This window comes from Manis javanica, chromosome 3 (assembly GCF_040802235.1).
Source record: "Manis javanica isolate MJ-LG chromosome 3, MJ_LKY, whole genome shotgun sequence".
NCBI lineage: Eukaryota > Metazoa > Chordata > Mammalia > Pholidota > Manidae > Manis > Manis javanica.
In genome coordinates this window covers 62974779-63046867 of record NC_133158.1, presented here as the reverse complement: position 1 = coordinate 63046867, position 72089 = coordinate 62974779, and the positions used below count along the sequence as shown (strand labels likewise).

Below are 72089 nucleotides of genomic sequence, written 5' to 3'. Positions count from 1 at the left end.
CTAAGGCGGTCTGACTCTAGAAGAGCACTGACCAAAGGAAATATAAGGCAGGCCGAGTAAGGTGTGACCCACAGATGTAACATTAAACATTTCAGTAGCCACGTTTACTTCAAAAAGTGAAAAGAAACAGGTCCTGGTGGACACAGTCACCATAACCTCGGCTGACTGCTGTCTTCTCTTGGTTCCTGGTTGGCCCTGATATAAGGATTTTATTTTCCTATGTCTCTTGTAACACCTGGAGAAAACACTGTGCTGGCCCCAAAACGGTAGGCAGAGTGGAGTGAGGAGTTCTCATGGCCCATTGCTGCTACCCTTTCTGAGGATGCACACCAGTTCTGACCCTGGCACAGTTTCCGGCACAGCAACTGTACTCAGAGGGACAGACTCTCTCTTAACTAGCCTCAGTCTATCAAGACATTTCTCTGCCTACTATCCTAATTTGAACCCTCCAATCAGATAGAGAAAGTTCCTATGAGAAACCAGGTTATGGGGAGTAAAGAGTGAGTGTGTGTGTGGGGGTGGGTGGGAGGGTGGGGGGGTGTGTATGCACATTACATTGATTTAAAAACATAGTATAAAGATTTGGAGTTATCACAGAAATGTACAATAATAACTGTTATTGATGATGCAGCTTTAATGACACAAGCATTTCTCACTTCAACACACTGTAGCTGTATTCTTAAATGTGTCTATTGTAAATATCATGTAGATATATACACTTTGATGCATCCTTTTCAAATACAAACATTGGCCCCTGATTTACTACAAATGTAAGGTGTCATACACTGGGTCTTCATAAAGTAGGATCAATCCTCGAGGGAATATGTAGGCAAAGATGGATTTGTTCCAATCATTTGAATTGACTATAGTTAAGTAGAATATAGGGTAATTAATTAACTATTGGTCCATTAATCCAGCAAGGTTATTGAAAGGATTCATATAACTAGATACCCTTAAAGATGAGTGTAAGAAGGCAGGGTTTGGGTAAATGGCCAGATGGATTTACTCAAAATACCTACAGTGAGTTCTACACTAGGCACCATGCAGACAAAGGGATGGCGCTTGCTTCAAGGGTCTTCCATTTAAAAATAGACACATTGATTATAAAATGATGAAAATATATGAAACAATAGCAGTAATTTCTTCATCTTCATGTTCTTTGCACACATGTTCTTGAATTTTTCAGCCAATCCTGCTCTAAATATATCCACAGACCATAAAACTAGTGAACCCTCTTCTTTACTGCTCACCCAGCATATGCTTTATAAATCTAATTAGCTATAATAGAACTGAATTCTTAAACAAGTAGGTATTTCCCTAATCAACACCCAGACCTCTTTATATTATATACATGTTATACCATACCCTTTTTCTTAAATCACTTGATAATTTCACATAGCTCTTTTGATATTAATCTCAACAAACTATAGATATTCTATGGAATTTTTAATGACTAAAATGCCATTTTTTAAAGTGAATAAACTGGAATTTAAATATTTCACCCCTACTATATATTAGGCACTAGGCAAAGTACATCAGACATATTATATCCTATCATTACCTCAAAGCATCCTGTAAGACAGACATCACTATTCCCATTTCACAGCTGAGAACACTGAGAATCAGAGATATTTACCAACTGATCCAAGAAAATACAACTGGTAAGTGGTTGAATCTGGATATGAATTCCAGAACACTATGATTTCCATGCCCAGAATGTTCTTAGGATAAGAAAAAGAAAATCTTGAGTCAAACTTTGAGTAAATTGTGTGCTCAATCTGGGTAATACTATATGGGTCTAGAATAAAGGGTAACTCAAAAATGGGTCAGAATAAAGGGTGATTTGAAAATGATCAGAATGCATTTCCTGTCAAGTTCTTAATATAATTCTCCTAACCCCCCAAAAAAGCATTTCCATAATATGAACAAAATAACATTATTAGAACAATGACCTGGAAATCTACAATAGTAATTCCTATGTGTATGTTCTAGTTTATTCATTTCAGACTTAGTCTCATTATTTTATAGGAACTACCTGACCTAGGAAGAGGCTGAGGATTCAGTCTGAAGTTTCTAAAAGTGAGTTCAAAAGTCACTAGCCATTGAGTTTTCCAAACAGAGGACAAAAGCGTCGATGTAGTAGGCACAATGCTTGAAGACCTAGATCCCGGCAGGCAGTGAAGGCTCTACCACGTAACAGCAGAGTCCGTAGGAAAGCTAGGATTGGACAGAGCTGTTCGCTCTCTCTAGTCTGTGCCCAGGGGTCACTTGCCATATGTGTAAGACAGAACTAACCATGCCCAATTTACACAGACATTTTAAGGATCAAAAGAAAATAGAAATTTCGGAAGAAATTCCACTGGTCATTGTCTAACAGCAAGCACAGAGCCTGAGTACCTCCTCTTACTCCTCAATGAAATTCTTCTCAGCAAGGAAAAATTCTTCCAGAATAAAGACAAATGCAAAATACACAAAAAATCTCATCTACACTGAAAATTCAGCCTGTCCAAATTGAGAATTCATATTATCATTCTGTGAGCTGGGGGTACTTACTGCCTCTCATTTAGAGAAAAATGGAAATGGAACCAAGGGTTCAGGGTGAAGAGAAGGGATGGTGCCATTATGGAGTGGCTTTCAGTTGAAACAGTACATTCCCATATTTCTGTTTGAAGTGGCCTGAATGGCAAGATGTTCCTCCATAGAAGACACAGCCAGTATCAGACGGAAGCATACATACTCTCCCGCTCATATATTCCAAAAGCTAAACCATGTGATTTGGTAACCGCTCACATGCATGTCCCGGAATGCTAATGATAGTCAGCCCCTTGGAAAATAAACAATGTCATTAGAAAACTCTGCTAGGGAAGTTTTTGTTATATGCAAAGATGTCTCTCTCCTAGCAACTGCACCTGTCCACACGTGTTTTCCCAGAGGAAGATCCAGCCTAAGAAGCTCAGGTGGGAGGAAAGGACTGAACAGGAGACCCATTAAAAGTGAGACCCGGAACAGATGACAGATATAAATGGCTTTGGGAAAACACTTTCTTCATCTTTCCATTTCACACTTGAATGGCTTCAACATTTTTATGGACCCTCCCAACCCCTATCCCACCTCCTGTAAACGTTTTATGTAATGGCAGCCTATCAGTTGTGATGACAGGATGAACATGACGGGCATGCTGCCAACATTTGCCCCAAGGAGGGACGGGCACGGACACAGCCTGAGGGGATGGATCAGGACATGTAAACACACTTTCCTAAGATAAGCTGTGATAGAAACTTCAGACAATAAGACGCTGACTCTCCTGCATTTTGTTCAGGGGCTGAATAGGCCCCTCCCGGGGAAAAGACCCTGGACTTGGGAACGCCTGCCAGTTACAGACCCTGTGGTGGGCGGGACAGAGGGGGCAGTGGCAGGACCACCTGTCAGCCGCCGCGGAGATGGCCAATGGGCCAGAAAGCCCAGGCAGCGGAGCCCAGCCTCTCCCCTGAATCCATTTGTTACTTCTGGTCTCTCTCTGTCTCTGTCTCTGTCTCTCTTGCTCTGCAGCTAATCAGGAGTGATGGATGAGGGTAGGTATTCACTTCCTCCCTCAGGCGCCCAATTGCATTTTCTCTCGCTTGTCACTGGGTCTCTCATCCATTTCTTAATTGAGTCCTTTATTCAAATAAGAAATGAGCAGAACCTCTTCCTAAAACTGTTGATGCAAGAGCCCTGAAGTGTTGAGAAAAATGCAGAAAAGGAAGCAAAGATCAAAGGGTTTCATTGTCGTACTCCTAAAGGGACGGAGAACAAGCCTGCCCAGGAGGAGTGCACTGAGGGATTAGGGGTGAATGTTGAAAAGGAACTTCAAATAAAAAGGCAGAAAAATTAGCTCTGAGTAGCATCATTTGGCAGAAGTCTCACCCTCAGCCCTGCGTCCCCAACTGAATTGGACTGGCAGCCCCCACCGATGTGGTTGGTGTTCGCAGGACCTTGTCGTTTGCATGACTGTACTGATGACCCACTTAAATAGAAATGGGCAACTTTTTGGTCGTATCTCATTTTCATGTGCCATGTTCAACAAGGATGAGCCAGTGGGTAGAGCTGTAAAATTAAGACTATGGCTGAGTCCATGTAAATACAGTGGAGCCAGAATATTCAGTGCTTCACCTTGGCTGGGATTCATCTTTAGAACCAAGCCACATGGTGAATACTCAAAACATTGGACTCAGCATCTGTATATGTGAGGCCAAAATAGCCACATAAGAAACAGCCAGACTGGGTATGTTCATCCTAATATAATAGGTTTGGCTGTGCAAGTGGGGGTCATGCTGAATCAGGGGTTCCGAGGTGTGAAGATGATGATGTCATTTAAAATAAGAATGGTGACGATAACACTCATAACCATGGTAACTATGGCAACCACAGGAAGACCAACTTGGGAAATGGGATACCTAAGGGTGTCACACTCAATTAACTCTCCTAAAGCAATTTAAAGGATTTAGTGGACATTTTTTCTCAAAAGGACTCTCATTATGTCTCCAAGCGTGAGAAACAGTACCTCCTGATAACTAAACTAAAATCTGTGAACACATTGCAAAACTACCTTTTCAATGGACACTTCAAGATCAGGTATTGCTACTAGAAGGTACCCTTCCTACATTCAAAGCAGGCTTTCTTTCATTTTACATATAAACATTTTGGTCAGAAAGGCACTGTTGAATTAAACATGGAAAAAAGATTTGGCCAGCTTAATTGACACCACCTTCTTAAGATAATCTTATAAAAGCTGTACAGAGATGTTTCTACTGCTTAAGGAGACATTAAAATTATTGTCAGATTACCAAGAAGAGCAAATTTTTAAGCATGTTTGAAAAATTTTAAATCAAGGTATATGGTATTCATATGTTCTTGCCTTACCAATTAAAATGTACATTCCCATATTCCAGAACTTATATCTATATATCATTTATATTTCTGTTATTACAGTATATATCTATAATTATAATTAGGAAAGATGATGGCTAAACAGGCAAAGATACTAAAGATAGATTTCTATACTTAAGTTGCATGTTTCTCTGTAACATATAAAATCTACAAACTTGTTCCCTGGATAACTATAATACTTGACTTCAAGTGTCAAATTGGCAGCATTAATATTGCTGTAAAAGGAATATATATATTTTTTTAAATGCACTGATCTTATTAGGCAAGTAATGCCAGAAAAAATCAATTTAGTGCCATAAATTAAAAAAATGAATGGAGCCTTTTGGGGATTGAAATATCAGCATCTGACTCTCCCTTACCCTAGAGTCAACATCACCTTTTATACTCAGTTATGAAACAGGTGCTACAAGTATTACCCTGGCAAGAGGTATGACTATGCAGTTGAAATAACTATATGATGGCCACTTTGGTACAGTTAAATTGTTTCAGCAGCCACATTTTCAGCCCAAATTATTTTGCAGCAATCAACCTTCACAACAGAAGAAAAAGAACCAGCTATGGACCTAACAATTTGATTACCACCTCATACTCCAATCCATGTTCACGAGTGACCTGAAACTCTCATATAAATTGAACATTTTATTTTTAATTGAAGTAGTAGTTGACAAACAATATTGTTTTCAGGTGTAGAACACAGCTATTCAACCTTTATATGCATTACGAAATGCTTATGCACCATGAAGGAAGCCATCAACAAAATGAAAGGCCAACCTGCTGAATGGGAGAAGATAATTACAAATGATACATTCTATAAAGGGTTAACATCCAAAATATACAAAGAACTCTAACAACTCAACAACAACAACAACAAAACCCAATTATCATCCCACTAACAAATGGACAGAGGACCTAAACAGACATTTTTCCATAGAAGACATGCAAATGGTCAACAGGCACATGAAAAGATGCCCAACATCACTAACCATCCAGGGAATGGGACTGAAACCATAATGAGACCGCACCTCACACCAGTCAGAATGGCTAGTGTCAAAAAGACAAGAAATAATAAATTGACTCTTTAGATGGAGAACTCTGGTTTTTTATTATTCAAGCCATAAATACATAAATAATTTAAATAACATTTGGGTCCTTGACTATCCAGTGATTTTCCAAATCTTAATCCAATGGCTTTTTATGCAATAATGTTGCTTTCCTCATATAAGATAACAATCTAAGAACTGTTTCTAGGAATAAGGGTTCAGAAATTGCTGCCACACAGTAATTTTCTTGTCTTGTTCTATTAGAGTGGCCCTCTGCTCGGCGAAGAGCAGAAAACCTGCCAGAGCAGCACGTGACCTATGAAGTCACCATCCTTCAGTTGTTGTGCCCTGAAGGTAGAAATGTTTGGGTAAGTATCAACATTTCACCCTTCATCAATGCTAAAATTTAACGCTGAGTTCCTACAATAAAGGCTTATGTCTTTGGCCTTTTTCTTATTAATCCTATTATACTTGTCTTTATGAGCTCTCCTAGTTCCTTTCACTCCCTCCAGGGCTTAGCTGCAAATGAGATTTCACATCTCGGTGTAAAATAACCCGAACATTTTTCTAGAAAATTAAATAAAAGTTCTCCATCCTGGCACTACATGCCTGGAATCCAATTTCTGGAACCAATGTCTTTCCCAACGCCTCATTGTCTCCCTGCCATCTCACTTTTCTTAGCACTGAGGAGCACTTTTTTATTTTTGCATTCAGATAATTTATTATTGTGGGAAGGAAAAGAGAGCAGTATTGGATGATAAACGTGGAGTAATGGGCAGCAGAACCCTGGAGTTCCAAGCTTACATTTTGGAAGATGTCACGTGAGTAGGATTCAAAGCTCATACCTCCTGAAATTCATCAACAGCCTGTTCTTCTCTACACCTTTACACGGTCTTTCTCTCTGCCAATCTTTGCAATGCTTTCAGCATGAACCAGACACAAAAAATTATCCTTCAAAGTTTCTGCTTCAAAAAGGGATTAGGGTTTCTTAAAATGAGGGCAACTCAGATGAAAAACAAATCCTGGGCATACTCTGAAAAGTCTGGTCCTTTCAAGGAATCTCAAGTACCAGAAGCTTCACATCCTACTGGAACTAGGTCCAAACACACGAGCCAATCAGATGTCAGGCATCTCAGGAGCCCCTCAAACCATTCCACCCAGTACATCCAGGGATGATTACAGGTAAATAGAATTCTTCACTTTTTTTTTTCTAATCCTAGATAGAATTAAGTACTTATAATTAGTAAAAAAAAAAAAAAAAAAAAGTTTTTCAATAACAAAAGAAAATGATTCATTCAAATATTTTGCATCACCTTCAAGATCTTGTTTAAATTAAGATTACAGGTGTAATGTTAATAAAATGCAATTTTATGAAGTTTTCTTATGTATAAACTGGCAATGGATGGCAATGAATTATGCACACAAAAAATATCAAGTAAATCCTAGAGTGAAGAGTACATTGTCATTCTAGATACTCTCCGAGCCAAGGAGACACTCTGTATTGTTAGATTTCAGAAATTACTTTAAAGAAGAGTTTGTACTCACTCCAAGCCTAGTATTTTTAATCACTTTGGCAAACAGAGAACCTATACAGAGACAAACACAAATGCCTTTAGTAGATAACACCAGTAGGCAAGCCACTGGGTAAACGAAGCAGGGGGTGTTCAGGATTGAGGTGTATCTTTTATATTGGGCCGTATGTTTGCATATAACCTAAAGATATTGGAACATAATTATACAAAATTTATGGCAAAAACCTTTGCTTCCTGGCCACTTATTAGGAAACTTCAGAAGAAATGAAGCATAAAGCTTCTTCTAATAGTCTGTGATTCTACTATAACTTTGACAATTCTTCTGGAATTGAGAAACAACCACTGTACAGGGACTAAGTGGTAAATATTAGATACCCCCATTAAAATATAAATATTAAAATAATCCCATTGAAATAACTAATATGGGTCCAGGCTTACTTGATTTTTTTCTTTGGGAACTTAATACAAAATTGTGTAGGTTTCTTATTAAATTAAAAAAAATCTCTTACTGAAAAGAATCCTTTTGTATAGAGAACAGAATCTCATTGGAAAACTACTGTAATTAATCAGGAGGAGTATTGTAGCCATGACAATTTCATACCAAGGCTGATTGTGTGTTGGTCTTCGAGTTATAAAAGAGGGATTGACTGACTGCATATATGGAAGGCTTGGAAAGACAGTACTTGGAAACATGGATGTTTCTGCTGACAGTACTTTCTATACCATACTACTATATTACTATAATATTACTATAATTGAACTATGAGCAGTTCAGTTTTCAGGAAATATTAAAAGTGTACATCTTGTCTTTCTCTGTCTGCCTTATTTCACTGAGCATAATACCCTCTAGCTCCATCCATGTTGTTGCAAATGGTAGGATTTGTTTTCTTCTTATGGCTAAATAGTATTCCATTGTGTATACGTACCACATCTTCTTTATCCATTCATCTAATGATGGACACTTGTGTTGCTTCCATTTCTTGGCTATTGTAAATAGTGCTGCGATAAACATAGGGGTGCATCTGTCTTTTTCAAACTGGGCTGCTGCATTCTTAGGGTAAATTCCTAGAAGTGGAATTCCCAGGTCAGATGGTATTTCTATTTTGAGCTTTTTGAGGAACCTCCATACTGCTTTCCACAATGGTTGAACTAATTTACATTCCCACCAGCAGTGTAGGAGGGTTCCCCATTCTCCACAACCTTGTCAACATTTGTTGTTGTTTGTCTTTTGTATGGTGGCAATCCTTACTGGTGTGAGGTGATATCTCATTGTAGTTTTAATTTGCATTTCCCTGATGACTAGCAATGTGGAGCATCTTTTGTGTCTGTTGGACATCTGAATTTCTTCTTTGGAGAACTGTCTGTTCAGTTTCTCTGCCCATTTTTTAATTGGATTATTTGCTCTATGTTTGTTGAGGTGTGTGAGATCTTTTGGATGTCAATCCTTTATCGGATCTGTCATTTATGAATATATTCTCCCATACTATAGGGTACCTAATGATTTCACTCATATGTGGAGTATAAGAACAAAGAAAAACTGAAGGAACAAAACAGCAGCAGAATCACAGAACCCAAGAATGGACTAACAGTTACCAAAGGGAAAGGGACTGGGGAGGATGGGTGGGAAGGGAGGGATAAGGCTGGGGAAAAAGAAAGGGGGCATTACGATTAGCATGTATAGTATCAGGAGGGGGGCATGGGGAAGAGTGTACAACACAGAGAAGATAAGTAGTGATTCTACAGCATCTTACTACGCTGATGGACAGTGACTGTAATGGGGTTTGTGGAGGGGACTTGGTGAAGGGAGGAGCCTAGTAAACATAATGTTCTTCATGTAATTGTAGATTAATGATAAATTTTTTTTTAAAAAGTGTACATCTGGCATGCTTGGAATGGGACAGGAGTTTGAGAGGTGGCATGTGGAATTACCTGTGGACTAATTGACCGCAGGGCCCCTTCCTCACTAGGGATGGGTGTTTCCTTAGAATAATAGATCTAAGCAAGTGCAATCAGAATAGACTTACAAATAGAAGGCAGCAACTATTACCTCAGATTGAGTTTGCATTATTGAGACAATCCCTTTCCTTGATTGTAAAACACCTAAGAAATTAAAGTGGGTGTTAATAATAGATACACAAGACAGAGGCCCTTTCCTGAAGTAGACAGAAAAACCTGATCCTCTCACACTCCTCAGAGTAAACTGTTACTCCTGTGTAGACACCAACATGCTATTTCTTTTGTAATTACATCCCGTTCTGAAGAAGGTAACAAGGTCTATTATTCATATTTAAAAATACAACTGTATATTCAACACATTTATCAAAGGAACAATAGTACCATAATACACGTTTTAGGGTTTACACATAAAAATGCCTTCAAGATACATATGTTTCTGACTTCCCTTTTGATTTCAAAAAAAAAGAGCATCTTTTTACATTGTATGACCTCTTGGGTCTCCATGATATTGAAGCCTGAAGCCTCCTCTTCCCAGGGGGATGGCTATTTACCCGCCTGCTGAATAAAGAATTCCTCAGCTTAATTATCATACAAGGATGTCCTGATGGGAAGGGAAGAATAAGGTGATAGTGGTTAAGCCAACCCATGAGGGGTCTGTCAAACTTGCTAACACACAACTGTCCTGAACAGAAGCCAGACCCAGTTTAACTAATTTTACATTTAAGTATTAATAATGCATGATAAGCCATGTCTGATGTGACAAATTGCAATACCTATTAAGCCATTTGCCCATCCAATATATCTGATTCACCAGGACACACCATGCGACAAAGACAAATCTCTCGATTCTTAAAAAGAAAGCTACAGGAATGGAAAAATAGTCTAAACCCAGTATTTCTCATTGGTATTAATGAACCTGATTCCAGCGTCACATATTGCCTTGGGAGAACAGAAGGAATCCTGTTACTTCCTCTTTTCGATTCCCCTTTGTGCCCAGCTAGCTCCTGAGTGAAAGACACTATCTTACGATCATGTTAGCGTTGGAGGTACTTTTTTGCCCGTGAATGTGGGGAGCTGAAAAGCTTGGGCCAAAAAAATCTCAGAGGAAGAGCAAGTGTAGCTTTTCAATAGTTTCACGCTGATGACTATCTTTTATACTGGGTCTCAGGAACAGAGTTCCACAGAAAAAGTGGAGAATGAATCCTCTGGCATTCAAAAGGCGTGTCTAAAATGGTACCCAGGGTTGTCAAAAGCAGAGAGCCCAAATGTTCACACTGTAACGGTTAAATAGCCCCAACACAGTATCATAAGTTTGCATTTTTTCTCCTTACACCCTGCTGCCACGGCACTACATTTTGTCACTTAAACTTCTACTTAGACCAGCACACATCCCCCTGCCTATTCCCCAATGTCATCTTGCCCCTCATGTCTGTATGTATAAAAATTACTTTTGATTACTTAAATAAGATATATGCTACTTTCCTATCTATTTAATATTTCTAGGAGAGCTTAGCTATCTGGACAATGAAATAATAATCAAAATATACTTAGCTTCTCAGTCATGGCTTCCCTATCTGTATGTGAAATAACTAGGAGAATATAAGCAGTTTCCACAGGTCAAGCTTTGGACACTCAAACATGGAAAGAAGAAAAATATTCTCATTTAGTATAACTTTAGGCAAGTTCCTGATCCTACAAGATTTGGTTTTTGCAGAGACAAAATAACTATATTAACAGTACCACCTATGTTTATCAAGACTAAAAAGTGCTGACATGAAGTGAAGGTTCATAAATATTACCCATTATTAATATTATTCTGATAAACAGACCCAAAAGTGACCCCAGTGATCCCCACCTGTCAGGTTCATACCTTTGTGCAATCCTCTTTCCTTAAGTTTGGGCAATACCTGTGACTTGCTTCTAACTGATAGATTATGTCAAAGGAGATGGATGTGGCTGTGCTTCATTATATCACATTACATAAGACCCCATTTTAGAAGACTGACACTAGAGACCCTCTTTGTGGGCTTGATGAAGTAATTGTCATGCTGGGAAAGCCCACATACCAAAGATCTGAGGGCAGCCTCCAACAGTCAGCAAAAATCTGGGGCCATCATACAACTGTAAGGAAAGTAACTCTGCTAACAACCTTAATAAGCTTGAATGCGAATTCTTCCCCAAGATATGTCTCCGGAAAAGAGCACAGTCCATATGGCACTGTGACTGAAGCCCTGTAAGATGCAAAGCAGGGGACCCAACTAACCCACGTCCAGTCTTCTAACCCACAAAATCTGCAAGATAATGAGTATGTGTTGTTTTAAGCTGCTACAGCTGTGGCAATTTTTGATATAGCAATAAATAACTAATATAATTATGTATGGCGAATGGTAGCTAATGTGAAGAACATGCTTCTTTTTTTTTCTTAGTTCAACTTTTCATTTTAATAAAACCAGAATAAATCCAGCACATGCAGTGCTAGCACCTAAAACAAATACAATTAGCATCAATAATCTTACAGTGATGTGAAGTTCAATGTTTCCATATTTAGAAAGTTTAAATGTTTTATTAAGAATATTTGTTTTTAGTTTGCTAAAAGTTTCACATTTGTTAAAAGTGAAAATATTCCTGGTGGACAGAACATTGGAAAATTCACTCATTATGGGACTACCAAAGATAACCATGTTTAAGGATTGCAAATACGCCAGTCACTAAAAACCAAACTAAACATATACCTTAACAAAAGTAACAGAACCTTTTGATATTGTGGATACTTCACACAAGTGTTCACAAATGTTTCATAAATATTTTAAGACAAGTATATCAAAACCTTGGCATATATTCATTTCAAGTTGCCCATTTTTTCCTTAAATATCGTCAAGAAATCATTGGCTAGCTACACTGCCAATGCTGAGTCTGATTAATCTGAGTCAAGCATTAAAAGCTCATACTACCCTGAAACACATTGTTTCATATACAGTGACATTCAACATTTAAGTGCCAGTGTTTTTTCATACTGTCCTTTGGTCAAGTTTCTCTAAACTTTCAAAGAACACATTTAGGCTTACAAAAATAATGTGTCAAAATGTTCACTAAATATTACACAAACTAGCAACAGAAAGTATCTAAAATCTATTGTGTGCAAATAGTTTTCAACTATCACTCTGTGGTTTCAAATAAAATTTTAGAATCTATAGTTAACAAGCTGCCTTCAACCAACTCCAAGAGACAAAATAAGATTGGAATTTTAGAACATACACAGAAGACACATATATAAAATTCTCTGAATGTACAGTAAGAACTTTGTAGAAAGTTATGGGGAAAATGTACAGGAGTCTAAACCTCTATACTAACTGTAATAGCACCATAACAAATGACTATACTAAAGTTTTACAAAGCACAATATGCTTGAAATCTATTGCACTTTATGATGTTTTTGCATTATGCCATCATAAACATTAACTGGTAAAGATTACTGCATTCCAGCCACAAAATTAGCAGAGAATTCAAAGTGGCAGAGGCATTTTTAGGGATGGACGATCATCTTTGGCCAAATTAGGAAAGAGGCTATAAACACACTGGAAACCTATGCAACTAAGAGAGAATACAACTGCACTATAGAGGAATGACACCTTGTGCAGTATATTACATATTTCCAACCTCTGTGATCTCAAGGATTTGTTTCTTATTACTATAATTTACGAAGTCTACAGTTATAAGCCATTTTAACATTTCAATACAGTTTTAACAGACTAATGTGAATCCACAGTAAAGCCTGCTGTATAAACCTCTTGACCAATAAACATCAACACTAGCATGCATTAAAGACTAAATTCTAACCCATAGTGAGGACTGGTAATTGCCATGGGTCAGTCATCTACAATTTAAATTTCATGTATGGCCAGCATCAAAAACATCTAATTAAGATGAAATCCCCTCCAAGCACTTGTTATCAAACCTCATAACTTTTCCTAATACTATGCCCACATTTGTCTAACTTTGCCCTAAACATTAAAAGAGGAGTTGTATTTACTTGTAAAAATTTTAAAGAATGCTTTGAAAATTATATGGATACATTTGCACTTGCCACCTCAACATAGCTGGAATGGCTTAGACTAAAGGTTCTAAATGCCAAACCAGGATAGAGTGAGCAAATCACTTAGTACAATTTGCCACATTTTGAACTAATTCAGCATTAAGATGTTCTTCTTCCCAGTCTTCAAATATGAAAATGTCTCAACACAAGCTACTGCCCAAGTTTTTCCCCTTATATTTATATCAAATTGATGATTCCTGTTAAGTTGCATTACACCTGTGTACCAAGGTTTGATTTTGGCCCAACTTCTGTAACTTTATTGGAACAATTGATATTTTGAGCATCAGGACATCAAAACAGTAAGTTGTCTTAAGTTAAAGTCACAAGTAACAAATGATCCTTAGTCACAAAATTATAAATGCAGTTTGGGGTGGGAATAAGCAGGAGGGGAGGTTAATCCAAACTACATCAATTAAATCTTTAAATCAACTTATTAATAGACTGTTGACGACTGTTTTCTTCTTGTGTCTTTGAGCTCCCTTGAATTTTCAGGACAATCACCGTTGGTAATGTACTGCAGTTCTTAAAGTTATACAATATAGTCTGGCTAAGTTACATGTGGTTTCCATATGAAGTTGTTTAAAAGGATGACTTTGTTGTAAAGCAGATTCAATTGCCCCACCAGTCGACTCCCTGGGAGCTGTAATTTCCTCCGTATCCATCACTCGTGTAGAAGCCTCCATAACCAGCTCCACCAAATCCTCTGCTGCTGCTGTGACCACCTCCACCACTGCGGCTGCTGGTTGCATGACCACTACTAAAGCCAGAACTGGTGGAACCACTACTTTGTCGATAGTCTCTGGCACCAAATCCTCCACTGAATCTACTCTTAGAATGTCCACGACTGCTACCCTTATAGTGGTGTTCATGAGCCATGTTTTCCAACCAAGATGGCACTTCTTGTTTAGCTTCAACAAGAAGATCCAACAAATCCTTCATGATATTTGTATTTCTTTCATTAAAGAATGAGGTGGCAAAGCCAAGGTTTCCTACACGTCCTGTACGACCAATCCGATGTACATATTCATCAATATCACTTGGCAAATCAAAATTGATGACATGTTTCACATTTGAAATGTCTAATCCTCTTGCTGCCACAGCTGTAGCCACTAGAATTGGGCTTTTTCCTGAGCGGAACTGGTGAAGGGCCTCCTCTCTATCTCTCTGTGATCGATCTCCATGAATACTGGTACAAGCATATCCTTCACAGTGTAAGAAATCCTGGAGAGAATCGGCACCCTTTTTGGTCTCCACAAACACTAAAGTCAGTGAATCCTTCCCTGCTGCATTTAAGAGGTCAAGCAAAAATGACCGTTTGTCTGATTCTTCCACCCAAACTACTTTCTGTGTGATGTTTTCAGAGGTAGAGCCAACTCTGCCTACCGTCAGGAAGATATAATCATCCAAGAAATCACGAGCAAGCAACTGTATCTGTCCAGGAAATGTAGCACTGAACATCATAGTGTGGCGAATACCCTTTGGTGGCATACTGCCTTGTTCAACTATATGACGTATTTGAGGTTCAAATCCCATATCCAGCATCCTATCAGCTTCATCCAACACTAAGTATTTGCAGAACTCTAATCCAATTTTTCCTCTTTCCATCATATCCACTAGACGCCCTGGAGTGGCAACTAACAAGTGACACCCACGTTCTATATCTCGAATCTGCTGACCAATATCAGCACCACCATAAACCACACAAGGACGCACTCTAGACCGGTATGAAAATTTTCTGGCTTCCTCATAGATCTGTACAGCCAATTCTCTTGTAGGAGCTAAAACCAAGGAAATTGGGTATTGTTTACGGCGTCCATACTTTCCATTATCCTTCACAGCCTTCAAAGCCTCGCCTGGACCATCTCTATAAATCTGACTTAAGATGGGCAAGAGAAATGCTGCTGTTTTTCCAGAGCCTGTTTGGGCACAAGCCATCAAGTCTCTTTTTTCTTTAATAATGGGAATGGCATGCTTTTGCACTGGAGTTGGACGGGTGTAGCAAGTAAGTTCAATGTTCCCCATGATAATCTCTCCCATCTCAACATCGTTGAAACTTTCAATATGTGGAGGACAGTTATTTCCAGTTGCCTCTACTGGTATATCATCATACTTCTCAAAGTTAATCCCAGTGTCTCTCCTGGAAAAGAGTTCCTGCTCCAAGCCTTCACTTGGTGGAAGTGGTTTTGACCAATCATCTTCATCTGATCTGTCACACCAACGACTGTGCCCACTGCGTTCAAATTTGCTAAAGCCAGTCCTGTCACAACTGCCAGTATCATCATAGCCACTTCGTCCACGATCGTCAAATCTTACCCTTGATCCACTTCCACGATCATTGAAGTAACTGGGCTTTCCTCTTGAATCTCGAGACCCGAAACTGTAGTACGCATCCTTATCTTTACAACTCCACCCTGATCTGTCTTTATCATATAATCCTTTAGATGCTTCTCTGTTCCTTAAGTGAGGAGGTATATAACGCCCTTTGCTTGTTGTACTTCCTCCTCCACTTTGATTATCAGAGGATTTCAGGTCTAGACCAGCAGACTCCCAAGAGTCTTCCTGCCGGCGTCCAGCTGCCATTATCTCCAGTCACCGGTCAACGGAGGCACGCAGCGGCCGTTTTCCGCTCCTCTAGCCCCTCCTCCAGCTCTTATACGTCACAAAACTTTCCACTACCCAATCACAGCCTCGTCATCGGTTAGCACCCGGCTGCTGGTCCGGCTCGGGCTCGTTTTCTACTCAAGAACATGCTTCCTGTGTGAAGAAAATACTGCCTAAGATTTTTGGATCGATATCTTGAATTTTAAACGTTTCATAGAACTTCAAGGTGGAAGAGATGGAGCTTAGAAACAATCTGGTTTAAACCCTCTCCCGGACCATTTTGCAAGTAAAACCACAAAGCTCTAAAAAAGTTAAGTAACTAGCTTGAGATCGTGTAACCAATTCATTGTAGCTCTGGAACTTGAACCCAAGTCTTTTGACATAATGTATCAACTCATCAGTCTAAAGCTGTGATTTCCTATTTTGTTGAGACTTTATTTATTCTGAGTTAACAGCATTTAACTCAAACATAGAGCAAATGCCAATGTTGACTTATCTTAGATGATCATCTGACTTAACAATTACCCAATTTCATCTTTGAGTCCCAGTTCTTTTAGTTACTGTCATTCTGATATAATCTGCTTTCAAGGAAATACTGAATTGTAGTAACTGTCACATCCCACTGCATAAGAAACACAGTTAAAACCTGGTAAATGCAGAGCAACCAAAGCTCTGTCAGAAAGTATGAAAGCATTGAAATAAAGGGCAAAAGGTTTAGTTAATCCATGAAAATGTCACCATCCGCTTGGGATCTTTTTCTGAAGGTTACGTGTCACAGACTAAGTGTCAGGTGGTGCCAGCGGAATGGCTGCATCAACCCCTGTGATAAGTGTGCTAACAGATGCTACGATTACATTGCCTGCATGTCCAAGCCAGACAATGTGACCGTATTAAAATTAGAATGTATCTCCAAACAGCATATTTTGTTCAAAATTCTACAGTGGCTGACTAACTATATTCTCCCTATTGCAATTAAAAAGGTCCAATACTTTGCCATTTCCCATTGACCTCACCTCCCCAGATGAATACGTCCTATAGATCTAATATACATCAATGTGACTATAGTTAATAATATTGCATTGTAAACTTGAAATTTGCTAAGCAGGTACATCTTAAGTGTTCCCACCTCAGGAAAAAAAGCAAGCTTGTAAAGTAATGGATGTAGCTTGATTGAGGTGATTATTACACCATACACACACACACACACACACACACACACACACATCTCAATTAAGTAACACAATTTAAATATATACAATTGTTAGTTTTCAATTATACCTTAATAAACTTGGGGATGGAGAAGGTCCAAAATATAGGCTATCTAGGCTATATATGCATATTTTTACACAGAATATGTTTTAAAATGCATTTCAATATCTATTCTGAAAATGATGCAGAATTTTAAAAACCAGGACTATCCTAGACAATAGTATTGTGCATCTATTTTTCACTCTTTTCTAACCATTCCCTTTAACAGTTTGAGTCCCAGTTCTTTCAGTTACTGTCCAGGTAATTTTGAATAGTTACTTAACCACCACAATGTTGAGCTTCTTCATGTATATCTTGTGTGGTAGATGAAGGTCTTGGAGTATAAACAGAAATATATATATATACACACACATACATATATAAAATGTTTAGCATAATTTTGTTGCATAAATTATTGCCTTTGTCTTTTCTTCTCATTTTACCCACAGGAAGCAACTTTGTATTTCTCTGAAGTCTTTGGGACCTTTGAACAAAAACTCAACTATAATCCCAAACTTTAAGCATCTTAACATTTGTTGGGTTGCTGGTTTACAGAAAAGCATTTTTTATTGGTGTGAGGCTTCAAGTTCAATCTAGCTGTGTCTTAAGGCTTCCATGGCACTTATTTGGACAGCACCAAGTCCTACAATGGGCCCACAGGCATGGATCCACAATGTCTCTTTGGCCCCAGCATGGCAAAGGGCACAGATCCATGCTATGCTTTAAGACAGCCAACCTTTTAGCAAATGAAGGGAAAAATTGAACTTAAGTCAGGGAGGGAAAACAAATCCTCTTGTCCAGGAAATTTCTTTAATCAACAAAGTGCTTTTTCAAGACTCTCATTCAATGTCACAAAGCTTGCTAGGTTTTTTTTTTTCACCCAGGTACACAAGGTCACAGCAAGTTCTTATTTCATAAAAGTCCAGAATAGAATCTCTTTTGAGAGAAATGAAGAAAATTACACTGGCAAAAGAGGTTGCCAAGATGGCATAAAGGTGTTTAGAAATATTTAATGTATTCTCATTTATCTGTGGATCAGGTTTAGAACAGAAAGAGAATCCGAAAGAAATGCTAGTAGACTTAACAACTATTAAGACCTGCATAGACTTCAATTCTCCAGCTTTCTCCCACAGTCCAAATATATGAATGTTTGGGAAAAAAAGGGTAAAAGCCCATGTAATTTACCCAGTGATGTATCACAGATTGTTCTGCTAGGAAAGCTAAATAAATGAGTAAATCTGTCAGTAAGCCCAGCATGAAATGAGGGTGGAGCAGGGACCACAAAGGAGATATGTCACATTCAAATCCTTAAGAAAAATACTGGTAACACACAAATTTAAATCTAAAAAATAAAAAGCTTCTACTCACACACATCTTATTTTTCATACTATATATACTATTTTCTCTTTAAAACTTTCCTAATATTCTCAGGTTTTCTTTTGCATTGTGCCTGTACAGTTCCCGGACATCTGAATGAAGATGAATAATTTAAATATCTGAATGAATTACCTACTCAATTCTAAGCATGGCGATCTTGTGACGCATCTTAATACTCAGATAATATCCTATTATTTCATGACAGAGGAAACAGTCATATACTAAACTATGTTTTAAACATTAGTATAATATACCCAAATAAGTACTTGTATTTGTACATTTACTTTTGAGTTTTTATTTTTTCCAGAGGCTACTGGTCAATTTCCCATGTAGAATTTACAATTCCTTTTTTCTTTTAATTTTTCTCAAAAACTGTTTTCTCCAACAATACACTGACTCTCTTGTTTTGGCACCATTCTTTTCCCCTCTTCTTTTCATATCTTTTCCTACATATACTCTGATCTAGATCTTGTTCTCCACTGAGTACACTGTTGAGTCTCCTTCTCTGCTGAAAAAATTCCCAGAAAGGCCATTTTTTCTTTCTATAACTGTTACTGTGAGGCTGGAAAGGAAAAAAGGCAAGAGGCCATGTACTTCTCTGCAGTCAGTACTGCTGAGGTCTTCCAGGGATGTTTCTCCCTTACCTTTAGCAGGGTGTTAGGGTGGGTGGGTACGGCCAATGCAGGCAACATATCTGCCCACCCACTGAACTCTACGAACTGCTGTTTTCTCTTTTAAGTGTGCATGGCAGAGTTACCACAGATGGCAGAGGAGCTCACCTAGTCCACGGAGCAAAAGTCAGTGGATTGTATCACTTATGTAGCATTTTAATACACTGGGTGTTTGTTTATAGAGCATATAAACAGACATAAATCTCTACATTCTAATTGATTAAGTAATTAAACACAATTCATATGTAAATGAGTATTTTATAGGCAGTGTGATTTCAGTAAATTTCATTTTTCAGAGTGTATGCCTTCTTCACATTAAACTTTCTCAAATGGATTTTCACAATCTCCAGACTCTGAAGCGTAAGTCAGAAATCTGTTCTTCTGGCCCAATGCTTCAAGAACACTCCACAGCTGTCAGATTTCTCTGCTAGCAGCTTTAGTTACGATAGCTTCTCAAGCTATTTTTTTTTCCACATTCCTTCACCGAGAAATGTACAATAGACCCTCTGCTCTCTTTCTGCTCCATCACTGATTTAAGGTTGACCTACAAAACATTAAAAGTTTAATTCTGAGTCATGTGCTTTGTTCATGTCTTCGGGAGAGGTAAGTTCACTGGCAATACATGTTGGCTGAGTTTATACATGTACAACTAAATGAGGAATGAGACAGCATCCAGACATATTAAGGCAAAAACATATGTCTGAAATATCTTGAGGACTGAGGCCAGACTTTGTAAAATGTTACTTTTTGGTAGGATGAAAATGCAACCATATGGATTTTCCACTTCACTTTGCATGAGCAGAGGAAACTAATGCTAATGACTTGGATTTATCTAGTACTTTCTTTCCTCACAGAACCCAAAGGATTTAACAGACACTGTTTAAGTTTCTCAGGTATGTTCTTTTTTATTTTCCTTTTTTCTCTTTTGTCACTCAAACTTTTAAAAACAACTATAAAATTAATTTGTCATTAAATTGATTGAGATACTAGAATTAAAGCAGTAAAATTCCATAACAGTGAAAGGTACAAATCATTAGAAGTGAATTGGTATAATAAGAGCTGGTCCTACAGAGCACACTGGTGACCTAAAAGTAGGAAAGCCTATACACCTTTCTTGGCTTTTTAACTAATGGTTTCTTTTACCCCATCTCTTAACACATTAAAACACACACACACACACACACACACACACACACACACACACACACACAAATGGTTTCTTTTACCCCATCTCTTAACACATTAAAACACACACACACACACACACACACACACACACACACACAAATGGTTTCTTTTACCCCATCTCTTAACACATTAAAACACACACACACACACACACACACACACACACACACACACACACACACACACACACACACACACACACACACACACACACTCTGCTACTTAAGTTTTAGACTCCCTGAATTCTGAGTCCTAATCAAAACAAAGCCCAGGAAAAGGCTCTGATAAATCCATTTACACTAAAGTTGAATGGCTGATAATGTCAAAAATACTTTACTAGGAGAAACTCCCAGGCATCTCTAAGTCTAGTTCTGAAAATGTTAGTTTAGGGTGAAGGGCACATAGCATTTTTTCAGGTTCTTAAAATAATAGCATTTATCTTTCCCATCTTAGGTCCAGTTTTTTACCCAGAATGTAATTTGTTTCAAACAGGTATAAAATATTTTTATATTTAAACTTTATGTTGTACCTTTATAAAAGAGATGAAATCTCTAAAGAAGTAATCATATATCTGTGATTATTAGTACTTAATTATTTATAGTATCTTGTCTTACTCTAAAGAGTACCCTTATTGAGTAATAAATTATATGCCAACCTATGAATAAGAGAAAACTGTAGTTGCATTTTGTATAGCTGCCAGAAGCTGTCTCTCTACCCTCTTACTCTCTATTACATAAAAATGTTTCTTTAAGGAATTGTCTCAAACATCTTTTACCACCTCTTATAACCAAGGAATCCCCTTCCCATCTTCCCTGGTTCCTATATGCTCACAGTGCATGCTCACTAGTCTGAGTGCTCAGTTCCTCTATTCCAAAGCATCCAAGGCAAAATAGAACACAGAGAAAGAGGTTCACAGCAAAGACTTGGCACTACAAACTTCTAAAGTAACTGAAAACTTAATAGTCATTTTCTTCCTTCCTCCTCTATTGTGTTTGATACCTAGTATGCTACCCCCAAACAACCCTGCTTTCCAAAAAGTATTTTAATACAATCAATTTTTCACATGACTGTCCAGTTAAGCACCAGAGACCCTAAGTAAATGAGGTTGGACATCATAGTTTTTTGGCATGTTCAAAAGCGAAAAACATGTTAAAAACAGCACTTGAAAAAGTTACGTACAAGCGTACCTCAGTACCTCAGAGATACTTAAGGTTCAGCTGAAAAGCACTGCCATAAAAGGAATACAGCAAGAAGGTGAAAATGGCAATAAAGAAAGTCAAATGAATTCTTTGGCTCCCCAGAGTGCATATAAAAGACATGTTTGGACTTTAATGTAGTTTATTAAAGGTGCAACAGCATTATGTCTAAAAGGCTATGTACATGCTTTCATTAAAAATATTCATTGCTAAAAAATGCTAACCATCATGTGAACTTTCAGTGAGTTATATTGTTTTTTGCGGGCAGAGGGTCCTGCCTTGATGCTGAAACCTGCTGACCGATCAGGATGGTGGTCGCTGAAGGTTGGGGTGGCTGTGTCAATTTCTTAAACTAAGACAACAATGAAGCTTGCTGCATGGACTGAGTCTTCCTCTTACACAAGATTTACAGGCAGCATGTGATGTTGTTTGCTATTATTTTACCCACAGTACAACTTTTTTTTCAAGATTGGAGTCAATCCTTTCAAACACTGCCACTGCCTTGTCAGCTATGTTTATGTAATATTCTGAAGTATTTGCTGTCATCTCCACAATCTTTACAGCAGGAGCAGATTCTATCTCAACAAAACACTTTCTTTGCTCATCCATAAGACGCAACTCCTCATCCACGCAAATTTTATCACCATACTGAAGCAATTCAGTCCCATCTTCAGGCTCCACTTCTAACACTGGTTCTCTTGCTTTTTCCACCACATCTCCAGTTACTTCTTCCACTAAGCCTTGAACCCCTCAAAGTCATCATGAGGGTGGGGTCAACTTCTTCCAAACTCCTGTTCATGTTGATATTTTAACCTCTTCCCCTGAGTCATGAATGTTCCTAATGGCATCTAGAAATGTTGAAACTTTTCCCAAAGGTTTTCAATTTCCTTTGCCCCCAGATCCATGAGAGAAATCACTATGGCAGCTATAGCCTTATGACATGTATTTCTTAAATAATAAGAATTGAAGTTGAAGTGACTCTCTAATACATGGGCTGCAGAATGGATTTTGTCTTAGCAGGAGTTAAATCTTATTGCTCAACTCCACCAGAGGTGTTCAGTGGCCAGGTGCATTGTCAATGAACAGTCATATTTTAAAAGGAATATTATATTTCTAAGCAGTAGATCTCAACAGTGGGCTTACAATATTCAGTAAACCATGTTCTAAACAGATGTGCTGTCATCCAGGCTTTGTTTTTCTACTGATGGAGCACAGGCAGAGTAAAACTAGCTTAATTCTTAAGGGCCCTGGGATTCTCAGAATGGTCAATGAACACTGGCTTCAACTTCAAGTCACCAGCTGCTTTAGCCCCTAACAAGAGAGTCACCCATCCTATGAAACTTTGAAGCCAGGCATTGAATTCTTCTCTCTAGCTAGGACTAGATGCATTCTCCCAGCAGAAGGTTGTTTAGTCTACATTGAAAATCTGTTGTTTACCATCTTCATTAATGGTCTGAGGTAGATCTTCCAGATAATCTGCTGCATCTTCTATATCAAACTTGCGGCTTCATCTTAGACTTTGATGTTATGAAGACATCTTCTTTCCTTAAACTTTGTGAACCAACCTGGTAGCTTTCAGCTTTTTTTCTGTAGCTTCCTCGTCTCTCCTAGCCTTCACAGAATTGAACAATCAGGTCCTTGGTCTGGATTAGGCTTTGGCTTAAGGGAATGCTATGGCTGGTTATCTTCTACCCAGACCACTGAAATGTTTTCCATATCAGCAATAAAACTTTTTCTTTCTTATTATTCATATGTTCACTGGAGCAGCACTTTTAATTTCCTTGAAGAACTTTTCCTTTGTATTCACAACTTGGCTGTAACTTTGATGCAAGCGTCCACGCTTTCAGCCTATCATAGCTTTCCACATGCCTTCCTCACTAAGCTTAATCATTTCTAGTTTTTTATTTAGCTTTGATAAACCCAAAACATTTATCAAAGAAGTTTGCCAACTTATACGGGTGAGGTTCATGGCATCCCAAAACAATTAGAGTATAATATCACAGATCATACTGATCACAAATCACCATAATATAATAATGAAAAGGTTTTAAATTGTGATAATTACCAAAATTTGACACAAAGACACAGAGTGAGCAAATGCTGCTGGAGAAAAGTGTCAATAGACTTGCTTGATGCAGGGATGCCACAAACCTTAAATTTATAAAAAACATAATATCTGCAAAGCACAATAAAGTGCAATAAAACCAGGGATGCCTACACACACACACACACACACACACACACACACACACACATGCTTACCTATACACACATGCATATATAGGTGTGTATATAACTTTCTCAGTATATGTTACCAGTTATTACTCTCCAAGTATACCCATACTTGTTTTTTTTGTCCCAACTAAATAATGGAAACATAAGAAAGATCTTTAATTTTCAGCTCACTCCATTTTCTATCATTTTGATTTAATATAGGAAAAGAAATGAATCACCTTAAGGTTGATGCCAAAAGCCAGGGAAAAACTCTCTCTATTCCTTCCTGTAAATAACCAGAACCAGGGAACAAAGAAAATCAAGGTGTAGTTTTATATCCAAATATTCAGGAAAGTTTACCTTGTCCTGAAACTCTTGTGAGAGCACAAAAGGGCAACTCAGTCTAACCTTGTTTCATCCCAAGAAAGTACATGTGCTGACGTCTTCTATGTTCTTCTCTGTATCACAGTGCCAGGCACCAGACACATAACCTTCCCACTGTACTTCACAAATCACATCCGAGTCTTGTACCCTTTCCACATCCTCTTTCCTAGGGATGTGATTGGCTCCCAAGGGGTCTCTCCCCCTACTATAGATTTATTTGTAAACCTTCTGTGAGGGTAGAGGTTTAGACCCTCTAGGTTCAGACCCTCTAAATTTTACTCACCCCAAATAAATGACTTTTGATGTTATAAACCATATGTTCAAATACTAATTGTCAGTAATTGGCCAAGAGATACCTCAGGTCTCCCCCACCTTCTCTATAGAAGAGATGATTTTGTTTGGATTGAAGAGGTAATGCAGGTTTGAGTACAGGAAGGAGGAAACACAGGTGAGGACAGGAAAGTCATCCTCCTCTCAGACAGCCAATGGGAGATGACTATGTAGATTCGGGGGGAAAGGTACAGAGAGGTGGGCATACTTTCTTTTATGTCTTAATTATTGAGGGGTTACTATGTGCTCAAATTTTTCTTGATGATGGGGATTCACTACTGATTAAGAATGGCAAGGACCTTGTTTCTTTTGGAAGAATCAGACAACAAAATAATGTCAGATGATGATAAATTCTGTGACAACAATAAGCACATATGACAGAATAAAAAGTGCTGGGCTCATTTTGATGAGTTTGTTAGAAAAGGCCTCTCTGAGAAGGTGGTATTTGAGTTGAAACTAAAATGACAAGAAAACATCAAAGAATTTCCATGTAAATACTTCAGGTTAAAAAAAAAAAACGGAGGAAAGAAAGAGGATACAGAGAACATAGGTGTTCCAAACACCCAGAATTCTTTGTAGAGTTTACTATGCCTGGCACCTGGACAGAATCAGCTAGGCTAAGGGCCCTCTGGAGGTTTTTTATACTGAGAAGAAGAAAACCAGTTTTATCAACTCCACATTATCAATTCCAAAAAGAAATAAATGTAAAACAAAACAAAACAAAGGGTAAATTTATCTGATTGCCCTTAAAAAGGTTGAAGACTTAGGTCAATAAGATCTGGGCAAGATAAGGATGTGACCCAATTTTGAGATTATAATTAACTAGAATTAAGTGAAAACCTTGGGTAACAGCAGGAGGCAGCATTTTGGCTGTTATGCAATAAGAAAGAGTTCCTCCTTTTGGCTGGAGTCCAAGGTAGGACCTATTGGTCTGGATAACCCCTGGATTTGCCACCTGCCTCCTTTCTGATCACATCCTCCTCCCCCACTTTTTCTAGCCCTTTCATTCTCCAGCACTCTGCTCTAACACTTTTCCCTCCAGCCCTACTCCTGCCTTTCCCAAGCTTGTTTGTCGTAAAGCTTTATTATTTCCATGTTCGGGAACTTTTGAGTACATTCTGTTTTATAGTAGTTTTCTTTTCCAAAGGTTGTTTTTATCTGTATCAGCAAAATAGAATATATAAGGGCTGTCAGGAGGATTTGGAAACGGTCTTGTTATACAGAACCAGATGTTAAAATGGCATGTGCGAAAACTGGATTCTACCTGTGTAGAATTTATTATCCATTCTCTATTCATAGAATATTATCTTATTTTCTCATTTTTATATTTGTTTTTTTTCCCCTGCTGGATATTTGTTTAATCATCCACTATTTTTTAAATCTACTATTCCATAATGGGCAATACACTTCTGATCATTACTGACATAGCACTGTTATTAGCTGACACAGATTAAAAGAACCCACTTCTGTACTGATCTCTGTGGCCACATATATGAGGGGATGGGCTTCTTCTCAAATCATTTGATGGCCCAGGGATGAATAAATACTCCAGCCTTTCATGACTGCCCAAAATGTCTTACCTCCAAATGTTATAAAAATCAACACTCCCTTTAAAGGAAATACAAGGCAAAGTAGGGGCTGAAGTATCCTGACTCACGAAACTAGGAAGCGAGTCCTCTTCAGCGCATACCAAACTGAGTCATTTGGGTTCTAGAAGCTCTTCAGCCTACCAAGTTTATCAGACATCATCTTACATATTTGGTTCATTAGAGTCAAACGGTTAAAATAATAAGATACTACTGTTGATGGGAACTTGATAATGGGGGGAGTCTAGTAACATAATGTTGCTCATGTAATTGTACATTAATGATACCAAAATGAAAAAAAAAAAGATACTACTGTTGGTACTATGCTTCAGATTCAAATTTGTACAAAAATGATTTTGTGAACAGGCCTGGAAATTTAATGTAGAATATTAAGCCTATGGGAGAATGTATGCCATGTTTCAAATGGCCATCTGAATTAATTTGTGTGGTAAACAGGATTTCCATATGAGAAACTAACCAGGATAGAACATGTCTTAGCTCTTCCTGCTCGTTTCAGATGATTTATTTTCCCTTATTTGTAGAGTAACTGGCCCTTATTAGGGTTAGCCTATTATTAATCTGATTAGTCCAGATTTCTTCTATGTGCATTCAAATGAGTTATTTGCTAAGGTTTACCCTATTTTTAGTCATCTTAATAGCATATGTTCCTCATTATGATATTCAAGATTCTCACAAATGACATATTTTTCACTGTTTCATTTGAACATTTTACTTAATGATGTGTCTACATGGCTCTATAATCTAACTTTTTTTTTCTTTGTGGCTCAGCTTTTTTCTCTCCCTCCCTCTCTCCTCATTCCCTGTGTCCTCCTTTCTCCCCTTCCTACACGTGAGAAGGCAAGCACATATTTTTGTGGATGGGTCTCTCCTCCCCTAATGGCCAAATACCGACTTCTGGACTTCTTTTGAATGACAGGACTTCTGCTCATTATGATGAGAGATGACAGTGAAGAAACTAGAGCCCTGCTTTGGTGGGGCAGCCTTTCCTGGCTTTTTCCTGCCTGGCACCCCCAGTCCCCTGGTGCTCATTTTGTTCCCCAAAGTCCCCACTGGGCTAGAATCCCATTATTTGCACCATGAGCTCCTCTTCCCTACACCCTCACTAATCCTCAACGAACCACTCTTGTCTTCTCTCTGCAAGGAAATAGATCTACCTAACTATAAATTTTCAAAATACTGTTTTGTCAAACATAACACAAGGTACATAAGCCTATTTTTAAAATATTTTTATCCTGAAATACATTTTATCCATAAATACAGTTTAGATACCATTTATGCTATGTAAATCAACTCTAGGAGTACTCCTTCCTAGAACATTTCCCTAAAACTAGATATCCAACAGCCTAATGTTCTTGGATTTTTCTGTTACCTTGGATACCATTCAGGGACATGACTGATCTTTCACTCTCTACTATGTTCTTGTATTCTCTCTTTCTATTAATTTCCCTAGCTGAATCTCTCGTTCTCCCTGGTAACTGCCAGGTCTTAGCAATGCTTATCTCTTTTCCTTCTACTCACTGCATATGATACGTTCTATCTCATACCTCTCTTTCAGTATTTGAAATCCCTCTGCATAGCATGTTTGCACTCTGCTTTTTCTGTATTCTTCAGTTAACCATTCTAATCTTTTTCTATTCCTGACATTCTGTCTGACAGACAAGGTGAAACAAACTTCACATGCACTCCTCAAGGGTTCAGCCTATACCTACTCTGCGCTCTGTGCTGTGAGGCTCTGTGGGGAGTGACCAGCTAATACAGTACCTGTCCTGAAAAAAAATTACCACTCGGGGAAACAGCATATACACATTTAACATAATTAGAGGATAACAGAATGTTGTACCATTGAGAGCTAACAAAACCACTGTCCATTCTTAACAATAACTACATTGAAATTGAACTAATATGGTGTTAGCAAGGGTTAAATATGCTAGGCTCAAAATATCATTTATAGTCAACTCATGTCCTTACAAGCTTGGCTAATTACACTCCGTCCAATTCTCCATGGTTGTCTATATGATTGTACTGCTGCGACTACAAAATGCCCAAGTAATGGAAGGAAACACTTCCTGGGTCCCTAGGTGTGATTTCCCCACACTGCTAGATAGCCCCAGCTAAATTCGACCACTTAGGATAAGAAGGAAATGCAGTGACAATGGTGCCAAACACAGCTGAGGCTGCTTTGGTAAAAGAAGAGCCCTTCCCAAAGTTGTGAGGAGACGGGAAGTGCTTGGCCAACAGCACTGCTTGGGAAGCGGGCAGAGCTATTGTGCCCAGTTGCCACATCCTCTCCTGTTTCTGGCAGAGCATGAAAGGTTGCAGTTTTATGCTCGTTCTCCTTCTGTCTCGAAAAGTTCCTATTGAATGGCGACCCCGCCTGGAGCTGGGCAGTGGTGCAGCTCAGTAGCTGCTCTTCACCCAGAGAGGTAAGGTCAAGTTCAGGGTCTCCATTTTGAATGGCAATAATAGTTTTCTCTCCGTAGCAAACACTGACCTGTTTTCAACGACAATGTGCCCCGGGAACGTTTTGTGGTCAGTGGTGCGTGGTAGGGAGCCAAGCGCACCACTGCGACGATTCCATGCCTTGTAGTGCATGGCATCTGCGCCTGTGGGAATTTGGGAGGCAGTCTGAGCATAGAAAGAAGGGGTGTTTACATTATAAAGTTAGGTAAATCTTACTTTCAAAGAGAAGAACCTCTGTCTTCTTCCCAATATGCAAACCAGTTAACACACTGAAACCAGCACCTGCGGAAAGCGAATCTGTAGCACAGACAGAACCTCAGCTACTATTCTTACTCCAAGCTTGGTAATTGGGCCCTCTTGTCTTGTGCATATTTAAGGGCATGGTTTCCTCAATAAATCTACCAAGTGCAACACTGACTCCACATAAATTCTTTTCAAGTTGGTCTCACACTCTTAAAAATTTCTAAGTTTCCCAAAGCACAACAGGGGAACGAGACTTTGAGATAATTCACATCCTTTTCTGTTCTAGTTGCTAAACATTTTTAAATTGTATGTAGGCTTCCTAACCTTCTGAATGGCTTAAGTATTCCCTAAGTACATCCAGGTCCCTCTGCTACTAACCCCCTTCAGGTTTGGCCTGTCCCACAATGACCTGAATCACAAACTACAAATCTAATGTGCCACCCTTCTCATAAGATGAGCTGTAATCTCCTCTTATCTTAGGTAAGAGTCCATCAAATTAGGTTCAGGATGGTAAATACATTTGAGTTGGTATGCTAATACGTGGTGACAGCCTGGAAAGGTGAGTTGAAAAAAATCCAAGGCCAGTCCCAGTGCTGAGGAACGGGCACCAGTGGTAGGTCCTGCGGACAGGGAATTGCACTGGACTTCCACTGAGTCTCCTCAACATCAAGATTGCCAATATTTAAACAAATAAAACAAGAAAACTGATCAAAGAGTTACTGGGGATCATGAATATGAAAAATCAACTTTAATACTAATATTTTTTCACATAGAAGTATTAGCATTTTAAAGACTTGGCAAATATCTGGGTGAGTATAGATCTTGCTTGGGGACAGGATTTAGAAGCAAAGCAGACACATTGCTCAGATTGTTCTATTCTGTGCATTAACTTAAGGAATGTAAAAGTCTTAGTGCAATAATATGGATCTTAAATCAGCTTACTACAAGATTAACAGATAAAAACATAAAAACTTTTGGCAAATAGCCGAGTTGGCAAATATGAATTTATGATTCAATATATATTAAGTATATATATATACATAATTTCTCAAGTGTTATTTAGTTTTGTTTATTGATAGTTCCTAGAAGCAATGATTTACAGGTAGCAGTGAAGACACCCAGTATTTAGATCTTGGTTTCTAAGTCTAATCCTTCAATAAAAACAAATACAGCTCTTGGGGAAATCACTGTTTCCTCATCTGGATTATGTAAATACAAAAAAAGCCCAGAATCTTGTGCTGTAAAGCAAGGAAGTTCTCAAAAATCAACTGGAGCAAATGGAGAAGACAAAGGAGCCAGTTGGAAAGGGCTGGCTCCACATTTCAAACAATTGGGGCATCACAAAGAATAATGATTATCTGAGAGTGAATAAACAATTTGTGCCCATTTTGATACTAGAGAAAGAGAGAACATAACTACATGTACATGCCATAATTAGAGGTGACTTTTACACCAATTTCATACTCTGAAAATTGATACTGGACAGCGAAGACTCAAGCACTTTTCCTCCCTTTTAGCAAGAAGCAGAGTTCATGCCAATCACGTTGGGAGAAAAACAATACTGCAGAGCAATGCTGCAAGACAGAGAAGGAAAGATAAAAGTGAAGAATCATCATTCAGCAAGCCTAAGTGAAATAATTGACTCAGAAAGCCACAATTATCATTGGGTTAGAGAAACCACTATAGGTCAAAGTTTGTGCTAAAACATCACCCCACAGTTTGCTTGCTCGTGTTGAAGGGGGAAATGATCAATGCAGAGATCAAGCAGTCCCATCTCAACCAAATGAACATATGTCGTGTCACTAAAGGTAGGACAGCCTGACATTATGTACCTCTTATTTGGGTATAATATGAAATACTCAGCATCACTTGTGAAGTATTCTTCCCAAAAAGTTTTACATGAATTTGATTAAGCTTCAAGACTGAACATCCAGTTTACAGGAAATACAAAGGATAAAGGGACAAGTTAAAAATACCACCAGGAATCAAATGAAGAATGTGTTATATGTGGCAACACAATAGATCTCATTTCTTGAAAAAATAACATCAGTAAAGGAGAAGTTGGAGATCTTTCCTAGATTACAGGAGCCAAAACAAATAGAGTATAGGAAGTTGCTTGGATAACGGTTGATTAAAAAAAAGACGTCAAAAATATTAATGGGGCAAGTTGGAGACCTGAAAAAACATACAATATTGATGTTACAAAAAATACTATTCATTTTCTTAGTTGTTTTAATAGTATTGTGATTATGTATGAATTTGCCATTATTAAGAGATGTTTGCTAAGTATGCAGTGGTGTCTATGTAGAAAACCAACATTAGTGGTAAGGTCAAAATGTTAACAGTCACTAAGTCTTGGCACTGAGTACACAGGTGGCGATTATTCAATTCTTTCAACTATTCTGTATTTTTGAAAAAATTAAATGTAAAAACTGAAAAATAAAATCAATATACTCTTAGTTTCTTAAGATGGATAAAAAAGCCTCAAGCAAAAAGAAAAACGTTTAAACTCAACCTAGGCTTTTCATCTCCTCTTCCCATATGTGGCACTAGGCTTCTTCAGCCACTCTCTGTTCCTTGATAACTCCTTCCACCTATATGCCAGTGATAAAATATTAGGGGCTTTGATTCCTGCCACATTAAATAGAGCATATTCTCACTCTACTCTGACCTGTATTGGGGCCAGTTTAAGGAGCAATCTGTCATGAGATCATTCATACAGCAACTGGCTAAGAAGGTGAAGATACTCATCTAAAATTAATATCCTGACCTTTTCCATGAAGATCTAGAAAGGAATATTTTAGCATTCATAACTGGGGGAGCAATCCCACTTACATACTGTGTTTCCCAAATGTGGTAATGAGAGAAACAGAGCCAAGAAGTAGGGACACAGGCTGCCACCAATGTTTCTGGAACCCTCTCACTGAGGGAGTAAGTCGGCTACCTGGAAACCGTCAGCTTGGGGAGAAGCAAGGAAGGGTGCTCACCAACAGCTAATGCACGGCCTTAGACAGCCCCGTGAGGCCAGAGAGAGCAGGGAGAAACAAATCCAATGGAACAGGATGTGGCTGCAAACATTTCAGAAGACTCAAGCCTCTGTGGGGGCCAATATCAAATAATTCAACCTTAATTCAGCACAGCAAGGGCTTTTCTAATAAATGAGACAATGCCTCACTTTCATCGTGGTCAAAGACATAGATGAATACAAAGCCAAACATTTAGCAAATGCCAGTAAACTCTGAGTCAGAAAGGCGAATCCTCAGATTCATGAGTAACCTTTACTGGGAACCCAGCAATGCCATTTTTAAGGTGAAATAGATATAATAAGAAATCCTCTGATCCTCAGAAAAACCCATTTAAAAATGAAAACCAATAGTTTTTTACCCTCCCTTCTCATCTCTTTATAACCTCCAAGTTTTAGAGAGTTCTGGGAGTACCTTTAGGCCAGGAAAAATTCATATTTCTTTTTTCTCTAATGTATATTTCTCTCATGGTTTTTGTCTCATGGTTGAAGAGGCAACTTTAATCTACTTATTCAACAACTGCTAATATGGAATGAAATTCTGACTTTCCAACATCTTTGCCACCTAATTTATGAGGCATTTGGGAGGGGACAGAAGTAGTGATTTGAATAATCTACAGTGAATTTACTCAATTCTAAATTTGAATAATCTAAATAATCCTTTTTGAAGGTTAACATGACCTTGTCACCACTTTGTACTTTTGCAGATTGGAGTCGAAACAAACATTGACTTCCAGATACTGGCTGATCACTAGGCAAAATAAAACCTGTAAAAGGTGAACATATGTGAATACAACTTCATATATAACCTTGCCCAAGATTGCATAAGTATGAAGTGAGAGAAGTGGGATTTAGATCCAGATCTCTGAAAATTTTAATTTAGGTCTAAAATTCTCCATTTACCAAAATATTTTCCCCAAGGTCTCATACTGTCTTCAAGAAGACAGTGCTTAAATTTCTCTCAATTCCATGTTTTTTTACCCTAAACCTTGGTTTGACTCCTGTATCACCAATCAGTTCACAGCTATTGTCAGTAAATTGTAACTTTTTATATTATGAAAGTTGGCCATATTCATTTAAAATTTTAGAAAAGGCAGCATTTAGAAAAAAAAATTCTCTGCCAAAATATGACAACTGTTAACATTTTTGCTATTTCCTTCCAGCTTTTTTTCTCTCTATGACTATGATTTGGGACTTCTGAAAAACAGTTCAGATGATAAAACATGTACACATTTGAATCTTGTTTTATGTTACATTATAAGTATTTTCCATGTTATTTCTCTACAGGATTTAACAGTCTAAAATCGCGGCCAGTATTTTTTTTATTGTTGTTATTTCCCTCATATAATTGCCCCTCTGTCATTCTTTGTTACCTACCCACCCCGATCCCCAACACAGACACACACACACACACACACACACACTCTCTCTCTCTCTCTCTCTCTCTCTCTCTCACAAAGCAGCAGTTACAACATTAAATTAGAGGGTTAAAAAAGAAAAAGCTTACATTGCAAGGGCCCTGGAAGGTGGGCCACAATCTCATAATCAATGACTGCCTTGTACATAGGTCACTCTGAACAGACAACCCATTTTTCTTTACTTTCCTCCTCTAATGGCTAAAAAGGGAATGAGCCAAAGGAAGAATAACCTAAAGCAAACATTTCTGAAGTCATACCTCTGACATACTGCACTTAGCTCCCTCTAGGGAGGTGGTGCATTATCCACCCTACTAAAACCACATGGGATATCTGGGCCATAATCCTGTGGAAAGTGAACAGCAGGTCAAAATGTTATAGCCCAATCATTATTCAGTCTTTGGAATAAGAGGATTATGAATCCATTTTGATATTAGTACTCTATTTCAAAAGTCACCTCCAATGATCTATTTACCAATTTAATCTGTTTCTCATCACAGGTGAACAATGAATAAACAAATAGGTATAATACAACAATAAAGGCCGTGTTGCTTCTGACATACTGAAAAAGGTGATTTGAATACTGAGAAAGAGGCAAATTTCACAGGTTCTATTCTAGTGCTTTATCTTACATTTAATACAGGTCTTGTGACAGAAACTTACATTGTTGACATGTCGTGCTGTCATTGCTGTTGTTTGTTTTGGGTTTTATTTTTGTTTTTGGATGGTGACAGGAAAAAATGCAAAATAAATATTTAGGTGTCACTCGTACCTCTTTAGGTTATATGAGAAAGACCCTTAGCTGTTTAAATTTTACAATTCTGAAAATATTAGAGAAGAAAAATTACCAGGGTTTTCCACAAATTAAGATTTGAAGGTTAATCCCCATAAACGTGAATGTGGAAGAAGAGCATATCACTACAGAGACTTACAAAGTACATAGCTTATAAATGCTATTTATTTTGTGAAGGTCTGTTTTTTTTTTAAAGAAAATATTTCTTTAAATATCATTCTCCATTGGACAATTTATTAAAATGTACAATATGAATTTCAAGACTACATCTACAAGAAAAAACAGGATATGCATGTTGTCCATGAAACCTGGTATAGCCTGGATAGATTTCTACAATTCTGCCTACATGATCCAACTGCCATACTATAAACAACCCTAATTTTACCTCTTCATTCAAAAGTATACCTGTCAATCCCAAGGTATATCAGTGATCAAAACATGGCCCTTATAATGTAGCCTTAGGCAAGAATGCCATTTGCTCATGCCCAAGTACAAACTCACAGAATATACCTGGAAAGCCCCCGAGCCCCAAATAGTTGTTGACATCTGCTGGCAGCATACTTCCCTTATCTATTCCTATCTATAATACACCAGTGAACTCAGGACCAACCACCAACCTACCAGATATCAGCTTCCATGTGCCTTAGGGTGGTGGTGCATGACTGGTGAAGAGGGAGAGGAGGGACACATAAAAATCAGAAACATTTTTAGACATCTTCCAAGCCCTGCTTCCTGCTTTCATAGGCAAGTAAGGTAGAAGGGGTCATAAAAATGAACAATGCATTTACATTGTTAAAAGCTTCAGGGACGATTGTGATTAATTTCCAGAGTAAGTATCACTCCCTTAATAAAATGCATCTGAACAAGTCTTTAGTAACTGAGTTTAAGATGAGCTCTGCATTAGCCAACTCTGAGCCTTACTAGCTGTGGAATCTTGGCCATATATCTTAGCTGCGGCATGCCTCACTTTTTCACTTGTAAAATGGAAGTGTTTTTCACTTTTAGGTGTTTCCAGGATCAAATACATGTCCACATAGAACAATGCCTAGTACATAGTTTGCACACAATGAATATTATTTTTATTTTTTAATGTTATGATGTAATGAAAAAAGAAAAGTCCCCTGTCTCTCAAATAGAGATCTTTACTTCAACTCTCTAGTGAGCTCAAGACCCAAACTTCTCCTCACTGCCAATCAGTCTTGGCAATCTCACGGGCACTGTAGGGACCAAGGGCAGGCTTCCCCAAATGTGCCGTTTTGGCATGCAGATTATTTCAAGCTGAAAACAGTCAAAGCCCAAAAGACTCAGGGTGAAACCCTGACCTTCCCCCAAACTATATAAACAGAATTCAGTTAGAGAACCTGCTCCAAGATGAGCACTATCACCACTGCTAACTACACATGAACTAGGGGTGGTGGACAGGGGAACCTGATGAGGCCTGTTCCGTTAAAGTCCTTTCTGTCCCACTGCTTTAGGATGACCCATCTGTTGACCAATTATCTCCTCTTTTTCATCATCCTGTGAATTTTCTTCCTTCCCTTGGAAGTCCCAGACCGCTACCCACTTCTCCTTAGTTCAAGAGCACTCACACACACCCAAAAACACCTCTCATTTTGCCTGACTGCCTTCGCCATCTCACGTCTGTGTGGATTTCCCATACTTGCAAAATGAAATTTGATTTCTCCTGTTAATCTGTCTCATGTCAATCTGAGTCACAGACCAACTAGAAGAACCTGGAAGGTTAGAGGAAAAATTTCCTCCCCAGAGGCACCATCAACTGAACAGAACCTCACTCCATGCTCAGTCACAGTAGTTTTTCCCACTTCTTGAAGGGACCCACTAGTCTCCTGGTTACCCAAGCCAAGACATGGGGATCTCCTGAACACTTAATGTCAGCAAGTTATCTTTATTCTGTCTCCTCACCAGTTCTCGATTATATGTCCTTCCCACTTTTTATGCTATTAGTGTCAGGCCATCACTTTTCTCACTTGAATTTCAGTCTTGTCCCTTAAACTGGGCCTTTACATAACTACAGGACCTGTTTAACCAATATTTGTCAGCAGCCAGGGAAAGAGGTAGTGTGAGGAAATCTGGGGAGGAGCTACTGGAACAGATCTGTATCTTGATCCTAGTTGTAGTCAACCATGACTGAATGCATTCACCAGACTGTGTAACAAAAAGTGAATTTTACTAAAAAGCAGAAAAAGGAACACATACACAAAAGAAAACCCCAGAATTCTCTTCCCTTACTTCCCAATGCTTACATAAGAAGATGCAACATTTGAGTGGGAGGAAGACAGCCTCTCAGCACCTGACTTCTGCCTGCTTCTCCAAGCACATCTCCACCCGTCTTTCCCACTTCCTGAATACCAGCATGTCGGTCTGTGTTCCCTCCCACCTCAGCATGCTGCTCTCAACCTAGAGTCCTCCTGTCTGTCCAGAAACCTTGTCTTTGGTCCTTTCCACCTTTTGGGTGGTTAACTACTACACATCCATTAGATCTCAGTTCAAACTTCACATTCTCAAGGATATCATGCAAAGAAATCTCAAGGAATACAAGGCATGGAGAATAGCTTTGGTACCCACTGAGAATTAAAAACAAGCAAACAAGGGAGGTGTTACAGAAAGGATGGACTACTAAAATGCACTACACAGGGGATATGTATCAATATGCAACGCTGTTAGAACTTCTTTATGCACCACTTTTCCCTAACATGTCAGTCCTGTGGCACCCTGTATCTATCCTCATAGCTTTTACCACAGTATCTAATCACAGAGCTGATGTGTGTGACTTTTTTATTATTATTCTGGCCTATCTCCATCACCAGTCTGAAAGCCCCATCATGAGGACAGGGACCATGGTTTTCAGCCCCCTTTTTGTTTTTCCAGTTCCAGCACAGAGATGAAACAAATGCATAATATATAATGCAATGAATTAATGGTGAGCAGCATTTCCAAAAGGCAGTGCAAAGCCAGTACTGCTCAAGGTCTTCCCTCAGACTCTTTCAGCTTCTCATCTGAATTCAATGCTTGGTGATTGAAGGGCTCTCAATATCTGCTTTATCTTTTCCTCTGCATAGGGTTTTCTTTAACCCTTGTTGTAGGCTGAAAAATGACCCTCTAAAGGACTTCTGTATTTTAATCCCTAGAACCTCTGCTCCCTTATACAGGGGGGGAAAGGTCTTTGCAGATGTAAATTAAGGATCTTGAGATGATGAGATTATTCAGTTTACCCAGGTGGGCTCTAAATGCAACTGCATATATCCTTATAAGAGAGGCAGGGGGAAATTTCACACATATGTGTGAAGAGGTAGAGACTGAAGCCAAGGAATGCCAGCAGCCACCAGAGGCTGGAAGAGGCAAGGAGACAGTTTCTCCCCTAGAGCCTGGAGAGAGAGCAGTGCCCTGCAGACAAAGTGATTCCAGCTCAGTGATTCTGAGTTCCGATGTCTGGCCTCCAGAACTGTGAGAGAATGAATTTCTGTTGTTTTAAGCCATCCAGTTTGTGGCTAAATTGTTACAGCGGCCATAGGTAACCAAGATAAAACCCCCACCCCATTCCTCCCCAGAACTTTCTGATTCTGGCTAACTCAAGTCCCAATTATTACCTCTGCTAGTACTACTTGGCCCTCCTTTCCTCTTTTGCCCTTCAAGGTTGTGATTCCTAACTGTTCCCACAGAGAGCACTCAGGATCATGGAAAAAGCATGGTTTCTAAAATCAAACAGATCTGAGTTTTAATCTTCAATTAGAAATTGTATGATCTTGGGGAAATCAGCTAATCTTCCTGAATATCAGATTCCTCAGCTTTAACATGAATGCTCCTTGTATTGCTGCATTGTAAGTATGGTTTGAAAAACTCCATGAAGAATAATTCTGCAAAATGTTTAGAGTCTAATAAATGCCCAGTAACTTGCTTCTCTCCTCTCACTTCCTATTAGCTAACTCAAGTATCTTACTCAAAAGTTACCTTTGCTTGCTGGGCATAGAAGCCACAGGGCATAAATATGCAAAGAAGTAAAAAGCTAACCTTTTCAGACAATATGGCTTCTCTCTCACTTACCAACTTTACATTTCCCTGTATGGCCCCGGAAGATGACTGGTTAGCCAGAAACGGGTAAGATTCCTCAAGGGAGGAACAACCTAAGACAGGCACAGTCGCAGGGGGGCCATCAGGTGAGAAATTGGGGATCAACAGAGGTGAGGCTTAGAACCTCACCCCGTCTGTTTTGAGAGAAATCTTCTGCATCCGTGGATGTTTTACTGCCCTTGTCTAGCTTGGATTAACACATAGTCTACAGGCACACACCTGATCATCGACATTTGCTCTCTTACAACACTAAACTATGTTTTCTACCTTTATCTTTCATCTACCTACCACTTCAGCATTTTATTAAAAATAATAATAATAATAAAGGGAGAAATGTGGGATCCACATATAAATCAAGTAAAAAAATCAAACGAATATTCATATTTGACCTGATTGTTTGTAGTTCATAATGCGTGATCAAAACCGAACGTTTCTGTGATGACTGCCCTTATACTGTTCACCATATAAGAACTTATTCACTATGTAAGAATTTGTTCACCATGTAAGAACTTGTTCGTTATGCTTCAGTAGATTGGAGACTGACGAGAATTAGGCTTGAGATGGATTAATGATTGTGCATTGAGCATTGACTCCCCTATAGAGAATTTTATTGTTGTTAACAACCATTTGATCAATAAATATGAGAGATGCCCTCTCAAAAAAAAAAAAGTTACCTTTGCTGATAAATAGTTATGACAGAACTACCTTAATTAGCACCCCTCTGACTGTTCTTCCCCTGGTAGCTTTCACCCCTGCACCCATTCCTTTTCTTCATAGCCCCTATGTAATCTAAACTGCACAGCATGTGTGTGCACATGTACGTTTTACAGTCTGTTCTCCTACCCAACCAGATATAAGCTCCAAGAGGGCAAGGGATTCTCTGCCACTTTCCATGTCTGTAATCTTAAAGCCTTGAAGATACCAAATACCTACAGCTTGATCAATAAATGTTTTTTCAATGCATGGATGAGTTTTTCTCAGCTAGTTGTTCAGAGTTTCACTTTGCTTTCCTGCAGAGACCTCATTTAACTTGAAAGTTTCTAATTGACAGCTACCATTGCTTTATTCTAGAACTAAGCTCAGAAATGAATACAAATTTTATTTTACAAAAGTAAAGTAAATGAAACCAGGGGCACTGAAGAAGTAATTAAAAAGTCATGAGTATGTCTCCATTATACATAATCTTAACTACAGACCTCAAAAATAGTTAGACTTCTGTAAGCACACCTATGCAATATCCGCATTATAGTAACCTTTCATAAATGCTCCGATGTCAGCTGATGTATGTCACCATTATTTCAAACCTATAAACATCAGCATAATACTGTCTTTCATTTTGCCTTTCTAACAAACAGACACCACATTCTTTAAAATCCTCTCATTTTGTCCTCTAGCCAATAAAAAAAAAGTTTAAAGAAAACATATTACACTGTTGCTACAAACTTGGCTAAAATTTTATTTTATGCCTGAATCATTTCAATCCTTTTGGAACCTCCTAGAGATTTTCTTAACAACTATTATTCCCATAACTCCTAAATATGTCAAATGGGGCACTTATAGGCAGTAGCTAAATCTTTAGGAACCCAGGCATTTTAAGTTAATGGAGATGTAATTTTCCTTGGCTAAATTCTAGAAATTTAAGCTACAGTGCATTTATTTTTCCCAACAAATTTTGATGCCATTTGCTCTTTATTATTGTGATTTGTCCTCAGATGCTTTCTTCGCCTTTATGCACAAAAAAATGTTAGCTAAATATCCTGCTGATTTTGAGTAGTTTACCTTATATTCCTTTTAGCTTTCTGAAATCTCCCTTCCAAACTAAGGGAAAAGGGAGGAAATGTCTTGGAATGGCTTCTTTGAACCTTTAAACTATCTCTTGTGTAGGCCAATGGGTGTAAGTTAAGAGAAAGAAAGAAAATAATGAAGAGAAGAAGGAGTAGCACCAAGAGGGAAGGATGGGCAAGGAGAGGAGATGAGATCTTGCAGGGTAAGTAGGAACCCGGAGGGATACAGAATTGTGTTTTAATCCTGGCTGTGCTGCTTATGAGCTGTGTGACTCCAGGCACGGGGCCCTCTGAGGATCAGTTCTCCTCTGCCACACTGGACAGTGACATCTGCTTCACTGGGGGGCTCTCAGCATAAGTTGAGTCCCCTCTTCCTGTCTCTTCTTTGGAGTCCCTCTTGCGTTCTTCAATACTTGTTCCCTCAACACCCACCACAATAATCCTAAATCATTTCAAAGGTGCATGTAGGTTCTTCTCTGTGATCTGGGTCTCACACCTCCTCAACTTCATGAATGGAAGTGACCTGCTACTTCAGGTAGTGTTGGCTTAGTCCTCGTGATCTCAGTATTAGCTCTGGACAAAGATCAAGTTCTCCAGTTCTCACCCTGTAATTCTGTAACCTCTCCTCCTCTCCTGTAACCTTCCTGGTATTTGCCCTTTTCTCACTGTCCCCTCAGGTCAGACTCCAACTCTTCCACAGCCTAACAGGCAGGCATCCTGGCACCACTCAGCTCTCATCTGGGAGTAAATACTTCCACTCAGCCACCACTGTTTCAAACAGAAGAAATATAGGGATGAACAGAACTCATCACAGAGACCCTGCCTTCATGAAGCTCTACTTAAATTTTAGTGGTGAACGATAAACAAAAACTGTAAGTATATTGCTGAGTAGTGATTAGGAAAAGAAGCTGTGGAGAGTGTGTAAGTGGGGCTGTTTTAAAAAGTACTTTTAGGTTAGGTTGCCTTGGCAGCCTCTCTGGGAGGAGAAAGGGACAGTGGGAGGAGACCCCACACACAAGCCCAGGAAGAGCAGTCCAGGACAGGACAAAGAAGAGCTACTTCTGTCATGTGCAGTCTCCATTCTGGAATGTGCTTTCTCATTATCCTGCACATCTTGTCCATCAATCCCACAGCTGCCTTTCTCTACATCTGGGTCCCTGAGTTTGGCTTGAGAAAACTCACAAAGATGAACTAATTAGCCCTATTGCAAATTATTTCCAAGGGTGTCTGGAAACTCTCAGGCTGATACAGAGTACATACTCAACACATTTTCATTGAATGTATGAATTTTGTAGCATCCTATGCCTTGACCATACATTTTCCAAAACAACTATCATATCTTTTCATAAACTCAAACTTAACAGCTTTCACCAAAGATTTTGATCCCCAAAATTCTCTTTTAACTCCACTTTTTTCTATTATGTAAGTTACTTATCTTATACACATTAAAGAAGAGGAAATAAACTTTGAGGGGCATTTTTCCAAAACCAGGAAGTATTATTGAAAATTATTCAAGTTCAGTTTTGACTAAAATCCCCTGAGGTTCCTGTGAAATCTCCACTGAATAGGTTCACAATTCTAAGAGTCCCATTTTTAGTATAATCTTCTCTTGGCTTACTTGGTAAGTCAGCACTCTGAAATAGGAGGGTGTGAAGATTAAGCAAAAAAAGTCCTACTTGAGCAAAGTCCCTAACTTTGGATTTTTTTTTTTAAGTGTCTGTTATTACTTATTCTTTGTGACAGGTTTGGAGAAAAGTACTTCTCCATATATATAGCAGTGAAGTCTGGGCCTGCTAAACAGTTCAGGATTGTCAACGGGTTAATCCAAAACACCTCCAAATTAACACAGAAATGACTACTTCCCTCAGCAAAGTGTTTTCAAGATTCTGAGAAAATGGACAGGATTGCTGTAAACCAAAGTAAGTCTAGAGAACTTTCTCCTTAAGGTTCTCAATGGCAAAATCTGAGGGTGAGAAAAAGAATTTAAAAGTACTTTATTTTCTTCCTGCTCAGTCTTACTGAGCACTGCAACAATGGGATGTGCACATTCATAATCAATCATGGATCAATTCACACGGGAAGATGAGCCCTCCATCAGTAAAATACATGCTTGGAAATGCCTTCCCAGTCCCTCACTGGAAGGAACCAGTGGCATTCCAGGGTGCGGCACTGAGCCCCGAGCTAGGATGGAGACTTGGATCCAAACGTTTCAGAAGAAAGCTGAGGACTGTGAAGACTTCTCCCTCGTCCTCACTCCAGCATCTGTCATAGGCGTCACATTATCCCTACCTTGAGCTTCACTATGTGACGGAGACATGCATTTTCAGGATGGTGACACAGTACTCAGAGGTATACTTTATGGCCCTGGAATAGGACTTGGTTAGGTCACTCCTTCATTCATTTATTCAACAAGCATTCTTGTTTACCTGGGCAGGCGTTGTCCTAGGCACTGAACATGCGGAGCTGAAAGCCATTTTATGTCTGCCCTGAAGAGACCCACCGTCTGAAGGGAAAACATTCTGGGTTTATCCACAATGGAAATACAATAATGTTAAATTCCATTTTAGGCATTTTACAATAATGTTGAGAGAGCAGAGGAAAAACTTGCTTAGAGGCCACATAACAGTTTCGCGGAGAACTAATATTTGATTCAGATCCAGAAGCTCCGGCCTGGGTATGCAGATGAGGCAGCAAGCTCTTTGGGCAAAATGTGAGACCACACTTCTCATATTGGCCTAATCCCCAGTAGGCCTAATTCCCAGTAAGGCCTATGCTTGTCCTTATGTATGTACCCTACTCTCCTATCATCAGCTCCCGGCAAAATTCCTCCTTAGAGATACTTCACCCCCTTGAAAATAACCACGCTGTCAAGCTGTCACTACAGTTACTCAGAGTATTGTTACAATGCCTGTAGTGTTGCTCCCAGGCCCCACCTACCAGATTGACCTTCCTTAGATTGTCAAGTAGATGCTGTCTCAAAGGCATACACACTGGCTGAAACCTGGCTTGGTTTCATTATCCCTTCTTGTATACTCTACATATTATACTGCTGAATAGCCACCCTTTCACCCTGGGAACCTTCCCTATATCCTATTCAAGTCCCTTCTTTTCTGTGCATGGTCTCAGATTCTTCATTGCTCTGTACCAGTAGCAATTCTGAGATCCAGCATCTCTGATATGAGATCTACAGATGCAAAATATATCTAAAATATCAAAAATGCATCAATCTTATTATTTTCAACAAATGGTATATTTACAATAGCACCCCACACATAGACTATTGAGGTGGGCCACAGGCTTGGACAAGATCAGGACTCAGACAGATAATGCCTCATCCAAGATTGAACGTGTATAAGGATAAAAACTGACTCTCCAATCTGTATCTTCTAAGGTGAAATTCAGCTGGTTTTTACCCAACCACACAATATGGGCCAGGAGAAGTCTAGCCCATCTTCCCATGAAGCATGATGGAGTTCATCCTATTGAGGTTATAACCTGAGATAAAAAAATGAAAACTTAACAATAGGAAAGCAACATAATAATCAAGATCTAAATTAAAAGCAAATGCAAAAAGCAGAGATTAAGCCCAAATAATTAGAATAAGCAAGGCTAAGACCTAAAAGTCAAGAACACAGCACACTCAAGGAGAGCACAGTTCCAAGGACTACTTGTTTGAGACAGTAAGGTTCCAAACACTAAGGGTTATAATACTTAGGGCTCTAAATACTAAGGGTTCCAAATGCTAAGCCATGTTTAGCCAGCCATCCAAAAGCAACAGCTTTAAAATCAGATATGACTGGGATGAAATGATAGATTTTCTATCTACTAGTCATGACTAAAGGTGGTGAAGAAGCTGTGATATATATGTATTAGAACTTTAATGCAGAACATGAGAGGACAGAACTTACGATTGTGTAGAATGATCATTTTAATTTGAATAAGCAGAGAAAATAGCATTTCACATTAAGGAAACTGCGTGGACAAAGATGCTTTGTTTTGGAACAGTTAAATATAAAGTATATATACAGGTGCTTATTCCAATTTGGGCTAAAATCCCTTAACTCAGAAGTAATCATTAGTATATTTGTGAATTATGTCCCCATTGTCAACTAAAAATATCTGTTTATTTAAAATGAGGTAGTTTTAATTTATTACAGTTATTAGTGGCTATCAAAGAAGAGATAATGCACTTGAAAATCTTCAAGTATATAAACTGTACATATATTACCTAGCAGGGGTCCACTCTCAATCAATACTTTCTCAGAATGACATTTCTCAGGAAGGCAGAAGGTCTTAGTTAAACTAACAAATTATTATCCTGCACAGAACTTCAGACAGGCCCCTAATTAATGAATTGGCTAATAGCAGTTCCTTGTTTACAAGTTGCAGCATACACACACTTATAAACAGTGGGAAGCAGGCATACAAGGAGCAGCCTTAGGATGTGGGTGTAAAGAGAAAAGAGTACAGTGTAAAAGATGAAGCCAGACAATGGAGAATAGTTATGTCAAAGTTTTGGCAAGAACTTAGAGCCTAAGAGGATCTATGTCATACAACTGAGCTTACAAGAGAGGCTCAAGAAGAAGAAAACCTTTCTCTTGTAATCATGAATGCCATTTATGGCTGCTTTGATTCATTTCATGGTCTTAAAAACAGTTATTCGGCTTTCATTTGCTAAAGGTTCTCCTTAAAACAAAAGACTTGAGAGGAAAGAATTCGTTTATTTTCTAGTAGCGCTATACATTAATTTGGAGCGTGCTTTGTTCTATTAGGTGTAATTTCAAATTACTTCCCATCCACTGTAATGCCATTTTTGCAATTGATTATGCAAGTTTCAGTTCATTTTTTGCTGCTTTGCCAAATAAATACAGAAAACTTGTTTCTTGGTCGTATATAATGATGGTGCTGTATGGCAAAAATAATTAAATGACACCATAGTTGCTATTTAATTAAAATGGCTCTGCTGGGTTTATTAAGATGAAGTTACTATTCTTTTTCATAATTCATTTTGTATTTCTGTCATTAAGTCCATCGATTCATTTCAGGTTGTTTCATAAGTATTTCTCAATGTTTTGCACTCTCCTTTTCTCTATAGTCCATAAAAAGAGTGTCCACAAATACTATCCAGTTTTCAAGGGTTATGGACTGAAAAAATAGTGAGACATACATGATCTGACTTGGACCATTTGCATTTAACATCTGACACTAATATTGGTAATGATAAATTTTAGAATGGTCCTAATTATTTACCAAATTCAGAAAGATCAAAAATAGCCTATTAGGATGTTTTCAGTTATTCTCTCAGACATAATAACTTTCTCTTCATTTAAGTCACTCTGAGGTACCCACTGAGTTGGGCAGGATGGTCCTCCCACACCCTATAAAGTCCAGGTCTCAGAACTCACAACGTTGAATGTGAATGTCAAGTTTCAATCTCTATCCAGCCCTATTCAGTTATAATCCTTAGAGGGATTTAGCGTTTTCTAAAATGTGAAATTAAGAGCAATCTATATATTTTCCCAAGTCTCTGAGAAATTATATTATGCAACACAAGGCAATAATATGTTTTCATTGTTATTGGCTTGTAACCATATAATGAATCAAATCATCCTTAAGTATTTTGGAGCATGTACTTTTTATTCTGTATTGATTTTCTATAATTCACATTTTCAAAGAGCAACTCATCACTATTAACTTCAGATTGGGTCATCTCAGTCAACAATTCCAGTTTGCACTGAAACGTAGATATTAAGTGAATGCCTCATGTACCCTAGCACCAAGCATTTTAGAAGCACAGATCACTACATATACATAACATGTAATAATAAAATGAAGTCACTAAATACCTATGATTTTTCAGAAGACTATAGATCCAAGTTCTTGTCCCACTGGCCCGACAGACAATATTGTTTCCAGATAATCTTGAACAAGAAGGAACAAAACTGTTGTAGAGAAAATCCTCATAGGAATTCTGAAAAGTTAACATGTGCTTTGTGTCTACTGGGTGAAGAGCAAATAGAAAGAAGAGAGTTGTCTTTCTGCCCCACAATACTTACAAAACAATTCATGTTCCTTTCCGGTACCAACAGCACATGAAAATCCTATGATAGAAATATTGGTGACTGGTGATGCTTGATTTATAGCAATTATATAGTTGCAATAGTTCATGTTTTCTGGTGTTTCTGAGATCAATCAAAACAAGCATTACAAACACAGAGGGTTGCCTCAAAATGAGTCCTATTCTTCATTTCTGTTTAAATAAAACTCATTATCAAATTTTTTGAATGATTCCAATTTCAACTAGGCTGCTTCAGCCCTGTTTCAAGCTTCTAGGAACCAAAACTCTAGGAGATCTGTTATCACAGTTCTTTCTAATTCAGATGAGTTTTCGAACAGGCGATTGCCAAATAGTACTCCGGCTCACTCACTGGACATCTTCTTTTATCTTCCTATAACTTTGAAGTTCCTTTTGAAAATAAAAGTTTATCTTCCCATGAAACTCGGGGAGATTTGTATAGCTGTGAAACAAAGAGCTTGAGATTTTAGCCATTTATTTTAAAATATCTAAATTTTCTGCTCATAAAGCTTCCCCTGTCTTTTGACTAGGAATAAGAACAAGGCTCTACCTTGAATAGCATACACACTAAATGATTCCTGAAGAAATGATGGAATAAAGAAATGCAGGGACTTTAATGGTTAACTGTTAGCATTTTTTTCCCCTTTCGGTTTGTTAAGTTCCTTGTTAAGTTCCGTGTCCATTCATACTATTTTTTGCAAATGTACGAAGATGATTTATGTTACAGAGTAGTGTTTCCCAAATAGTACTCTCCAAAGACTATATTCTGGAAGATGGTAATAGGTGTGTGAAAAAAGCATTATTTTCCAGTTAAATAAAATCTGGGTAACTGCAGAATGCATTCCTCCACCCACTTTAACTTCAAAGCCTATGAGAATTTCTATAAGAAAGAAATTTGTTTAATTTTGTTTAACACAGCATTTCTCAAAATTACTTTACTGCAGTACTCATTAATTTTTCCTAGTATACAACCATCCATGGAATACTGTATCAGGAATTTCCTCCAAATTTAAGCACTAAGCTTTTCAAACACCCTATCATAAGCCAATCATTTTAAGAATGTTTTAATAAAAATTATTTTAAGAAAATTTCTGATGCAGTACCAGTACCTTCTTATATCTAGGATATCAGTAGGAACTGCCAAACGGTCTCATAAAAACAGCAAAAAATGACATGTGAAGTAGTAAAATATTAAATGGTGAGGTGAAGGATGATAATTATACTCAACAGGCCATATTCATTCCCTGATTTCTTCATTGACTGACCCAATGCATTTATTCAAGATTTTCTATGTGACAAGAACTGTGCTGGGAAATATTTTTTTTATACTTAGTTTATTTGTGAGCATTAACAATATACCAGCCATTGCCTGGGATCATGGATTGGCTAACTATAGCTCATCTAGCAAATCTGGTCCATTTCCTGTCCTTTTGTAAATAAAGTTTTATTAAAACACAGCCACAGCAGTGTGTTTACATATTGCCTATGACTGCTTTTGCAATACAATGGGAGCGTTGAACAGTTGCAATGAAGGTCATTTTGGTCTGCAAATCCTAAAAAATTTACTACCTGGCCCTTTACAGAAAAAAGTTTACTTCTGTCCTAGATCATCTTTTGTTATGTCACAGAATACTCACAACAAACTTGGAAGAATGCATTGCTCTCCTTCTTTCATAAATTAGGAAGCTAAATTTCAGGATAGCATGGGTCATTTGCCTTGTGTCACTTGGGTAGCAAGTAGTAAATTGGGGATTCATATCCTCCTGGTTGACAATGAATTCCATGAGCTTTCTTCTATGCACCAAGTATCATAATAGTACTAGGCACATTTATTTCTTTAGGGAATTAAAATATTTCTAAAATATCTGTTATCTATTCAATTAAGCAAAGTAAATTCTATTTTAGAAATCATTTAGGCCTCTATTTTCATGGATGTTAATAGCACATTTCAAAACTGTGCAATTGTATCACTTTTGAGTATCTGCCTCTCCATCACAGGCATGGCTCTGGCTAAACAGCTCTTTTGTTTTATGCCTAATAGCTCTCCCTCCCTGGACTCTTCCTCATGCAGACCACATTTTGGGAAACATTGCTATGTTATACAAAGATAAAACATTCTTATTTTTGACATATGGTTCAATTTTTCATTCTTGTTAAAGATTTGAAAAACTACTTCCCTTTGATGGCTCTCAATTGAACTTAGCATTTGATTTATTTATTTGATTAAATGCCTTGGTCTTCAGAGTATTGTTTCTGTTGGTTCCCCTAAAAAAGGATATTTCACTATTTCATCTTTATAGATTTGGTTCATTTTCATTTAGTTTTGTTTCTATTTTTCCAATATTGAAGATAGAAAAATAAGTCTTTGTTTTGAAACACTGGGTATATATTTTGGTCTCTGGGGAGCATAAAAGATTTAGCCATTTCTAGAATGGAAGAAAGATGAGAGTCAATACCCAGAGGTTCAGAGAAGCTTCCCAGTTCTAATCAAATCGCTTGAACAAGAATCTTTGAACATCTGAACACAGTGGAGCTATATATAGAACACACGACAGTTCCTGCCTGAAGGAGGCACTGTTCTCCCACGGCGGAGATTTGATATGCCCCGGGGAAGTAGACAGCGTCTGCATAAATGCTGTGAGGTTATCAGTGGCCTATACACCTACCTATTTATCCTAAAGCCTGAAGATCTCTCTTTCACTTAAATGCAACAGCAATAGCAAATGTAAACTACTGTAAAGATCAACTACCACACTGGGGCCAAATTTCGATGTCCTTGACATCAGGACTTCAACACAACCTGACGTACTCTTCACTAAGATCAGGAGTATTCACTTACTGCTTTAAATCAACATTTACTCAACTAGCTATTCACTATCAGTATTTATTAATAATTAATAGACATATATATAAGCATTTATATTAGGTTAGAATCAACAATTTAGAGAAATAGAAAAACAGAATTGCAGCCCTGGAAGAAACACTCAATCTCAACCATTCACTCACTCAACGCATATTCAAGGCCAGCTATGTGTCAGGCATTGTTCTTGACCCCTTGGAACACATAAATAATATTTTGTCTTTATGTGCTTAAAGAACTTGTTACCCATTAAGACACAGAAAAGTGTTACCAAAAAAATAAAAAGTGAAAAAGAAAATTTTAACAGCTAACCCTTAATAGTTACTTTTGGAAAAAGAACAATTTTTTTGGAAATGTGCCTTGATAGGACACTTTGCATAAAGCATAAGCCCCAACTCACAGGTGCTTTAAAAGCCCTTGTAACTGAGTATAAAGTTAAACTGCCTTCAATAAGTAAAATAATAAAAGGAAGGTACTCACTAAGAAGGGAATAGAAATTCAGTTGCTAAATAAGGGGGAAAATTAGTTGAGAACCATTAGTTGGATGGCCAGAAGAACACTGAAGCATAGGAATGGCCAGTGTGCAATTTTAAATCTAGTCTGTGTGCTGGGGCAATTGGAACGCTCCTTATGGCCTGCCACATGTTCACTGTGTTGTGTTATTTGGCTCATTTTTATTTTATTTAATTTATAAATTGATCCTGTGGAAAATGAGAAGGGTCTGATTAGATGTTGTTTAGAAAAGACAGCTTTCAGGGCTCTAGAGGCAGAAGTGACAAAGAAATATAAGTCCCCTGGATAGTCATAGAAATCTTAAGGAATTTGGGAAGGGCTTTAGTTTTCTGCATGGCTAAAGGACACAAAGTTCAAGCTGGAAGCCTTAACTGTTTACTGAGTAATATAAAAACTGAAATGCAACTTATAAAAAAAGCAAGGCCTCTCCCTACCCCGCACATGCATAAAACATATTGCCAGATAACATTCTATGCACATTATGAACAATGATTATTTATTTTCACCTGGAGGAGAAGTCTAGAAGGCTGAACAGAACAGCAGATAGTGATACAGAGACCATCTCAAGGACAGTGAATAGCATTACACAGAATGAAAACACACATTGAACAAGTCCGTCTTGTTGGATCAAGAAATACTTAGAAAGGTGGCAGAAAATAGGACAAGAAAGAAATGATTGTGTCTTAATCATAAAGTGCCTTAGATTTTAGACTATGAAGTTTGAACTTCATTCTACAGTGAGAAGAAAGTAAATTTTCTAGCATATGATCAGAGTTGTAGATAAAAAAGCATCTAACATTAGGTGCTGAACAGAGGCTGGAAGAGAAAACAATACTGTAGAGTAGGTGAGAAAGAATGACACTTAAAATAAGGCAGTTGAGCCAGGGTGAATGATCATGATGAATACAAGAGATACCATGGAGAGAAGAGTGGGTATGTGATAACTTTGGGGGATACACATCCAATAATCTGTTTTATTTGGAGAATTCCCCATTGCATAAGTATTGTTGAGAACCAGGACTCACATCCCATTTTAAAACTGAATTCCCTGTCTCTGTTCAGAGCAAGGACATATGACTTAGGTTCAAATATAAAATCCTGACCTTATTATTCAAAGACAGATATTGATCAGGTATCTGAGAAGGTAGCAACAGCATCTAGAATCAGTAATTTCCTGAAAGAGTTGTGTTTATGTTTTGTCTCTCCACATTCACATCTATTTTCTCCTCAGTCCCCTTCCATTAGGTTTTCATCATTACTAGTTGGCTGCAAGAGAACTTCTGGAGCTCCCAGGGGCCCACATCTTGCCAAAGACGATGATGCATTTGATAGATCAGCCTTTGACCAGGTTGGCCACTTGCTAATTCTTGAATCAGCTTCTCCCTCAATTTCCAGTTTCCCTCCTTTTCCAGGAGTCTCCTTCTCCATTTATTTCAATGGTTTCTCTTACAACAGTTCTCTAAATATTAGGGTACTTCAGAATTAAGTCCTCAGCCCTCCTCTTTTCCCCATTTGTGCTCCCAACTTGGATGACCTCAGTCTATATGATAGCTTTAAATATCACATAATATGCTTACAAATCTGAAGACTACATTTTCCCCCTGAAATCCAGGCATTTCTATGTAACTGCTTAATAATCATTCCAAATTCAATACATCAAAAATAGAATTGTTGGTACTCATTCTCCCTGCCTGGTTCCTCCCCAAGTTAAGTGTTTTTGCAGTCCAGTGCAAGTTCTAGGAAAGCAGACTTTTTAACTACTGTTACCTAATACCTAGAATACTGTCTAGCATGGAGAAAATACAAATATTTGATAAGTGAATTCTTATATGAGGATATCTAATAGACAGTTAGAAATCCCCTCTCTTATTTTATTGGTGAACATTGAGACCAATTTTAATGAAGTGAAATTTCCAACACCATGGCCCCATGTATGGCAGACTTGGCCTACTCACTCTCTGACCATATCAAACGGTTTCAGCTGCTGTCTTTTTCCCCCATACTTCAAACCTATCCAAAGCTACCAGAGACTCAGTGTGTCTGTTGAAAAGCTAGTCTATTCCTACACTGAATATCAACTTCATCTGTTCCTGAGTTTGATCAACAGACAAGAGAAGAGCACAACTGAGATTTTAGAAAGAACAGAAGGCTTCCCAACTGTAATAGATCTATGAGGTTTTTCTGACTGACCAGTATGTGAATTCTTTTTCTTTTCCAAGGTTATGCCTTGATGCACACAGTTTGATCAAGACAAGATTCTTCTTCATGGTGACACAAGCCAAAAAGGTTCAAACATCCCCTCCTATTTTCCTCTGGCAACCAGATTACTCCATCATTCAGAGGTCCTTTCCCAGGACTTTGAATCTAAAGGGAGTGACACAAAGACATGGGACTCTCAGAAAGCAAGAATTCATGGTGGGTATGATATAGCTGATGGGAAGATGTGCACACTTCCCAGGGATGAAGTCTGAGTGGCAGCCTTCTAGGCAGACTGCTTATGGAATGACAGCTGGGCCCTCTACTGTGCAGGCTTCCTTCACCTACACAAATATTAGCATATCTTGCACACTTAATGTATATTCAAGGAAAAAGTGACTCAGTCTTTTCAATTACTTCACATAGATAATAGCCAGGTGTCTCATTATCCTACCTATGCATATTTAATCACCTGTACTTCAAAGATCTTAACTGTGAAGAGAAGTATACAAATCTCTTATTTACTAGGGAGCTACAAGCATTGCATCTAATAACAACTACTAAAAGGCACTCTACAAATGTCAAGAGGAACAACTGTGTTGATGAAATAATAACAAATTATATAATTTGAGTAAATACATATTCACCTGTTTCCCTGGGCATTTCAAGGAAAGGAGAAATAAATATGGGGGCATTCCAAAATAATCACCTTTCTCCAATAAAGCAAGAACTGAAGAGAAGTACCAAATTCAATCTCTTTTTAAATAGCATTTCCTTCTACTCCTTCTGCAGATCTTGGGAAATACACTTAATCCCCTACATAAAGGCTGAGACAAATGAGGTGAATGAGAGTAATGCCTTTCCTCACCAGGACATGAGGGCTAACTGAACAAAGAAAGGCTTGCTACCTTCTGACTCCTATACTAAGCATATGAAGATGACACACTGCATAAAATGGGATCTTATATTTCATGCATTTGAGAAGCTTCCAAAGCCAGAGAATGTCTCTTCCACATATAAGATGTCACAGTTGGTCCAGTACGCTTTGGCAGTATACCATCCAGACCAAGTCTAGTGCCAGCCTTAAAGCAGGACAGTGGATTCCCAGAACACCAGCCTGAGGAAGCAGGGGACCCAAACCCTTTTAACCAAGGGTAAGACACACACGGGCTGATACTGTCTCCCCTCTGTCTATCCTGCATGGGACTTGCCTGACGTGTCTGCAGCAGCCACAGGTTGTCAATTTTCTCATCTCAAGAAGGTACAGCCAGGAAATGGAAAGGCCTCCCAGAGTGTACCTTCCTCCCCGTGCCTACCAAAACACACCTGGGAGCACTAATTCTAGGCTCTCATCAGCTGTGACAGCAAAACTGCAGCACCACATAATTCATAATCAGTGAAGGGTTAGTGTGTTTAGAGTTGCAAGAAGTCAAGGGGAATCTTGCATACCTTTTCACTTAAGTGGCATCATGGATTTGGAGATGATTTCTGGAGAAATAGTGTTAGGTCTACAAACTGTCCTAAGGAGGAAAATGAGTATCTCAGCAGGTCTTGGTGTTACGGAAAATACTGGAAAACCTGGACTGGGTCACTGACCGAAGAACCAAGCAGCAGTCGGGCATCTTGGAGTGTTGAGGTTTTATTTTACACTGGTGGGCTCAGAGGGGAGTAATCTCCCAAGGTCCGAGCCCTGAGCACAAGCAAGGGGAGCAATTTAGATTATTTTGATATGTGGCATTTCAGCACACGCAGGGCAAAAGAGGAGCCTGGAGGAGGGGAGGAGGGAGCTGGCAGTGCTTCGCCAACCAGAGGAAAAAGCGGTTTGCTGACCTTGACGGCTGTGTTGAATATTTTCCTTATCATTCCCCCCTCTGATGCCCCTTTAAACGCTTTGCTTTAGGGGTCACCTTTTTTTTGGTTTATGATAGGGTTATAATAGCTTGTATTTATACTTTTAATTGCTTTGAGCTAGGAGAAACAAGTAAGCACAGCAAAAGAACTTAATAATTACCTAATAGACAATAGAAAGGGCAACTTTTTGAGGAATAGTTTAGTCAGAGGGGGCAGCAGCAGAGAGTTTAATGCCCAGGATGAGAGATTCTGTTCCGGCGACGGCCAGGATCCATGGCATGCAGGTGTTCATCAGTCAGAGGGTAATCATCGGATGCAGAGGTGGAGAGGATCTGGAGGTCTGGCGGGGCTTTCTACTGATGTATTTCTTTGTCTGGATTATGGGCTCTTCTCACTCTGGAATGACGGACCCACAGAGTGATGCCTGTAACTTTGAGGGCAGTAGGAGTAGTTAGAACAACAATGTGGGGCCCAGTCTACTGAGGTTTGAGGGACATTTTTTTTTAACTTTTGACTCAGACTGAGTCCCCAGCCTGGAAGGAATGTACTGGGGTTCCTAAGGAGATCAGAGCTCTTTCTATAGTATATTGTTGCAGCTTATTTAGAGTGGCTCTTAAAGCTTGGAGCTGTTCTCTTACTCTCTTATTTTCTATTGGTGTAGGTTCCCTGGGAGGCTTCCTAGACACAAGGGAGGGTGTCCATACACTAATTCAAAAGGGGAAAAGCCTTGAGTCCCAGGTGTGCATCGAGCAGGCAGGAGAGCCAGGGGCAGTAGGTCTGGCCAGGGGAGGCCAGTTTCTTGGCAAAACTTAGCTAGGGTTCCTTTGAGGGTATGATTTATTTGCTCCACTTTGCTTGAACTTTGTGGCCTGTATGCAGTGTGCAGTTTCCAGGTAACATTGAGAGATTTAGTTAAAGTCTGCACTGCATCTGCTACAAAGTCAGGTTAGTATTGCTTTTTGAGTAGGGCTTCTAGTGCAGTTTTTCTTAGGTGGGTGAGCTGATGGTATTTGCTGACTAGATGCCTTCCACTTGCAGTTGGGACAAAGGTGTGTCTGTCAGGCAACAACCCTCATTTTTTTTTTTTTTTTAGTTAGGGTGGCTCCTTCAGCCATGGCCCAGTCTTTCTCTCCTTCAGTGTACTTGGGTGCAAGGGCCTCCACTGAGGACATTAGGACCATAGTGAGGGAAGGAGCTTTATCTGTTTTTATTCGCCGCTGTTTTAGCTGCCTTATCTGCCAGCTGGTTCCCCTGTGTTATAGGGTTGTTTTCTTTATGGTGTTCTTTGTAATGCAGAATTGCTACTTTTCTGGGAGCCAGACAGCCTTGAGGAGTTTTAGTATTGTGCCAGCGGAGAGTTGGAGAGGAATCGGTGTCCCGGTGTGTTTAAGAGGGACACAACAGTATGGGGGATATTGACATATATTTTTTTGTCCCAGAGTAAGTTTATCTGCTTTTTTAATGAACAGAACTATGGCTGCCAGTGTCCTGAGGCAGGGTGGCCATCCTGCCTTCAACTGGGTTTAGTTTTTTTTTTTCTGACAGGTATGCAACTGGCCACTTCCAGGGCCTAACAGTTTATGTGAGAACTTCAAGGGCTACTTTTTTTCATGTATGAAGAGACTGAAGGGCGTTTTTGTGTCTGGCAGGCCTAGGGCTGGTGCCTGTTCTGAAGCAGCCATTACATCCAGGAAGGTGACTCTTGCCTCTTTTGTCTAGACAGGGGGTTCTCGGTATGCCCCCATCCCCACCCCAGTAGGCTGTAGAGGTGTTTTGCCATTGCCGAGAATCCAGGAATCCAGATTTTGCAGAACCCAGCAGCCCCCAGGAACTTTTTATGCCTTTCTTCATCTGGGCCGGAGCTGGGCTAAGGAGATGATGACTTTTTTCTTCCTCAGCCCTAGTGTCCTTTCTTTCTGGGTGAGGAGGAAACCCCAAGTACCGGACTTGCTGCTGGCAGATTTGTGCCCTTTTTTATAGGCTTGGTATCCAGAGTCTGACAGGAGTTGCAGGAAGACCTTTGTGCCTTTTGCACAATTTTTCTGGGTGTCACTGGCAAGGAGGAGGTCATCTATGTACTGCAGGAGGGCGCAGCACGTGGCTTCCCTCGGAAAGCTGGCAAGGTCTGGGCCAATGCTTCTCCAAAGAGAGTTGGTGAGTTCTTGAGCCCTTGTGGAAGCCATGTCCGTGTTAACTGCACCTGCCACAATATCCGGTTCAGTCCATTCGAAGACAAACAAGAGCTGGCTTTGGGGGGCCAGCCAGAGGCAGAAAATGGCATATTTTAAGTCTAGGCAAGTGAACCATTTGGCTGACCCGGGGATCTGGCTGGGGAGTGTGTACAGATTTGGGACCACCAAGTGTAAAGAAACAGTCACTCAGTTAATGACTTGCAGGTCTTAAACAGGCTGGTGCCTTCCTCCTGGCTTTTTGTCTGGTAGAAGCAGGGTGTTCCAGGGCGGCTGACACTCAGTTAGAATGCCTGCCTCTTTGAGTCTGACCAGGTGTTCCTGGATGCCTGCCCTTGCCTCTTGAGAGAAGGGGTACTGCTGCTGTCTTTGTGGCTGGGCCCCGGGAGTCAATTTTAAAATGACAGGGGCTCGGGTATTAGCAAGTCCAGGTGGGTTGTCTTTAGCCCATACTGAGGGGAAGGCAGCTCTGAATTCAGGTGGGCTACTTGAGAGGGTCTGGGCACAGAACAGTTTCCACTCTTCTTCTCTAGGTGCGGTTATTGCCAGTACAAGGGACCCTGGCTCTTTGGGGCTTGGGTTTAGATTGAGGCTGGTGCATCCATTTGGTTTAAAAGTTATTTGGGCTCCAAGCTTTGAGAGTATATCTTGGCTGAAAAGGGGAAGAGGGCACTCAGGCAGGTAGGGAAACTTATGTCAGGCTTTGTGGCTGCCGAGTTCACTCTGGTGGGCTTGGCAAAAGTGTTGCTGGACTGCTAATGTCCCAGTGGCTCTGAGAATAGTTGCAGTCTTTTTACTGAAGGGAGTTACAGGGAGGCTGACCACAGAGTGTTCTACCCCTGTGTCAACCATTAAAGTCATGTGTTGTCCCCCTACTTTTATCCTGACCATGGGCTCATGGGGGCCGTGAGTGAGAGAGCCTGGTCCTTGTCAATCTGAGTCTGTTCCTGCCAGACTGATGAGCCTTTCCCCATGAGGCTCCTCCTGGCAGCAACTGGGCTTCAGGGCTTTGCCTCAGTTGGGGCATTTGTTCTTCCAATGCCCCTTCTCTTCACAGTAAGCACACTGATGTCTGGTTAGGGGTGTCCTAGGCTTTCCCCCTCTTGGCAGCCGGCTTTTCTCTGCCTTGTGGTCATCTCTCTTTCTTTTAGGGCAGCTGCCAGGAAGCTGGCCTTTTTCTTCATTTTTCTTTCAGCCTCTATGTCAGTCTGAACTTCTCTGTTTAGATATACTTTGTCTGCAATTTTAATCAGTTGAGTGATATTTATCCTGGCAAAGCCTTCAAGTTTTGGAGCTTTCATCTGATGTCTGGGGCAGCTTGAACTACGATTGAGGTGTTGACCATTTGTTGACTCCCTGGTGACTCAGGATTGAAGGGGATATAGATGCTATAAGCTGCACACAGTCTTTCATAATAATCCTCAGGAGACTCTCCTGGTTGTTGAGTGACTGAAGATACTTTGGTCATGTTCATAGGCTTTCTGGACCTGGCTTTGATCCCCTGGAGGAGAGCATCCTGATATCGGCTGATCTGGTGCTGTCCCTCAGGGGTGGTGAAGCTCCTCAGGTACAGTGATTTCAGCCCATGCACCCCAATCAAGGACCCTGGCTGCCTCCTCTCTTCCATTGTGAACAGGGTCTTTCCAGGTCAGCCAGTGGGTTTGGAAGAGGGATCTCATGAGATCAACCAGGGCTTGTGGCTTTTCCGATGGGGTGTTGTGTTTTTAATTGAGGAGGTTAGTTATGGAGAAGGGTTGGTAGTAAAACATGAACCGGCCGGGCTGGACGGTCTTGTCTTTATTACGCCTTTCAGGCTCCCGTGTCTCTTGCACGGGCATCTGAAGGGTGCCTGCTCCCAGCTGAGGGCACGGTCTGGCTGCTGGTCCAGGAGAGAGTGGGTCCAATGGTTCTGGAGTTGGCAGGGAGGCTGACGGCGGCAGCGTGTCTGGGACCGGGGGGATGGGTGCTGCCAACGTTGGGGGTGCATAAGGTAGGGGCAATATTGGCTCTCCTTTGGGTCACCAGCAAGAATTTGCAGAGGCTCATGCTTCTGTTGATTCTTTGCAGGCTTCTTTATTGAGGCAACTAAGACCCTACCCTGTCTCTGCCTGTTGCAAGCGAATTGCACCCAAGGGGGAAGAGTCTGGGTAACTCTTAACTAGGAGTTAAAGTATGGGAACTGATTAGGATGACCTGGATCTCTAGGGATGACCCACCAGGCTCAGCAGATGTTTGGGACATCTAGGGTTCCTTCTGGAGGCCACATTAAAGTAGGCAATATAGATTCACACAGGGTTTTCAACCTGCCGGGAGTTAATTTTACTCTGAAGTTTTCTGAAAATCCCTTCCTGAAATTCTTGATCATAGTGTCAAGGACTGTGGGTTTACTGTGCCCTGACCCCATGACATGTCCGTGGATGGTGCCGCAACAACAGACAAGGGAGGGGTGCCTCCTCCAGAAAGGAGACCAGTCAGATACCTGTCCGTTTGCACTCCTCCCAGAGACTTTGATCAGCCTTGACTAAGGTGCCCCCATAAGGTCCCAGGCCAGGTCAGCTGAAACTGAATCACCGATAGGCCATGACAGCTGACCATGAATGCGGTGAAAGGCCCACTCAGATTCCATAGCGCAGGCTGTGGAATCACAAATTCAGTGCAGACTGAATAACTTCAGCCACCCTGCACACTCACTCACATACTCAAACCAGAGTTTAAACATTCCCCCCCTGGGAATGTCTACCTGTGAGACTTCTAAGAAGTCTCCAGGAGGTGATCAGGCTGCCTTTCCACCCCAACAGGTGGGACTGGCTGGGTCAGGGGCCCCGGGGCCTTACCGGATTCGACTTCGGAACCAGGTCCTCACCTGCCAAGCCTCCTTGAGTCCAGCAGGAACAGCGGGGCGGGGCTGGCTCAGGGCGACCAGAAGGCGACTGCCAAAAAAGGTCAAGCAGGGCGTGCCTTCTCCGTTGCGATCTCCTGTTCCATCACTGCCCCGCCATTGCCCCAAACTGGTGGCAACAATGGGCCAGCGTATTTGGGTTTCCCGGTCAGGGAACCAAATGTTATGGTTAATACTGTTACGGAAAATGCTGGGAAACCTGGACTGGGTCACTGATGGAAGAACCAAGCAGCACTCAGAGGTTTTGGAGTGTTGAGGTTTTATTTTACACCGGCAGGCCCAGAGGGGAGTATCTCCCAAGGTCTGAGCCCTGAGCACAAGCAAGGGGAGCAATTTATATTATTTTGGTATGTGGCATTTTGGCATGTGCAGGACAAAAGAGGAGCCTGGAGGTGGGGAAGAGGGAGCTGGGGGTGCTTTGCCAACTGGAGGGAAAAAGCGGTTTGCTGACCTTGACGGCCATGTTGAATATTTTCCCTATCATTGGAAGAAATAAATTAAGTGCTACCCTGGTGTATATCTGGGGATTTATATAATAGACACATAGAAATGCTATGGTATTTCCTCTTAGAAAACTATATAATCCAGGTATATCTAAAAGAGCAAGCCTGAATCTGTTTAAATTATGGAATATAACAAAGAACAAATGGGAAACATGTTGAATACTTTCTTGAACTTAATTTGTCTTGAACTTAGATAAATTACTTGGCCCCTGTGAACTTTCATTGCCTCATCTTTTAAAATGAAGATGGAAAATAACTACTGTACAGGATTATGTTGCTTGGTACGGAGTGGGCATGTGAAACTGCTGTGCTCACTTCTCTACTGCCAAGTCTAATAAAGTTCACTTAAAACTAACACCCACTGCCTTCACTTCACAACCCATGACTTTCAATAGTGTGTTTGACTTTTAAAAATTCACAAACATTTCACAAAATTTACATTTCGACGACTGGATCTGAGCTGCAGTGAATGTATTCAGTACTGAGCACTGCAATCAAGGCAAGGCACCTTACTTAAGCTAACAAATGATTACCCTTCACTGCAGACCTATAATTCATCAATTTGCTCCTTACAGAATCAGAAAGGCACTAAGTAAAGCAATTGAGGTTATAAGGACTTAGCACACTCTCCTTAGGTGCTTCCCCAACACCCAGCACTTACTCTCAGCAGGATACATTCCCCTTCTCTACCTGAATAACAAATGGATTTGGAGGTCCACAGAACTGCCTCACCCCTATCCAGAATTTCTAAGGCATCATATAAGTGGATTTTTGTACCAGTCATATGATCACTGCTTCACCAGAATCTTTGAGTATGTCAGAACCTACACTCTTAGAGTAGGAGAATGAGGAAGACAATGTTTGGATAGCAACATGTTTTTCACTCTCTCTACTGATTAGAAAGCCAGAAAGTGGCCTTCAGTGGTAGAAAGTCTAGTAAGAGAATTAGACTGATTTAAAGAGATCTTGCCCAGGGAAATCAGAAGAGTCAACATTTTTAGACTATTTTATGGTAGTTCAGATCGGGGATCTACTTGATCTCCTCAGATTCATTATTAGTTTTTTCTATCTTTAGGCTTTTACTTATAAAAGATAAAGTCAATAGCTGGGAAGTAAAAAATTCCAAGAACACATTAAAGGAGAGATGATACACAGGGAAAATGTTACCATGAGTACCATACTGACATGAATAAGGTTCCACTATGGTTTTTCTTTGAGTTGAGTACCTGTTTATTTTATACTGCTGTCTTGTCTGTGTGTTTGTGTATGTTCAAGTCTTTTGTCCTTATTTTCCAGTAAATGCAGCAGATACTTTTCATCAGTTAAATCATTCATGTTCTCAAGTTCCTTCTTGTCACTTGTACTTTAGAGAGCAGGAAGCTAGTCAATCATTTTTTTTAATCGTCTTTTGTAGCTGGGGGTTATATGCACGAGATGCAAAGCTGACCAATGATAGGGCCAGAGGGTTGCAAGCAGAAGTCTGCTAAGAGCTTCTAGGAAAGTTTTGGTTTTCCTAATGAAGAGACAGGTATGTGGCATAACTCCTTTTCCTCTTCCCTACTCCTTTTCATCTTGCATTTGAACATCATGACTGGAGCTAAGGCAGCCATGTTGGGACTATGAGGCAGTAATCATTAGGGAAGGGCCAAAAGAATTGCAGGAATGCCTACTGACTTTGATATTATTGAGTTGCTAACCAACAATAGATATCAACCACTAAACTTAATCTGTAAGAAAAATTTCTATTTATTTGACATTTAACATGTCACTGCAAATTTGTAACTACCCATGCACAGTAGTTTTGAATGACTTCTTCCTTGTTTTCTGTATTTTAAAGCAGTTTCATTAGAAGAGTTAACTCTTGCAGTCTAGACTAGTCAGAGCTACACAAAAGCATTGCTATCATTTGCTGGACCCTCTTTTGAAGACCATAAGAATTATTAATAAGGAAAGAGTTCTGAAACCATAGGAAATTGATAATTAGTGCTGATCTGTTTCAGAGTAGGTATCAGTAGACAGAAAGTAGGAAAAAAGAAGGAAATTCCAAGACCGAAAGGAAATGTGTTAAGCAAAAGAGAGATACAGACAGGAAGACAAACACAGAAGAAAAAACCAAAATGAAAAACTAATGAGAAATATAAATGGAAAGCAGAACTCTAGAACTAAATTATTAAATGCCAACCTAGAGGGGCTGTAAAAGAAAAAATAAAATGTTGGTTAGCGCTACTAGAATTGACTGCATTTCTCTACTATTCCTCTCCTCTCGCTTCTGATTCTTGATGGGCAGCTCCTACCGCGCCCTTTCCTCACTTTCCTTCCAATTCCCTCCTTGCTGGGCCCACTGACAGCTCCAGATTGCTGGTGCCGACAATCCCTCAGGATGCCAACAGGAAGAAGCGATGATATAGTAAGTGTGACAAGAAAAATGTCAACTACATCGAAGAAAGGAAGGCCGTGCCCTCCTCACCGCGAGGATGAAACAGGGGTCATGGGACTGACCAACTTCAAATCCTGCTATGAAACAGGCAGCATGTGGAATTGCTCATTTAGCCTAAGCTGTGAGGAACACAGGGTCTTGAGTACAGAGAAGCAAAGAGCCACTAGATCTCTCCTAAAAAGAACAGAAAACAGAACAGAGAACTAACTACCCAATAAAGCAAACATACACTCAAATCTATTACATAATGCATCTCTCACCTAAAATTGCTAAGAGAAATGGTAGAAAACTCAACCTCTGCATGGAAATGATTTCTAACAATTGTTTTTATTTATGCAATGTAAAAAGGGTTTGCAGCTCTTCTAATTCATAGACTCTTTAAATCTAGTGATAAAATGATAAGGAGTAAACTATAAAAAATAAAAGCCTTGGATTAATTTTTTAATAAAGTTTATTTTAGAGAAAAAAAGAAAAATGCTATTCTATGTTATCAAACACAACTACAGAAACAAGAAATGTACTGAAACAAAAGAAAGCAAATACATAACAAATGATAGATGTTTTGTGTAAGATTTTTGTTTTAGAGAATATTATACAACACATTCATTCTACTCTGACCCCTTTCTGCTCTTTCTCCAAAGCTCACAAATAATTAAAGGAAAAACAAAGTAAATCCCCATAACTAATATGGACTCTATTCCACAAATTAACATTGTCATCTTACGAATAATATTTAGAAACCTAATTAATACACTGCTTTTTGGTGGCAGAACAGGAAAATAAGGCACATTTTACTAAGTTCCCGTTCTTTGATGTGTGAAGCACAAGTTGTACAGCCTGAAAATGTAATATCAGCATATGCTGCCTCCACCTCCCAGAGGGACTAGGAAAGTAACATGGGAAAAAGAAACCACAGTAGAAATCATGTAGAAGAGGAGATGAGCAGAATTAATTTGCAGAAGTTTTATTTAGCTCAGTAGCATATTGTATAGAGAGGGGAGATATCCAATAGGTTTCTTTAAAAGAGGATACTAGACCTTAACATCGAGAGGGAGAAGAAAGGCATGTATCACTGCTCTAGTTAACAGGACATGCAGCAAGAAAAAGGACATAGACTTGAAAGCCAGGTTAACTGGGTTTTGGTTCTGGCTATATTAATACCTATATTACCTAGACTATAGGTTGCTAACCTGAAATTATATGCAAAAATATATATATCTTTCTATATACATTTTCTAGGGGATAAGGGCCCCAGCTATAATCAAATTTCACTAAGTCTATGAGCCAGAATATATGTTATGAACTATTATGATGTAAACTTTACTTTCATGTAATCCATCTTTCCTTCCATTTCTCATCTCATAGTGAAAACACCAACAACTATCCACTTCCAATCACTGTGAGGATTTAAAAAGCATACTGAGGAGAAAACGTAGTTTGAAGAGTTATTATGTTACTTAAATATGTTAGTTTTATTCTTTTAATATACTTGTTAGAAAATTACATTTAATATGATGGAGTTTTCTATAAATTCATCAAACACAGTTCAAAACTATGAATACTTCTTGAGCTTATATGACAGAACATGGAATTTTTGGAGGTCAGTGGAAGAAATATCTTCTCATGAGAAAATATCTTGCTGTGCTAAGATGTCATTATTAAAGATTAATGACAGTATTGCCTACTCAGTGGCCACAAAAAAAATTTAAAGGAATCTCTTATTTAGGATAACACACATCAGTGCACATTTTTTACACAGAATATGACAAATGTAAGCCAAGAAGTAAGATCTTTTCAATGATGTTACTGTGTCAAATAATACAACTAATTAGTCTAACCAAGAGTCATGGTCAAAGGTGATTCTGAGTCCTTCAGGCACCTGTGCAAATTGACATGTTCAAAACCTGAAGAGCAAGCCTGCACTTTCAGTTGCTATGATTTACAAACAATTGGTAAGGGCAACATTTGATAAACCCCCTCATTAATAGATTGTTTTCCTTTCTCTCCAAAACAAACTTCTAGAAATTTGCTATAAACATCTCATTAATAGGAACAGAGCAAGGGAGGATAATTAGTTTGTGTCATTAATCAGGCTTTCAACTTCTATACCCTAGTCGATGCTCTCCAACTATCCCAGTATTTTATATACAGGAAAGTAAAAGGAACTCAGTGTTTGTGAAACTTCACAAGCATCAGTTGTAAATTAACTTACTGGGAACAAACCAACTCTGAGGAGGAGCCATGGGCATCAGTAAATTTTGTGCAAATCCTCTGGTAATTGACTGGAGAGATACCATCTCTTAAAAATTTCTAATTATGGTTCTATAAAAACATTGACACAAAACAGGAAACCATTTGGGAAGTGACTAAGCTTTATATCTAATAAGAAACTGATATATAGAGCAGTTAATTCATTGCATGGATGATCATTAAATGTTTTGTGCTTGACACAGGTACTGGCCTGTACATCTGTACAGCAAGCGAGGACAGCAAAGACAAAAGGCAGTAAGTATGAGAGTTCAGGAATACAGAAAAATTCTCACATAAGTAACATGCCTTGGCTATACACAAAAGATCTGGGTTATTGTAGAAAAATAAAATTAGATTTTTCCAGGATCTGTTTTACAGCATATTAGACATTTTTTTTAATTAAAGGGTAAGATATTGAAACTCAACACAAAGCACAAAGGAAGATATTAAGTCAATCTCATCAGATAAAGGAAATCTTTGCAGAAAACAGTAATCCTGAAATTAACAAGAGTGATGTGGCTGCCCCCTTTACCTTTGATCTGTATATAATGTGCTTAAGAACTTTCCTTGAAAGGAAGTTGGGACAATTGGAAATTATATCACCATTTGAACAAGTTTTCCCAAGGAACTGCAAAGCCTTCGGTTCTACAGTGTGTCCTGCAACATTGCTCTTAACAGCTGCTTGAAGATGAGCAACAATGTCTGGATGCCTGGACATTATTAGCTTTGTAAGAGGCTCTAAAGGTATGGGGAGCCCCAGGCTAGATCTGACAGATGTCAGTCAGATCCTCTTGTTTACAGTAAAGATACACCTGAGGGTGAAGCAGGTTTGTTTGAAAGAAATGATGACTGGGCATCCATCTGACCAGGTGATTGGCTTTGTCAACACCTTTGCTAATTTTCCCAGGGCTTTTACTTAGCTTTATGAAGCTAGATACTACCTCAGACCTAAGGGTTTAAATAACGTATTTTTTCATCACCTTGAGTCTGTTGTTCTAAGGAAATATGCCTTATAGGAAAGAAAGAGCTCAAAACAGAAAGTTTCTCATTCATAAAACTGAACAAGCACTTGAATCAGGATTTCAAGAATAAGGCTTCACACTAGAGAGAGATTTGAAGGAAACTGAAGTTCTGTATTAAGTATCCTTGTCGTCATCCTCCCACAATACAACTGAGAAAACTGAGGCTCTGAAAAGTTAGAACTCAGTCCTCATTCCAAGAGCCAAGACTGGCTGAGCTGGTATGTGGACTCCATTTTTCAGCTATAAATGCCATATCCAACATCCAAGAATGTCTGAACATCCAGTAATCTTTTAAGTTACAAGCTCTTGTAATTTCAAAAACAACAGCAAAACAGAAACAACTACTGTTGAACTGGATGTGATCGAACACTGAAATGAAAAACGATCTCTGTTCTAGTTTCGTTGGGAAGGACTTCAGTAAGGATCTAGCATTTGGTTGGACTTCCCAGTGAAAAATAACAGACACATTCTCAGTGACACCTTAAACTGGAAGAATAACGTTTTTCCAGGGTCTGGAGGAAGATTAAGAAAAAGAGGTGGAAGCCTATCCATGCTCTGCATGAAAAGCCTATCTGAAGGGAAAAAAGGGAAAGAGAAGAAACTGTTACCCATTTTCTTCCTACTTCCTGGTTCAGAGATCCAAGCTTTTTGACAAGTAGGAAACTGGACAACCATCCCCCTTATGTATGGCACAAATTCTTTCCTTAACACAATCAGAGAACTGGCTGATTAAAATTGTGCCTTTATTTAGGTTTACCTTTTTTGTTTTTTTTATAATTTCAGAAAAAGATTTTAGGAAATTAGGAAAAACACAAATTTAGTAATTTTAATTTTCTCTTTACTTTTGTATATATTTTTAATGAGTAAGAGAATAGGTGGAGGCCATAAAATTAAATCCCTGAAGAAAAACTGAGATAACGGATAAATACATTTTTAAAAGTTTAATGCTACTGAATATCAAATAAATGAAAATCAAAATCATAATAAGTTTATCAGATTGACAAATATTAAAAAATTATGCTTAGCTTTAGGGTGAGTTTAAATCTGTGAATATAAACTGAAATTTTTATTAGAAACAGTATTTTCTCATCTAAGATTCTATTTTAAGGATAGAATCAAAGAAACAGATTTTTATACAAAAGTATACTTACTACAATATTATTGTCAAATAATGAGGTAATGCTTTGATAAATTAGGTACAGTGGAATATTCAAACACTCAAGTTTTTAAAACCAATGATATAGAAAAATGCTTACCACATCAGTAAAAAGACACAAAACTTTTAGTATATTTTATGCAAATACATGTACATAATTGAAGGAAATATACAGAAAGACTGATAAGAAAGCTTCCAGTGGTTATCTGGTTTTCGAGATAATGCAGATCATTTTTAGTAATTCTTTATACCTCCCTGTTTTCTATGTATTAAAATATTTTACAAATGCCTTGACTTACAGATGCAGTTAGAGTTACAAAGAAATTCCAAGTCAACAGAAGCACGTAAGCTAAGGTGGGTAGGTGGGGATAGCCTCATGTAAATGTGACAATGTGACTGTAGACAAGGGTGTTGTGCTGGGGAAGGGTTTGCAAATGTGAATGGACAGCTAAAGTGTGGGCATGTTTTAGAAGCCTCGAAAATCAGAGGAACGATTTATATTCTTGAACTGATAGTGATTTGATGAATGCAAAGATCTCAGATTATTATAGGGTAGTATAGCTGATGAACTAGATGGAGTCGGGGCAGGGGTAGGGTGGGGGGTTGGTAGAGAAGAGTTCTTAATTCAATCTACTAAATGCTTCTGGGAATGAAATGACAATCAGAAACATCTGAGTTCCTCTTCTTGATGAAAGACATCATCAGAGAATCCACACATGTTACCAAAGGCGAGCTCTGGAGAGATTTAATCAAGAACCAGTCAAGGCAGTACAACCATGAAAAGGTATCATCCACAAGACAAATTTTGAAGGCTTTTCCTCTAAATTTACATTCTTTTGGTACAGTATCTCAGAATCAAATCTCTCCATTTTGTAACATTACTTTGTCTCTGGTCTTGCCTGTTTGTCTCCCAACAATGGCTGACACACTTCTCTCTACTTTAGACACATAGCCAGTTGTTTTCTTCTACCCAGGTAGACTTGGAATGACTACAAGACCCCATGTACATTCGTTTACAGATTTCAAACAGACCTGATTTGAAGCCTGATTCACTTTATTAATTATATGACCTCAAACACATTATTTAGTTTCAGTTACTTTATCAGAAAAATGGGAATAATTTTGACAGGTAGTCGAGATGATTAAACTAAATGACATTACAGAATGTATGCAGAGTTTATGTAATTGAGGACCAGAGTCGTCTTTGCTATTATTGTTTGGCTGGGTTTTTGTCTTTGTTTGTAATGGTTATTATGGCACCTTATCTACTCAGGGGATATAATGAGGACATTCAGTTGCAAAACAGCTTCATTATTAGGAAACTGATTCTTGTTAACTTTGCCTAGTGGTTAGGAATAAATGATTTTTAGAGAGCCTTTAATTTGCAATCTTTATAATGTGCATATATGTCTATTCTTCTTAGAAATAAGGCTGAATGACCACCAGGTAAGGCACTTCCCTTGCTTTTGTTGCTTTGCTTGTTTTCTTTTCACAAAGACCAAGTAAACTTGGACCTATCTACCTTGTCTGACTCACTCCCTACTGTGATCACTAATTTCCCATGTTTGCTGGGTCAGAACAAGAAATCTGTGGCCACAGCATAGAGTAAATCAAATGATCGGTGAGGAAATGAAATGCATGCTCTTGCCCTCAGTGGCACCACATATTACCTGAGTTCAACTGACCGCAGTGAGACCAAATGGGGGGAAATGTTCTAATGGTTTCAATGCCATGAAGAGTTTAAATGTGATGAAACCTTGAAGACTGCTGCAGGACAGCATCGCATATTCTGACCATATTTATTTTTCATGATTCTTCCCTTGCCTGGATTTGTAAAACATTCGTCCCAATAAATGATTTACCATGGCAGAAAAGATGCAGGAAATCAATCTGAGCTCACCTTCGAATATCATGAAGGCCCTTAAGTCTAATAGGGTTCCAGAGAGGACTCTGAGACAGCAGACTTACATACAGAAAAGGGGTAAACATCACCAAGACCAGACTGTCTTTCATTTCATTTTACCACTGCCTGTTCTCAACATTCCTTCTTTGCAGGAAGGCTATTCACTTTAAATTTATTTTTAGTTAATGAACATAACCTTTTAAACTCCATTAGCAGCTTCTTTCTCAGTCTAAGTGTAGAGATGCCTGTGGGATTTGAGAGCTCTATAACTCCTCTCTAGGAAGTGTGTTTTTACAAGTGACCCAGGGCTTTGCTTCCACAAAAGCAAGATTCAGAATACTCCAGAAAGCCAACACTGAACCAACCAACAGAAAAATCCTTAGGTTTAGAAAACAGCCTTATCTTTGAAAGACAAAAATAGACCAGCATCCCAAAATCCCTTACTTTCTTCCATTCTTATCAGGAAGTCCCATCCCAGAAAGGCACTATGTTATCAGGGAGAAGGAAGAGTTGATACTTGGAGTAGCTGAATACTCTCTAAGTCTCTGTATATGGAGGAGCACACAGAATTTTCACACCTGAGACGGGGAGAGTACCAAACTCGTGACTCTGGTGTGTAGCACTGGATGTGGCAAAGCTGAGTCACACGATGGAATAAGATCTACGGGTCTGGAAGTCAGATATGTATTTAAACCACAGCTTGTCTAATTACTTACTAAAGGAGTTTACATTGGACGTCCATTTGGTACTCAAGTTTAAGTCCTAGGCAGAAATTTCTGGGAGTTGAGGAAGAAGGAGAAGTTGAGATAAGGATAATAAAGTGTTTGCCCTTAAAAAAAATTCACCCTTGGTGTTCTCACTTTACCTCTGAGATCTCTAATTTTCAAACTCTTCGATATTATGCTTGTCCCATAAAATGTAAAGTGAGCCTTCGTGAGAATTTTGGAGTCCATGGAAATCAATGGAGACTGTGAATTCAGGTTGAGCTGTGGTCCCAGGTGAAGGATTGGTGGCTTCTGGACACAGAGGTCCAGCATGTCTCAAATCCTGAGACTATTAAACCCTGGATCCTAAGCATCTACTGTACTTCAGAAGAAAAGTACAGTATTATAAACTAGTTTTCTCTATCTTCCTGTTTAGGTTTTATCCCTAAATTGCAATCCATTGGAATTTAGGCAAGAAAGATTCAATGCCCTTTTGGAAAAAAAATTTTGGGGAAGGGATGAGTCCTTACGGAGGAGTAAACCACTCAGCATTCATTATGCTGACAGACATTTGGGATTTTCCTTATGATTCTAAAGAGTGAATTTAGATTATATCAGCAAATATGGTAATCCCAGTAGTAGATGTGTTATACCCATAAGTAAATCACAAGGTCATCATTAATGTATGTTGCCTCCGTATCCACTGTGGGTGTGAAATCATAATGAAGAAACTAGTCTTCATAAAGTCAGCTGATTTATTCGTTTACTTGGGGGGCTAACGGCAGAAAAGAAAAAAAACTTACACTTCGCAAATATGGAACATATTCATTTAAAAAAATTTTAACCTAGTATACAATCATTAGGTAATTTTAAACAACTGTGGAAAAGTCTACCAAATAATTATCTGAACCTAGAGTCCAGCTTCTTTCCAGTTAAACAGGTAAGTGCCTTGCTTTGATAGGAGGGACTAATCTATATTAGTCAAACACTAGAAAAAATCCATCTCCCTGTACATCCAGGTCTCACTACACAGCTAGTTATGAGTCAATTCCCCTCAACCTTCTGTGATAGATTCTCTCAAATGTGGGCAGTGAAGTAAGTCAATCATCCTTTTCTTTCCTTCATAGCTACATGTTGAAAACAAACAGAACACTTCGTTTCTTTGCAGGGGCCGGCTCTTGAGTTACCAAATATTTCCTGGGAAAATTACCCAAACTCCATTGCCCTTTTTCTTGAATCTATACTGAATAATAGCTCAGATCCTGGCAATCACAGAGGCGCCTCTTTCCGGGGACATAGGAATGCAACAGCAGAGCAATGTGGTGCTGGTTACTGGTAAGCACCGTTTGCCAGATTCTTTATAGGTTTACAGTCATAATACCATTGGCTGAGCTTGTGCTGCTGCAAGAGAATTATGGCCCTGAGACCTGAGCAGTTCATTTACATAATAGCCCAGAGTCCCTTGTCTTCAGCCAGCAAGAGCTTTTGGAAGAGTAAGGGAGTATTCATTTTGCCACCCCATCAAAATGATCTTTGAGAACCTGCATTATCAAAGACACACATTAGTGGTCTTTGGCACAGGAATAGCAATAATTTAGGCAGCACAACAGTCCAAATGGATTGGACTTGTTAAAAGTAAACACTCCCCCCTTGTCTCACCTCATGCTCTCACTATCCTGCCTCTTTATTTCTGTTCCCCTACATGCACCTCTCTTTAATTTTTCTGTAAAACCACAGCTTTTTTCTCTCACTCCCCTTCATTGTCTCCTTCCTGAGCCTTGGACTCCAACTGCTCACTTCTTGTTTCTCCCTTTCCCTTCCCAATTGTGCCTCATTCTCTTTCTGCACACATTTTAAAGTAATATTTTGAATTTTTTCGATCCATGCCTATTCCAAAATTCATGTACAATGCTTCATGGACTTCAAAGTACTTTTTTTTACTCTAATTAATCTGATTCTTCAAGTAGTAGACAGAGATGTCTTTTTTATAAAGAGGAAGGTAGGTTCAGATTAATTCTGCCCGAGTTCTCTCAGGATGTAATGCGCTGATCTGGAATTAGAATCCTGTCCCCTTATGTTTCTACCTCAGCACAGCTGCCTATCTCCCTCTCTGACTGCTATGGCTGTACAGCAAATCTAAATTATAAGAAAATGCCCACACTAAAGGCAACAGACTATGTCTCTAAGACAGTTTGCCCTGCTAATGGCAGAGCTGCAGAAAACTATCGACTAATCCTCTGAGCCTTGGAACCTATGGGCTGTGCTGCAAAATACATCTTAATTAACCACAGAATCAAGAGATCAATGTGAGCCATTAGAAGCAAAGCACTGCAGCAAATAAAGGGCATTGTGGGAAAGCAGGTGAAAGCACAGTACTCACCCAAAACTGCAGATACATGCCAGTACACTTATCTGGCCTGTGGATCACACTTCTGACAAGCTGAGCATTCACACTCAATAGCAGAAGGCTATAGCACCCAGTTTTCTTTGTTGTTGTTTTTTTAATGACTTACCAAACACTTCAACATCCGCATGCTATGTTAATAAGCCTGGATTAAGTCAACAAGTACCTGTTTGATCTTTTCTAACCCCTTTCCCACCCTGGAGTTCCTCTTTCATTTTTTAAGGTTTACCTGACCTCTAAAGTTCTCTACAGTTTAAAATGATACAAAATTAACTGCATAATCCAGTCATTCCACCTATAAAAAGTGCATTCACATGTAGTGATTCTTTTCAGTGTTTCTCACTTATTTTACAAAAGTAGGTATGATTAGTGGATCCTCCAAATCTCTCCCTGAAATCAGTTGTTAATTTCCTCATTTTCTACATTTGAGAAATTGATAAGAAAATTCATCACTAAGGCAAAATCTAATGTCCAGAACAGCCCAAAATGAAGTACAATGCTATAATCCATTTTACATGGAAGATATGATCATGTTCTTGCAAATATTGAGCTGTGCTATCTCCTACACCAATCATAGTACATCCTGGAGTGTACTAATCTTTCTAGAATGTTCTAATCTGCATCTGTGTCATCTGCTTCATTTTATGAAAATATGTCAATTCAGAAAATCTCTTTTCTATTAGAATAAATAAGTGTAAACAAATTCCCTCTAGCCATAACCACAAGGAAATGGCTTAAGCCTAGCTTTAGTTCACCCAATTCTTATGCATCATTTAGCTTTTCCTGAACTTTGGAGTGGATTGAAAAACAATTGCAAAACAGAATATTTCTGAGCACTAAATTGATGTACATATTGATACTCAATATAAGAATGGAGAACCCCCTGGAATTAACAGAAAGATCTCCATAAAGAAACAAATTTTAAAATAATAATTTAAAAAAATTTGGGGAAAA

General features: G+C 39.0%; 1 protein-coding gene and 1 long non-coding RNA gene across 2 annotated transcripts; one reads left to right on the top strand and one right to left on the bottom strand.

Moving 5' to 3' along the window:
* Window positions 1-11875: 11875 nt before the first annotated feature.
* Window positions 11876-16185, bottom strand: LOC108386756 (putative ATP-dependent RNA helicase Pl10). Its single transcript, XM_073231606.1, has 2 exons — window positions 13981-16185; window positions 11876-13229 (listed from the first exon to the last, which is right to left on the bottom strand). Exon 1 carries the CDS (start codon window positions 16128-16130, stop codon window positions 14160-14162), a length of 1971 nt encoding a protein of 656 aa, XP_073087707.1. The 5' UTR covers window positions 16131-16185; the 3' UTR covers window positions 11876-13229; window positions 13981-14159.
* Window positions 16186-34002: 17817 nt separating this feature from the next.
* Window positions 34003-52334, top strand: LOC140848160 (uncharacterized). Its single transcript, XR_012128712.1, has 6 exons — window positions 34003-34077; window positions 40273-40375; window positions 40850-41044; window positions 41916-42091; window positions 50853-50969; window positions 51841-52334. It is a non-coding gene; the product is annotated as an uncharacterized lncRNA (long non-coding RNA).
* Window positions 52335-72089: the final 19755 nt, after the last annotated feature.

Excerpts from the sequence above, each read along its gene's own strand:
- LOC108386756 (XM_073231606.1), bottom strand. The coding sequence starts at position 16,130 with ATGGCAGCTGGACGCCGGCAGGAAGACTCTTGGGAGTCTGCTGGTCTA.